Source organism: Phodopus roborovskii, unplaced genomic scaffold, assembly GCF_943737965.1.
Source record: "Phodopus roborovskii unplaced genomic scaffold, PHOROB, whole genome shotgun sequence".
Classification (NCBI taxonomy): domain Eukaryota; kingdom Metazoa; phylum Chordata; class Mammalia; order Rodentia; family Cricetidae; genus Phodopus; species Phodopus roborovskii.
In genome coordinates, this window is record NW_026126603.1 from 5233748 (window position 1) to 5294695 (window position 60948).

Genomic DNA, 60948 nt, shown 5'->3' on the forward strand with positions numbered 1-60948 from the left:
ATCGCATGACTGTTGAGATGCACTGCAGCCCTTGTCATGGGGACTGGAAATCTCCAGCTCTGATTCTCTGAATAAAACACGAAATGTGAGTCCTATCCAGGAAAGCTCACCTTGAGCCTCAGTTTAGTTCTGTGGCACACCAGCTTCTGCCTGGTCCTGAGCACTTGGCAGCATTTGCCTTGTAATGTAGTATTCCCAGCTATAGAGGAGGCTCTGTTCTGATGACTTCACAAACATAGAGCACATGGACCAGACCACTCAGTGAAGATGGTTATGGAACTCTTCTGGAGCACATCCTTTTCCCTTCTTTCTTTCTTTCTTTTTTTTTTTCCTTTTTTTCCCCCAAGACAGGGTTTCCTTATCTTCCAATGTAGCTTTGGAGCCTGTCTGAAACTAGCTCTTGCAGACCAGGCTGGTCTCAAACTCAGATCCGCATTAAAATGAGCAGAGTGACTGACCTCATATATTATAAGGCCAGTCTTCTAACCATCATCCCTCCAAAAAGAGATGAGCTTTTCTATCATTGGAAGTACATGTTAGGCCTTTGCTTATAGGTCAGGAAAGTATAAGCAACAATCTTCTGGGTCTCAGAGCTGTGTTTATGAGCAGACAGATTATACAGCAAAATTTGCCACATTGTGTGTGAGTTCAAGTCAGAATATTCCAGATAGAGCTGTGCCAGAAGTCGCTTATGCAACTTACTGAACTTTGGAAATCGGTATGTACTGAGTGATCTGGGATTAGAATAATTTGGCTTTGAAGATTTTGTTGAGAATACTTAGTTCCAGAAGCAAAATAAAAGGAATGAGGATATTTCATTTTAAGGGTTTTACTTACACTCTGGAAATTTGGTAATAGAAATAAATGAGGTATTCAGATTTCAAGCTTTCATCTTTCTGTCATTGTACTAACAGGATTGCTGTCATCTGTCCATAAACCTCTCTAATTAGCTGAGCCGCATAATCCAAACGAATTAACATAAGCAATATCAGAAAAGCCAATTTCTTGGTCTTTCTTTACTTGAGAGGTAGCTCTGATTTTAGATATAGCTTCTGAAATTCAATGAATAAGCACAATCAATAAAAAAAAAAACTAAGAAAAGGAAGGATTACGAGAAGGGAACCAACAGGTATGAGTTGAGACTGTTTTATTTGGAAGAAACATTTTTTCTTTTTTCAAAAGCCCTGGCTGTCCTGAAACTCACTCTTTAGATCAAGCTGGCCTTGAACTCAGAGATCCACTGCCTCTGCTTCCAAGCGCTGGGATTAAAGGTGAAGAAACAATTCTTAAAACAAACTGGCTAGGAGGGAAAGAAAATTTAATGGAAAGAAATTTGTATGACTGCAGAGTTAGACAGGAGCCAAGTCCTCCCTGACACCATCCAGGTGACTCACTGGGACACTGTTCCCAGGCTCTCTGCCATCTCAGTCTAAGTGGTAAGGTGTAGAGATTAGCAACTGTGATTCACAAGCTTCCAACTTCCTTAGGGAGAGTAGGGGGGGGACAGAATGCTCCCCAATGAGTCACTTATAAAATAAGAAAACAACTCAAGGAAGAATTCTGATTAGCTCAGTTGAGATTAAATGCATAGCAGGGAACTGCTCACAGTTCCTGGGAATGTGATGATCAAACTGGATGAGTTAGGTCTCCTGTATCACCCTGATACAAGGAGGTCTGAATGTCAACTCTACTAGATTGCAACAAAAGCATGAAGAATATTTGCTTTCTTTTTTGTTAGCAGAAGAAAAGAAGGAAGGCTGGGTAGGTCGCTCCCTGGAGGGAGGGAGAGCTAAGGACTACAGAGAAGTAAAATCTTACAATTAAATTCTTCTTCACTTTACTTAAAGTATAAAATGTCTTTTTCCTTTATTTACAGAGACATGCATATATATTGAAACTAGAAGCAGGAAGAGTCCTGTACAGAATTTACATGCATCCAAATTTATTTCATCCCAGTTTTTAGAGAAAGGCATATGGGCAAAATAATGATCTTAAAATAGCTATGTCATCATCCCTGGAAACAGTGACTATGCCATCTTACATGGCAGAGAGACTTTGAAAATGTTACTTAGGGTACCAACAACATGCAAGACAGAAATTACCTAGATTATCCCAGCAGACCCAGTTGATCTCTGCAATATTAAAAAATGAAGAACCTCTTCTGGCTGTGGCTTAAAGGAAGACAATGATGAAGAAAGTCACAGACACATGACATTATGGGTATTGAACATGGGAAAAGAGTTCTGGGAATTAGGCCATGCAGGTGACCTCTGACACTAGAAGGCAAGGCGACCTTGTCTACTAGATTGAAGCTTTCAGAAAGGAACCTGGTGCTGCCAGCCCAAGGAGAGCCATTTTCAGACTCCAGTCCACAGAGCTGAAAGATAATATATGTGTGCTGTCTTGTATTTGTGGCAATTTGTTTTGTACTAATGGAAAGTTAATCTAAGGAGGAAGTAGGAGGCATAAAAGTAAATATAAAACTTTATTTTAAAAACACACTATATGCAGAATCTGTTCTTATCACTTGCTCCTGATGACAAAGTAGCTAGGCTAAGAGGGACTCCAATCCCATTAGAGGATTTTCTGGCAAATGAATATTACATAAGGTATATATGTCATGTACATACAAGGTAACCTTGTGTCAAAAGGCAGGCATACAATTTTGTTTGTTTTGTTTTTGAGACAGGGTTTCTCTGTGTGGCCCTGACTCATTCTATAGACCTGGCTGGTCTCAAACTCAGAGATCTGCCTGCCTCTGCTTCCCAAATGCTGAGATTAAAGACATATGCCATCACTGCCTGGATTCCTTCTTCTTAAACTGAGCTCAATAAACTCTTACCTCCAACCCCTGGGTCTTTGCACTAATTGTTCTCTGCTTCAAATGCCCTCACTAAAGTTTTAGCATTTCTGTTTGTTTATTATCTGTGGCCCCACCAAATCTTAGCTCTTAGACAGAAAGGAATTATTTCTTCTTTCTTCACCCCTGTATTATAATCTTCTAGAATATTATGCATGATCACAGTACATGTTTGACTCATCTTGTAGAATAAATGAATAGAATCTGTCAGAGATGAGTTCATGGGACCTATTGGATCATCACTATAATTGTCTTAGTTAGAGTCCTTTTGTTGTGAAGAGACACCATGACCACAGCGACTCTTATAAACAAAAACATTTATTTGGAGCTGGCTTACAGTTTTGAGGTTCAGTACATTATTGTCATGGCAGGAAGCATGTCTTCCTGAGAGTTCTTGTAAATGGAGTTCTTAATTGGTCTAGAAAATAAAAACCCAGAGTCAGATAGAGAGAGAAATGCTGAGAGATCAGAGAGAAGGAGCAAGCCACAGCACCCCTTACCTCCTTAGTGTCTCAGCAGACAAGAGAGCGATTTCCTCTTTCTCCCTGCTTATATCCTCTTTCTGCCCAGCTACTTCATTTCCTGTCTGTCTCTACAGACCTAAAGATCTCTATGGTTAGCTAGTGGCAAGCTCCACTCTCTGACCCTCAGACAAGCTTTATTTGTACAAGCAAAATATTACTACATATCCCCTTTTTTTGTCTAAATTTTTTCAAAGAGCTTATAACTAATATAAGAAAAACTGTAAACAATAAGTACAATAACTATATATAATGTATATGGCAACAAGTACATAAACAATGTCTAGTCCATTAACATATGAAATATTCTTAGTAAATACTCCATTATTTATTCTTTCTTGATGAGTCCAAAGTTGTGTGCCTAATTTACTTTCTATTCTAATTTGTATTATCAAATTATCTTGTAATGTTTTTTAAACCTATTACACTTAACACGTCTATAGTGAGATTCTTTACTGATTCTGTTAAACAAGAAAAGCTATAACTATACTATTTACTCTTCAACTCCCTCAGAGACACAAAGAGAAAATAATATTAACTAAGTAAACAGGAAGTACAAACAAGCAACTTCCAAAAAATGTGAGAAATGACAGAAACAGCTGGCTGTCTGGACAGTCACCCAAGATTGCTCTGCAACATTGGGGCAACCATTTTCAGCCTATAGACCTAGAATATTTCTGTGAACCAGTATATTATGAAGGACTGCCTTGCCTTGTCTTGGCAAGGTTTGTAGTCACTCTTTTTGGTGTCCTGCTTATCCAATTTGAACAACATACTGTCAGCAGTTGAGGCAAGGGCATTTTATTGCCCAATGGCTTGCCTTTGCCACAAAGAAAGTAAACTCCATGTAGAGTTTCTTTGATGCCCATCATCTTCTCTGACATAGATTGGTGCTGCCAGGAGTAGACATGTCTCATTGCCAAAAAAAAAAAAAAAAAACCAAAAAAAAAAACAAAAACAAAAAAGCCTATGTTATTCAAACATGTTAAATTCCATATTCTGTAGATCTTTGAAATATTTGAAGATGACCTGTCCTAAAATCTTATAAACATACCTAAGTGACTACAAGTTCAATTGTTATAGTTGACTAGTTACTAAACTACATTTCCTTATTGTCCTACATAATTGATAATAATAATTTTCAAGGACTAGAAATTTGTATTACATTGCTAAATGAACTGTATAGATACAATATTTTGAATATTAAAAACATATGTATAGTATGTTTTATCAAAATAACTCTCAAATTTGTACCAAAATACATTTGTATACAATATACAGAAGTCCAATCTAATGTAAAATATTTCAAACTAGTAGTTGCTTTTTAAGAGTAGATTCAATAATATACCTTTTCATCTCAACATATCTATAACCTCCCTTCATTCTTTTCAGAGTAGACTTCATAACCTACCTTTTTATCCTATCATATCTTGATCCCCCCCCTTTTTTTTTTTTTTTTTTTTTTTTTTTTGCAAATCAAAAATCTTGAATATTTGTTAAACTTTCTTCCTGTTTGTACGCAACAACATTTTTCAACAAATCCCCCTAAACAATGGCAAATATCCATAACCCAGTGAGTGACTGAAATCCACCCACCCCACCTCTTGGGAATGTGGGCATCGTTTTCTTAAAGTTACTTCCTGCTGTCTGAGCTATGACATCTTTAGAGGATCCTGCCAAGAAAAATTTGGGTTAATCGTCAAGCTGTATCATTTGTTGTCCAGTCTCTGCATAATGGGCAAGTACAAGGCTTGTTTCACATATTGGCTACAGTAGTCTGTGATGCTGCATCACCTCAGCTAGCCACCTCAAAATTGTTCCAAGCAATGTCTGTGAGGCTGGATCATCTCAGCAAATCAACTCAAAATTGCTATGAGCAGTTTGTAGTACAAAGCTGATCTTTAGTTGGTGTTGCTCAGTATAATGGTGTTGTGCTAGCCTGGGGAATTGTCCTTATGAGGTCCCATCTTCCTTTTGGAGACTTCAAACGTCACGGTTAGTCATGGTCATAGTTCATTGTAGAAAACCGATAGAGACTCAAACCAGAAATTATGTACATGAAGGTAGACAAAAACCTTTTTCTAGAATTAGTTAGTACTCTATACGACCATCGATATCATGACAAAAATTATAATATTAGTAGCAATACAATAGTCCTAAATATTTGTTTTCCTTCTGTTCCATTTTAACTTAACAAGCATGCTTGGGTTTAGAGAAGGAGAGAGCCATTCTCCAACTCCAAAGCCAGCTTTTAATCTTTAATTGGACAGAGACTACAAAAAGATCATTTGTATTATATTTCTGTGTAGAAATAAGAAACAAACATTTGGGAAGGTTTATGAAATTTTACCCTGTTATAAATATGATATACCAATAGGCCAATTTATTCTTTTCCTTGAGACAACTTTTCTAAATGATTTGTCCTTTTCCTTCAGATGACTCATTTGTCCAGTGGTCTTCAGATTCCTTAGCTAGATACCTTTTATTCTCCTGGAAAGACAAAAAATAAAACCCTCCCTCAAACCTAAATTTTGGGAAAGTTCTCCTTGGCAAGTAGTATCTGATCAAATGAAAATTGTTTGTTAGTTTTAATAGGTTAGTTTAGATTTAACCATACTGCTTGGTGAACTATCAACTCTTCTAATTAAGAGGTGTTTTGTTCTAATCAAATCTTTATCAGTTTTGACGATATCCATATTTTTTCTTCACCTGTGGAAACAAAAGCAAAACCTCTTCCCCAACAGAACATATGTCCTAGTTTTCATTCAGAGGTCAACATATCTTTTAAGTACAATGACTGGTTTAACTCCATAGTTTTTTTCCTATTATCCATTATCTCTCTGCAGCTGTTGTTCCTTTCTCATTTGCATTCAGAAAATTCAAAGTAAATAAAGCAGTGTGCAATCTACTTTTGAGGTTCCTTGCTATCCCTTTCTGTTTATTTAGCATATACTTTAGAATTCTATTTGATCTTTCTATAACTGCCTGCCCTCTAGGATTATGTGCTATACCCACAATATGCTTTATATTATTGTAAGAAAAAAATAACCTATTTCATTTACTTAGAGACATATACTGGAACATTGTCTGTCTTTATTTGGACAGGTATACCCATGATGGCCATCACTTCTAGCAATTGTGCAATTACCGAATCAGCCTTTTCTGAAGTCATAGCAGTTGCCCATTGAAAACCTGAATAGGTGTCAATGGTATGGTAAACATATTTTAATTTTCAACATTCTACAAAATGGAGCATATCCATCTGCCAAATTTCATTCCTTTGAGTACCCTTTGGGTTATTTCCTGCAGGCAGTAGAGTTTGGTTGTATAAAGAACAAGCAGAACATTTCCTTATAATTTCCTTAGCTTGTTGCCAACTGATGGAAAAGTCTTTTCAAACCTTTGCTGTTGACATGGTGTTTTTATGAAATTCTAAGGCCTTTAGCACATTTCCTATCACTAGTTGATCAATCTCCTCATTACCTTGTGCTAGAGGGCCTGGCAGACCTGTATGCCATCAAATGTTCGTTTTTATATATATGGGATGATTTCTGTTCCTGACTGTGTCTTGTAACTGAATAAATAATAGTCAATTCTGTTTCATCTGGTATAAATTCAGTGGTTCCAATATTTAAAACAACTTTTTGTGCATATTGTGAGTCAGTAACTATGTTGAGAGGTTCTTTGTGATCCATCAACACTATGAGAATAGCACATAATTTTGACTTTTGGACAGAATTATAAGGACTTGGATCCATTTTACTTAATTTTTCTGATTTGTATCCTGCCTTTCCTGTTTTATTTGCATCAGTGTAGAATGTAGGAGCTCCAGTTATTGGTGTTTCCCTTACAATCCGTGGAAAGATCCTGTTAGCAGTCTTTATAAGCTGAATCCTCTTGCTTTGGGGATAATTGTTGTTGACCTCTCCCAAAAAAAATTACTACAAGTGCTTTACCAGGGCTTTCTACCCATAATTTGTCAATTTAATCATTAGTAAAAGATACTACAATTTCTGCTGGATATATTTCTGCTAATTGGTGGAATCTCAATATTCCTTTTAGAATCAACTCGGAAATCTTTTCTACAAAAGTTTTACATTTCTTACTTGGTTTATGTGGTGGGGGTGATGGGAGATGTCATTCTGTATATGTTTCTCATACTGGTTAATGAATAAAGCACTGTTGGCCAATAGGAAAGGAAGGTAAGAGGGACTAGGAGACAAGGAGGAAAGAGGAAGGAGTAAGGAGGAGTCAACATGGAGAGATGGGAGAGAACAGAACCGTTGGCCCCCGCTCTCCAGTAAGACCACATGGAAATACATAGAAATGGGTTAATAATTAAGACAGAGCTAGTCAATGAGAAACAAGCAACGGGCCAACAGAATTATATCAAATACAGAGTCTCTGTGTGTTAATTGGGGCTGGTGAGGCGGCGGGACAAGACCGGCAGCGGGCGGAAAAAAATGTACTCCTTAATGGGGGGGGGGGAGGTCCATTCTAAGATAATATCTTGCCTCTGCATTAAAATCCCTGTAGAGGCATACTTAGAGGGTAATATGACTAGAATGCATTCAAGCTTTCGATCCACATAACCCACATGGGCAATCTATAACTTGTCTTCCACCGAAGCCATGGTGCTGGAGAAAGAGCTGAGAGTCTACTTCTTGATCCACAAACAGCAAGAACTGAATGTCACACTAGACCTGACTGAAGAACTTGAGTCCTCAAAGCCCACCCCTAGTAACTCCTTCTCCCACAAGGCCACACCTTCCCTAACAAGGCCCCACCTCCTAAAAGTGCCACTCCTTATGAGCTTACAGGAGCCATTTTTATTCAAACCACCTCAATAACCATAAGAAGGCCTGGAATTCAGCTCTAATGAACTGAATAAATGATAGCTAGATGGTGTCTACCACACCTATCCCTTCCTCTCCCATCTTCCCCTCCCTCCCCTTGTACCCCAAACATACCTTCACTACATACTAACAGACACCCTCTAGTTTGCTCCTTCCATATAGGCCTAGAGGTGACTCAGGACAGAGGCTACACCTTTCTTAGTTGCATGACTGCAGCTCTTCATATGAGACAGGGACCAGAGGGGCATCTGCTAAATGATTTCTCTAAAGGGGCAAAATTATTGAGACCTATCACAAACAAGTCCCAAAACCACACATACTAAAAGCTGTAGTCAATGGGTTATTATTACCTGAGCCCATCTTCATTGTATACTTGGAGAAGATTTAGAAAGTCTCTCACTTTGAGTCTATTTCCTAGCCTAGTGACCAAATATTATAATTTCAAGACTGACTTTCCTAGCATAGAGTTTGGACCATAATATAGAAAAACATAATCCTCCATGCCATAATGCCAAATGTTGAAATCCTGAAAGATCCTAGAGGTCTAAAAATTCAAATGGTTAACATACAAGCATTCTAAATTTTTGATTAAAATGTATTTATTTATACAGAATCTGTTGAGGAATTTATAAAGCAGTATAGAACATCCATAGGCTACTTTCTACAATAACACAATAATACCATACACACTCCTGAAAGTATAAACACATGTGTTTATTAAGACATTAACACAGACACATCAACTCTGACAGACATACTGAATTCAGGAAGAAACAGGTCAGAAAGCAGAATGTGCTGATGCCTAGCACTGCAGCTGGGAAATACTCACACAGCTTCATGACTGCAGTCATCCCAAAGATGATGGACAGAGAGCTCAAGCCTTCCAACATGCTAAAGCAAAAACTGCTGGCTTACCACCATGTATGGAGTTGCCCTCAAAGCTGAGATCTTTCCCCAAATTGTGAGGTTTTTGGACCTATTTTTATTTATTAGGTGCATAGATAGTACTAATACCTGGCATTAGCACCATGAACTGTACTTCAAGGCTACACCTTGCAAGAAGATGCATAAGACAAATTATAACTTTCTAAAAGTCTTCATGAAACTCACAGTGACAATAGTGGGAGTGAGGGAAGTATGACATGCACAGTGCCTCTAATAATAAAAACGTTGCTGCCAATCTAGTGGGGGGGGATGTGTTGCATTAAAAGTGAAGAATGTTTGGGATAAATTATGGGCAACTGCATAGACACAGTCTGAAAGTGCCAGTAGATTTCACAATTGGTGAAATCTTTGGAAGCCCTGGGTTGCAGCCCACAGCTTCTCTTAAGAGGGATACCTTCATGTCCATGTCCTCAGAAGCTGACCTTTTTCCCAGCAGTCAGTGAGGTTTGGGGAGTGGGACTTTCAGGGTTCAGTGTGTGGATTATGATGCTACAACTAACATGTCTGTATTATGAACAGGACTGCCTGGCGCAGAGTCAATTTTCAAGAAACAGAGCAAAGGAACTCTCAATTTAGTAAGGCTTCATATAAAAAAAAAAGTGACTATCACCATCGTGAGGTCTAAGAATGAGAAATACCATTTACTATCCCATGTGTACCAAGACATTTACTTCAGTTTTATTATAAAGATAATGTGGAAAGAACAATAAAGATTAAATCTTACTGTTTTTCAAAGCCACAAGGGAAAATGATAAGTAATACTATGACTTTAATATAATTTTAGATGAACAAGAAACTAAACATTAAAAGCACTTTAATTCCTCCTTCAAATTCAGGAATATATGCTAGGAAATCTGTCACTTGTGCAGACGGGGAAACGTTAATATAATAACTCAGGAATGTTTCACACATTTCCACAGTGAAATGAGCCCATCTTGTGGCCTTTTAGAATATTACCACTTTTCAATTTAAAGTGCTACTTTGCTAACTAAAGTGAACCCTGTGCAAAGTGGTAAGCTAACTGCTGGAGACACAGAGATAAGAACTGGTGGGATGGGGGAAGCAAAAATTTTACCAGAGTTTATATCACCCTAAAGAGGAAGCAGACATGTAAGCAAATAAGACAGTGGAATTGCATTGTTATATAAAGGTATAAACTTTATACTATACGACAGGGTTGAAGGAGATGTGGGTGTCCAGAACTCAGAACGAAGCTGACATACCCTGCTTCCCTAAATTCTAACCCCAATCACCAAAGCAGTTGCACTGTTAGAGGGTGTGTTAATATTAGTTTCAGTCCCTGCCCCCCCACCCATTTCACAAAGAAGTACTGTGGTTTTCACCAAGTGAGCCCACAGAAACCGAAGAACTCCGCTGCCCACACCATCTCAGAGTGGACCCACTGGTCCTTCCCAAAAGTCTACCTTTGTGTTCCCTGTCAGTAAGGAGATTTCTTTCTCCCTGCGCCCACTCATAATCTTAGCTTTCAGGAAATGGAGAGGCAAACATTTATTTTGAGAAAGTTGAGGAAATGACAAAGAATGTTTTAATTAGAAAAGAGAGGAAGCAAGAATCCCATCATTTAGAATTCAGTGGCTTGAAGAACAAAAATGTAATAAAAGGAAGGAAGATAAGCTGGCTCAGAGGCTCTGGGGGAAGAGGCATTTCCTGTTTTAGGCTCTGAGGAGGTATCATTACACAGAGACACATCTGTGTGACAGGGTCAGTTAGAGACAGAGCTATCCCACTGCTCCCATGAGACATGGGTGCCAGGACGAGACCCCATAGCAGGGAAAGCTGGCCTCTCATACTGCAATTGCAGGGCTGGCTAAATGAGACTCTAAGAGAGATGCAAGAGGATCTCATACCATCAAGTACAAGTCAATAACAAGAGGACTCAGAACCAGATCTCCTCCGCCTGTGTAGTATAAAGTACAAAATTATCAAGAACAAGGGAAACAGGGGACCCTAGCAGAACTCAAGAAGTCAAATGAAAGAAATGCATTTCAGTAGGTAACAGCCATACATAGCTAAGGAAAAACTAAGGGTGCCCTGACATCTACATCCCCCTGCTATGCAGACCACAACCTTCATTTGCTTCCATTCATTTAGACCCCACGTTTCTCAGTCTACAGAGAGTCTCCCTAAAAGTCTATCTCCCTTAACAGTGTAACAGAAGGAATTGGGGAAAGGCTGATTGTTTTAAGTTATCCTTTCATTATGTCAATGAGTCTGAACATAGCATTTCATTACAAAACCAAATTAAGAAATAATATCAAAGGCCACAGAGAAATAATAAATTGTATGTCAACATTGGTTCTTTGGTAGAAGTGTACAAGATGTAAATTTTTTCCTTCATTTTTCTCTTTTCAATCACTTGTTTCAACAAATACTTTGTTTTCTGAGTAACAGTCCTGGCCATCCTGAAACTCACTCTGTAGACCAGGCTGGCCTCAAACTCACAGAGGCCTGCCTCTGCCTCCAGAGTGCTGGGATTAAAGGCACGCAACAGCACTATTCAGCTGTGGCTATGCACCACTGTACTCTACTGGACGCTTGAGTTAAACAAGCCTGATCCTACTGCATGTTTCCCTTACCCACCAATCCTTCCTCTCTAAAGGGCCACAGGACTCCAGACCTCAGTGTTTCAGTCTTTTATTACTACAATAAAATTCTTGAAGCAACAAACTGTAAAAGATTAACATTCTATTCAGCTCACAGTTTGAAGTTTCAAAGTTCGGAGTGGGAGACTGCTTTTGCTTTGGCCCTTAGGAAAGGAGGAAGAACAAAGGAGAGCATGCGCCATATGAGTGCCTGAACCCTAAGCCAGGAAGAAGACAGAAAGAATGTTCAGGGTTCTGCAGTCTTTTTTTGAGAGCAAGCCCTCTGTGACCTAAGACCCTTGGCCCCTACTCTGTAAATACTGATGGCATCTTCTAGTAACACCACCAGGGTAGAGTTGACACATGGGATTTTGCAGAAGACAATATATAAAGTACAGCAATTTTCCTCTTATATCAAACTTATTCACACAGTCACCCACCTTAAGACTTGTATTCAACCAACAAGGAGCCGACTTACCCTAGCATCATACTAACCTCAGGACTTGTATAGGAGGCTCCTGCCTGCTCTGAGTGACAGAAGGGAAAACAGAACACAAGGCCTACTAGAAGTTTGTTGTTGTCTGATAGAGTACTATGATCCCTGCCTGGCCTTGAACTGACTATGTAGCTGAGGATGTTCTCAAACTCCTGATTCCCTTGCCTTCATCTCCCAAGAGCTGGAATTACAGATGTGCACCTCCATGGCCAATTTGCATAGCGCTGGGAATTAGGCACAACTCCTTGTGTAAGCCAGACAAGTAGTCTACCAACTGAGCTACCCTACTCAGAATTATTTTTTTCAGCATCATTTTAGAGTTTTTCTGTTATCACAGAAGAATTAAACTGTGTATGGCAGGTTAGAGAACTAGCAGAGCAGAACCTATAGATGTATATTATATTATAAAGACAGATTTATTAGATTAGCTTACTCAGTATGGGCTGGGTATGGGCTGACAACCTGGTAACTGCTCAAACCATGTAGCTGGATTACTCAACAATCCCAACCAGGTACTGAAAGCTGGCAGATTCCTGAGAGATACTAGCCTTTAATACTTGTAGGAAGGCTACAGAAGCCACTGACTGGTGTCAGCAAAGTTGATGGTAGCTAGTAGCGGCAGCAAGAGACAGGCAGCAACACTGCTCTTTTCTTGAACCTCCTCACTTCTAGGTGGTGGACTGGTACCCAGTTTGAGGGTAGGTCCTCCTCTCACTCTGTTAACCCTCAAAGCCATGCACTGTATCCCCTCCATAGCTCTAGGGCCTGTAGATAAGATTAGCCAGCACAGCCCAGGAAAGGATGATAGGGATAGTCTCACAACACCACCTCCACTGGCCTCTCCTGATGGGAGATGTCATTCTGTATATGTTTCTCATACTGGTTAATAATAAAGCATTGTTGACCAATAGGAAAGGAAGATAGGAGGGACTAGGAGACAAGGAGGAAGTAGGAAGTAGGATGGGAGTCAAGATGGAGAGTCTGGAGAAAGCAGTATGCCACCGGCTCCCCGGTAAGAGAAATACATAGATCAGCAGAAATGGGTTAATAATTAAGGCAGAGCTAGCCGATAAGAAACAAGTAACCGGGCCAACAGTATTGTACCAAATACAGAGTCTCTGTGTATTATTTGGGGCTGGTGGCGTGGCGGCGGGACAAGACCAGCAGCGGCGGGCGGAAAAACCCGTACTCGTTACACTCTCCCCTCTTTCCAAGTTTCTCAGCCCAGGTCAAAGGCCCTCCTTCCGTGTAAGACATCCTGCATCCTCCCTGCTCTAAATATTTCAGTAGGATTCTTCCTGAGCACCCCATGCTTTGAGTATTGTATATTAATACTTTATCAGAAAACCCCTTTCTTCTTGAAGAGAGGAGCTCTTTCAATTGCAATCCAGCCTTCAGGAGTACTGTCCCCACTGTGAATTATGTTATTGAAATCTCTAGTTTCATTGTTAGAGGTTTGTCCTATTCCCAAATCACCAAATGGGTGAAGAACCTTAAAACAATACAAACAACTTTGGTATAGAGGAGAAATGAATTCAGCTTAAAATCTCTGAACCCTGTTGCTTACACTTGGATAATTGCTTTTTAAAATGTTAGTCTCTCACATAGCTCTGCAAGTGATCTTTCAACAGAAACCAGATCTGTGTTCCTCCCTATTGGGTCCTCAATTAATGAAGACATGGTCCTTGCCCTCACAATATCAGACTTCCCAGACAGATAATTGCACAACCAAGATGTAGGATGCTCCCATCTGTAACAAGAAAGTGGCAAGTGCCTCATGAGCATGTTTGACTGTGACTGAACTCAGAATTGTGTGCAGAAGGAACCCCAGAGGAGGTAAATGAGCTGGGGTCTGAGGGGTAAAGATGTTAGTTGGATAAAGCACTGGCAAAGGACTCTGTAATTTACACTCAGGCTTTGGGTTTATTTTGAAACACACAGGAAGGCATTGAAGTATATAAACAGGGGCCTGGGGACCCTTTAAAATACCACCCTGTCAGATAGAGAATTCACAAAGAAGAGTGTCTGGAGATGGGAACAGCTGTGAGGAATTGTTCAACATTCCAGGCAAATGTGCAGCACATCTGGCGGCCAGAGCTGAGGTAATGGCAGTGGAGATGAGCAAATGCACACACCAGTGTTAAGGGGGAGGCGTTTAGGGTATAAACTGGATCTTCTTGTTGGGTAACCAGGCAGTGCCAATGACTGGGGAAAGCCTGTAGAGATGCCCTGGGTCAATCTCCAAGTGCTGTTTGGATCCCTGGCACATCATGGCTTCCTGCTCATATTCTCATGCATATAATTTATTTTCCTATGTTTGTCCTTATCAGCAACAATCACATTACCATTTGGAGATCTGAATAGGGTTGAAAACCCCTAACCCTGTCCTTTCACAGCAGCTAGATCAGGACAATGCTTTTCTCTTTTATTTTGTGTCATATACAGTCTCTGTCACACTAACCACTTCTGCCCCTGAAGTAAAAAGGGCAGTGTAAAACATACAAAGGGGGCTGGAGAGATTACTCTTCTGGAGAGCCTAAGTTTGGCTCTCAGCCCCACAATGGAAGCTTAGAGCTAACTGTAACTATGCTCCAGGAGATCCAATACTCTCACTAGCCTTGCCCCAGGCACCAGCATACAAGTGGTAGACACACAGACACATACACACATCAATCTTAATTGTTAATGTAAATTAGGGTCAGAAGGTTATCTCAGTAGGTAAAGGTGCTTGCCACCGAGCCTAATGACTATCTGTTTGATCCCCAGGAATCACTCAGTATAGAGAAAGAACTCATTCCCACAGGTTGTCCTCTGAACTCATTTGCCATAGCACATGCCACCTCTCCCCCAAATAAATAAAATATAAATATGATCTTAAAAATTATATATATATATATGTATATGTGTCTATATGTGTGTATGTATACGTGTGTGTGTGTGTGTGTGTGTGTGTGTGTGTGTGTATTGTAAAGGGAAAGACTAAGCTGTGTTCCATTAAGACATTTTAGGTTTAGTGTTGGAGACTGAACCCATGTCCTTGGTATGCTAAGCATGCACCCTACCACTTAGCCACACCCCCCACCCACAAATAAAGCTATCTATAAAATTAAAGCATGGGCTGGATTTGACATGTGTACAGAGGGTGATCTAGACTTTTGTTCCCAATGTACCCTGATTATAGCATCAATCCATCAATCCACACCATTGGACATGCTTTTTTTTTTTTTTTTTTAAGAAGACTGAAGGTCATTTCTTCATCTGGGGAGAACAGATAGCAAAGCTATATCACAATGTCATTAAAGACTGCTGGGCTGTGTGAACCTGCCTTCTGCTCCTATTGTCAAAGGATGTCTTATGTGTTAGAGTAAGCCTTTGTGTTGTTTTAAGTCACAAGATAAACAAAGCCTCATTGTTCTAGTTGCATCTTAACATTGCGATTCCCGAATAAAATGTAACTTGAATAGAATCTTTACTATTTTCTTTTTCCATTTCACATAGGTGCTTGAAATCAGAACTATCTTGACATGCGACATTGATAAAAAGTCAAATAGTGTGACTTCTCTGCATGTGTGGATGCTAGAGGACAACCTTGAGTGTTGCTCATTAAGCATTGTTCACTTACGATTTAGAAACAGGATCTCTCACTGGCCTGGAACTTGTCCAACAGCCTAGGCTGGATGGTCCAGGGATCCAGCTTATCTGCAACTCCCTGGCAATGACATCATGAGTACGTATCACCACACCTGGGATTTTTAATATATGCATTCTGGAGAGTGAGCACAAGTCCTCAAATTTGCAAAGCAAGTGCTTTCCTGGCTGAGCTGTCTCTTGAGGCCCTCATAGCACAGCTTGTATCTCTGCTGAAAATCAAGTCAAGATCATGGCAGAAATCCTGTCATCCCCAGCCAGCTCAAATCCATGCACATAGCTTAGACTATGAGCCCTTGCTACAAACTATCAAAATCATCTGAATGTTTTATTTCTGAAGATGTATGGGGTTAAAAACTGAATCCAGATCCTGCATCCCATCTGACTCTACTAGTTTCAACCTCATCAGTTGTCATTTCACAGCAAAAGATCAAAGTCCTCACACTGGCTTGCTGACAAGACACAAGTCAGTTTCTTCCTTGCCCCAGCTTGTGAATTGCTCCATCTTCCTTACATTTGTGAAGCATGATAAGCATGTCTCATGTCAAGCCTTTTGCCCTTGACCTCTGGCCTAGAGCAAATTTATTTAGAACAAATGAAATTATCATAAGTACTTGAAATGTTTAAATGATTGGAAACACACTATTTAATTGGAAGGAAAAACTCAATAAAGGCTATAACTTGAGCTGGAAATTATAGCCATCTAAATTCAGCCATCTAAAATGGGAAGACCGTGGGGACCCTGTTGTCATAGACTATGAGATATACTAGGGTACGTCAAATATTTGTGGGAAAAAGGACCACCTCTGCAAAAGCAGATTCCAGTCCCAGCCCCAAACATCTGGCCTGAGATGGTCACAATAAAGTTCTTGTGATAGTATGTGAACCATGGGGCATATTGGAGAGCATGATAGTTTAGCTCTGTGCATCAAGTGGAAAATGTATAATTGAGGAGAGATTCAATTACTTTAAATTAAAAGGCTGAGCCTTCCCTTTACTCCTCCATGATTGATTGATTGCATCACTGGAGGGAATTAGTTACATTATCAAGTCTCTTAGAGGATCTGTTTTGATTAGCTAATAACAATAAACAAACATGGGGGTGATTCAAGACTGGGTTTCTCTGTGTAACAGCCCCGGTTGTCCTGGAACTCTCTCTGAAGACCAGGCTGGCCTCAAACTCAGAGACCCACCTGCCTCTGCCTCTCAAATGCTGGGATTAAAGGTGTTCACCACCAAGACTGGCTATATATAACATTTTTTTAAATCAAATATTTCTTTAAAAACTGAAAAAATAAGAAAATTGAACTTTTAATATACTAAATATATTATATTTTGGTCTTACTAGAATAATTTATGTGATTTATGTTGCTTTTACTACATTTCTGGGTATTTGGGGGAAGAAAACAAAACACCAAGGAAGGTCTCTAACTGTGCTTTGAAGTATTGACACTTGGAAGAACTAAGATATAGATTCCAAAGCCATTGTGGCTTACACAAGTACAAATGGATGAGCCGGATTCCTAGAATGTTCCTATGAAGCAAATGGCTTCTTGGAAGTAGATCATTAACCCAACTCTCAGGAGACTAAGAATTGCATAAATGTGCTATCCATAGCAGTATTCTAGTTGTTTCTTTGGAATACTGTTTTTATATAATGCTCTATTTTCTATGTATATGAGGTATGATGTAGTTATGCACAGTGTATTGATTGTTTCATCCAGTTGACCCAGACCTAGATATTTTGGGAAGAATAAATCTTAATTGAGAAAATGCCCCATAAAAGTGGCTTATTGGTAAATATGTGGAGTTATCTTGATTAATGATTGATGTGGGTGGTAATGGTTGATTATGGGTAGTGCTCCTCCTGAGCATGTGGTCCTGGGTGGTGTAAGAAAGCAAATGAGTAAGCCAGGATGAGCAAGTAAGCATCACTCTTCCATGGCATCTGCTTCAGTTCCTGCCTCCAGGTTCTGTCAGCAGGAAGTAGTCAGGGTGAAGATTACACATCAGTTATTATTATTTTTTATCAACACACAGGTTCCTGCCTTGAGGTCCTACCTTGGCTTCTCTTCTTGATGGATCATGATAGAGACATGTAAGTTTAAATAAACTCTTTGCTCTCCAAGTTACTTTTAGTTGTGGTGTTGGTCACAGCAATAGCAACCCTCCAACAGAAAATAAATTGCAGGGATGGTGAGCCATGCAAGAAATCAGGCCAAACCCAAGACCAGCCTCTCTCTATGTGTGATTTAAATAGTCTTTGAGAGCCAGGCTTAGTATTACACATCTTTAATATCAGTGCTCAAGAGGAGAAGTAGAAGGATTACAAGTTCCAAACAAGCCTAGTGTGATCCAAGCGAACACACACACACACACACACACACACACACACACACCCCTGAGAGACCAGGCAAGTATCACACACCTGTAGTTATTCAGCAAGTTTAAGAAGGAAGAACATTTGAGCCTTGGAATTTGATACCAGCCTTAGCATCATAGTTGGACTACCTCTTTGGGTAGAGCCAGGAAAGATGGCTCCATGTCCTAGAGAACTGTTTGTTCTTCCCACGTCCCAGCTCAGCCCTTGTCCGCTTCCGCCGGCTATTGGCCAGAGATGAGTCTGGGCCCAATCGGGGCTGCCTGTCTCCTACAACCTCTTTCCCCCTCCCCCTCCCGAACTCCCTGGGTTGGCCCCTGATCCTGCTGCTCCTGTCTCCTGTCCCCATCGAGAGCACCCTTGGAGCTCTGATACACCCCCACCCATCCCCACCACCAGCCTACCCCCCCTACCCTGTGCCCTACCCTACCCACAGTTGAGCTCTGGTTGAGCACTGGGACAGAGGGTGGAGCCAACAGTCCACCCTACTTCGGAGACTTCTCAGAGCAACTCTGAACAAAGGAGACCTGACTATCCACGAGGGACCACCGGTAATTTCCACCTGCTTGGTCTCTGACCCCACCTCCAGTCCTCTACTGGAGTCCCAGGCCCCTCCCAGAGATCCGCCTATCTCTGCAGGACCACTGTGAGTATCTGCTGGCATCTTCTACTGGATCTTCATCCTTGACCCCATCCCTGGGTCCCTGTCTGCGGAGAAACCTCCTAGAGAGCTTGGACCACACAGAGCTACAGATATTGAATCTCAGACCCACATAAGCCCATCGGGGAAGTACCATAGAGAGAAGGGGAGAACCCACCAACACCTACTGGAAGAAGCTACGGGAAGAAGGCAATACAAGAGAACACCTAACAACAGAAAGACAAGCATGACACCACCAGAATCTAGGGAATCTACACCAACTAGATTGGAACACAACAACAAAGCAGAGGAAGAAGGGTACGACTTAAAAATTACCATCATAAAAATGATAGAGGCCCTCAAAGAAGATGTGAGACAATCCCTTAAAGAAATGGAGGAAAAAAACAAACAAAAACGTGGAAGAAATGAACAGATTCCTTAAGGAAAGTACAGAAAGCCAAGAAAAAACAATTAAGCAGGTGAAGGAAACAGTTCAAGACTTGAAAACTGAAATAGAAAAAATAAAGGCAACACAAACTGAAGGAATGCTGGAAATAGAAAAGCTGGGCAAAAAATCGGCAACTACAGACACAAGCATAACCAACAGAATTCAAGAGATGGAAGAGAGAATCTCAGGCGCAGAAGATAAGCTAGAAGAAATAGATTCATCGACCAAAGAAAATCATAAATCCAACAAATCCTTAACACAAAACATCCAGGAAATGTGGGACACCATGAAAAGGCCAAACCTAAGGATAATAGGCATAGAGGAAGGGGAGGAAGCCCAGCTCAAAGGTGCCGAAAACATATTCAACAAAATCATTGAGGAAAACTTTCCAAATCTGAAGAAGAACATGCCCATGAAAGTACAAGAAGCATACCGAACCCCAAATAGGCTGGACCAAAGAAAAAAGACCCCTCGACATATAATAATCAAAACACCTAGCATACAGAATAAAGAAAGAATATGAAGAGCAGCGAAGGAAAAAGGACAAGTAACATATAAAGGCAGACCTATCAAAATTACACCTAACTTCTCCATGGAAACCCGCAAGGCCAGAAGGTCCTGGATAGATGTTCTAAAAGTATTAAGAGAACACGGATGCCAGCCTAGGCTACTATATCCAGCAAAACTCTCAATCACTATAGATGGAGAGAACAAGATATTTAATGACAAAACCAGATTTTCCCAGTACGTATCTACAAATCCAGCCCTACAGAAAGTACTGGAAGGAAAACTCCAACCCAAGGAAGGTAACTATGCCCACAAAAATGTAGGCAACAGATAATCCAACTACACCAGAAAACAAGGGTAAAGCAGAACTAATATATTCACAATACCACTGCCAACAACAAACCTAAATCAAACAAGCATCAACAATCAATGGTCCTTACTCACCCTCAACATTAATGGTCTTAACTCACCTATAAAAAGACACAGGCTAACACAATGGATACGAAGACAGAATCCATCCTTTTGCTGCATACAAGAAACACATCTAAGCTTCAAAGATAGACATTATCTCAGGGTAAAGGGTTGGGAAAAGATTTTCCAAACAAATGGAAATAAGAAGCAAGCAGGCATAGCTATCCTAATATCTAACAAGTTAGACTTCAAACCAAAATTAGTCAAAAGAGATGAAGACAGTCATTTCATATTCATCGCAGGAGAAATCCATCAACACAAAATCTCAGTTCTGAACATCTATGCCCCTAATACAAAGTCACCCACATTCGTAAAAGAAACTCTACTAAAACTCAAAGCTCATATAAAACCTCACACACTTATAGTGGGAGACTTCAATACACCACTCTCAACACTAGACAGGACCACAAATCAGAAACTCAACAAAGAAACAAAAGAATTAACAGAAGTTATGTCTCAACTGGGGTTAGCAGACATCTACAGAACATTCCATCCAAAGACAAAAGAATATACCTTCTTCTCTGCTCCACATGGAACCTTCTCTAAAATCGACCACATACTAGGAGACATAACAAACCTCAACAGATACAAGAAGCAGTCATCGAAAATCTTCCAACCAAAAAAATTCCAGGGCCAGATGGATTCAGTGCAGAATTCTACCAGACATTCAAGGAAGAACTAATACCACTACTCCTCAAACTGTTCCACAAGATAGAAACAGAAGGTTCATTGCCAAACTCTTTTTATGAGGCCACAATAACTTTGGTAAAAGAGGGAGACAATATTGGTTTGAAGATAAAATTGAACACAAAGAAAGGTCTAGAGAACTACAAGACTGCTCTGCTCCCAACTAACAATTTGAGCTTCCGTGGAAAGGCTATCATAAATGCCCTTCCCGGAGAGTGAGAGCAACAACTAACTTATCCATGAAGCCCTCAACTAATGCCTGTTGGAAACAGGATCAAACACCCATACATAAACACTGAGTCAAACTAGAACCTAGATGCAGATGGAGAGGACAAGACCATGCGGCAGAAACCCATACGGACAGCTTACCTGAACAAGGAGGAGCTATCGGCCACTAGACTGATAGCTGGGAAGCCAGCATGGGACTGACTCAGGCCCCCCTGAATATGGGCCTCAGCCAGAAGGACTGAGCAGTCTAAGGGACCTCAGACAGTGGAGCCAGGATGTATCCCTGGTGCACAAAAGGACTTTGCATATGCATCCCCCATGGAGGGGGATTAAAGGCATGTGATACCAGGTGCTGAATCCTCTTTGTGTGAGCTGTTTTTTCAGGACTGGATCAATTTTGTGTCGTCAATGTGCCCTTGAACTAACAGAGGTCTTTCTATCTCTTAATCCTGAGTCCTGAGATTAAAGGTGTGTGTCACCACTGCCTCGAGGTTCTATGGTGTTGGAATTAAAGGTGTGTGTCATCACTACCTGGCCTCTCTAGATTGTAGCTGACTTTGCTCTCTGAATCCTCAGGCAAGCTTTAATAAATCATAAATAATATATCACCACGCACAGCTATTGTGCTCATGAGCTCACAGCAGCTTGGTTACCTGCACAGATCAATCCAAACGTGGCATACGTGGTGGTAAATACTCTCCAATCCCCACCCCTTGTTGAAGAACTATTGACAGACAATAGTTACTGGAAGAGGAAGAGCCATTCTTTTTGGGGACGTAGTGTGTAGGTTTCCATTCACATATGAGTAATACTAACTGGACGTGGTAGGTTAGCAAAAATATTAAAATGAAGGGACAAGATGAACTTGGGAGGAGGACATGTTAGGATTACATGAGGGCAGCTGGGAGATAGAAATGGGAGAGGATATGATCATATCTTACTGCATGCATCTATGAAAAAATTATTTTAACTTTTAAAAATACATGTATTAGTAAATAAATAAATATCCCAGGTAAATTTTTTAATAATGTAATATAATCAAAATTGTTCATTCTTTTCCAGAGAGATTTAAGAGACTACATTGCTAAGTTTGGGGTTTTTTCACATCACAGATGTGCCCAGAGGAGCCTGAGATTTTGATCCATTTCTAAATGTAATTTATTAGGTTTATAATAGTCCAATTCTTAAGGGAGCTTTCCTTGATAAACTAATAGTTTGCCAGTAAGGCTTTGGAAGGAATTCAAGGAAAATCAAATGTATTAAATTTGTTAACTGCCATTTAGAAGGCTTCAGAAAATACAATTAAGCTTACAAATGGGACTCACTGTTCAACTGACTTAGTCTATCCCGCTGGATTAAAAGGGCACAAGACAATATTCTCTACAAGAGCTTATTTTTGTTTCACATAAAACTACTCTTAGGGAAAAAAAAACTACTCTTAGAAAGTTTGTAAATAAGTTGGTAAGTTAAATAATAAAAGTTTTCTAAATACTCAAAATACTTTTAGGTTAGATAATCCTGTCCATGGTCAAAATAAATCTTGGGCAATCAAAATTCAGACTGAGAAAAGCCAAATTTGAAATGCATTGTACAAAAGAAATTATAATTAACTATCAAAAATTGAAATCAGTGAGTCCCAGGCCACGACACAGCAACAGCTGCCGACCATGTCATGTGGCTGGTGGTGGGAGCAGAACTCAACCAAACACTGGGGTCTCTAGCCCCTCAGTGGATACTGCAGCAGAGAGCTGCCCTATGCTCCCGCTGTACCTCACCCCAGCCCACCCCGTACAACTAAGAAAGATAGCCCCACCATTCACCACAGGCATGCACCTCACTTGGGCAGCACACTGGAGCTGACCCTGTTGGCGGGGGTGCAGGTGAGCAGCCCTGAGGGCACAAAACATCCCTCCACCCCCAATCTGACATGTGGTGGCATGGGTGAGAAAGATGCCCTCCCCTCCCCCTTGCTACATGAGGCAGGGTAGAAAGCTGGTCCGGAATTGCTAGAGTGGGAGAAGTAGCCCTGCCCCTCGCCCCTGCAGCACACACAGGAGAGTGAGCCCTGCACCCTGCCAGAGCAGCACACTAGAACTAACCCTGTTGTTGGGGATGCAAGTGAACCTCCCCTTATATGTCCCCTACAGCAATTGAGAGAAAGGGCCCTGGACCTTGCCTGGGCAAGACAGTGGAGCTGGCCCTCAGGGAGGAGGAGGGAGGCAGTGTGGTGTGAGTGTGGGAAAGCTGGAATCGAGGGCCCACGAACAAGAGAACTGGCCCTGCTCCTTGCTTCAGGCTTCATGAAATGAGCTAGACAAAGCAGTGCTGGTGAGCTCACTTGGGTGGTGACAACTGGAGAAGGCTGGTTGGCTGACCAGCCCACCTATCACCCAGGCCCAGAACCAGGGTTATGAGTTGGCCAACTCTAACACCAACAGACTCTATGAACTATTGGAGTGTATGAAGGGGACAAAACTACAGATCCAAAACAGCAGGATCTCCATGACACAGGTCTACAGGATATTCGAGAAGAGTCCCAGTGAGAGCCCATTACCCCTGATGTAGTAGAAGCCAGAGGCCTTGAGTCAGACCTGTGGCGATGAACACTTCCAAGTGAAAATGAAAAGACTAAAGGGTCAAGTGTATGACTCACTCTTCTCCTGAGTTTTGTTTGTTTGGTTGGTTGGTTGGTGGTTTGGTTTGGTTTTGGTTGTTTTCTGGTATTGTTTTGCTATTTTGATTTTTGTTTTTATTTTGTTTTGTTTGCTTTAGTTTTTGGGTTTTCTTTTAATTTTTTTTGTTTGTTTTTGTTTTGTTTTGTTTTGAGGGGGAGGTTGCAAGGATAAAGGTCTGATTGGGGGATGGGCTGGATCCGAATGCACAATGTGAAATTTGAAAAGAACAATAAAAGAATCAATAAAAGTTAAATAAATAAATTTAAAAATAAAATTAACACAAGGAACATATCAATATCTCTACTATATTCAGAAAGTTGTTTCTAATTTCCATTATATGTTTGAGCATATATATGTACATTAGGCATAAATAAAAATTACCTATTTACTGAGGATCACAGTCAAAAAGCTTTGAAAGTCATGGTATTGATGTGACACACTAGCATCTCCCAGCAGCTCAAATTCCCTGTCCAACCCTCCATTGGAAGGCATCTGGAGTCTCAAAATTACCATGAAGTTCCTCAAATGGCAAAAACTCTATTCATGGAATATTCTTTTCATTGCTCAGCCATTAATAGTTGTCCAATTTATTACTACTTAACACCACTGGCTCCCTGGCAAACAGCCAGGTTTCCAGATGGAAGCTATTTCTGTGTTCCCACCCACTGTCTTTATTCCCCACTTATTCCTAACTCACACACATCTGCTTCTCCTGAGACCCACCTCTACCCCAGGGAAAGCAGTCTTCAAATAGCAGTAATAATCTGTCTTTAGTCTTTAGTACCCCAGCTCTGTTATGTTTTATTTTGTGTCACCGATTGTCTGGGACACAGGATTCCTAGAGAGCTAGTAACACATTGTTTCTAGGTGTGTCTACTGGGGACATTTCCAGAGGAGATCAGTATTTGAACTGGCAGACTACATAAAGAAGAACAACCCACTGAGTGCACAGACAGGATAGAATGATAGAGGAATATTTCTGTCTCTCTCCTCCATCCCTCCCCATCCTTTTCTGTGCTGAACCATCCATCTCACCTTGCCACCAGACACTGGAGCCCCTGACTCCCAAACCTTCATATTCACACTACTGCACCACCAGCTCTCCAGGGTTTCTACCTCCCAGATGGAGTCTCATGGGACTTCTTATCTCTATAATCTCATGAATCAATTCGGGTTAATCCATGTTCTTTGTTGAAGTCAGATGTTGCTTACTGGCAGCATGTGTTCTGTGATATGTGTAGATATAATTTTGTCACTGTGCAAACAACATAGAGCATGATAACACAAAATAAGATGGCCATGATGTCACAGGAAGTCTGGTCCTATGAGATCACTGTTGTAGACTCAGTTTTTCACTGACCAAAGTTTGACCATACATATATGTGTGTGTGTGTGAATGAAGAAGCCTGTCTAGGCAAGCTGCATGACATTTCCTTCATGGGTACATACAGCATAATTGCAACAATTATCCTTTCCCCCACATACTCAACTCTTCATTTTTTGGGTGAGCTCCATTTCTCTAAAGACTGCCAGAGTGCTCTATACCACAGTAACCATTCCTTTCTCTGGTTATTATAACTCTAAGCTTTCTAGAACATTTCACTGCTGCTTAGCTTTTTCCTTACTCTGTGATGGAAACTGAAAACGTAAGAAGTTAGGTCATCGCCATCTTACCACTGTCTCGTTCATTATACAAATCACTCATACCCTAAAATCACCTTCTCTTTTTCGTTTGTTTGCTTACTTTTCTAGACAAGTTTTCTCTTTGTTGCCCTGGTTGTCCTGGAACTTGCTCTGTAGACAAAATGCTAGCCTCAAACTCACAGAGATCTACCTGCCCCTGCCTCCCGACTAAAGCAGGGTCACCTTCTCTTGAAGCTGCACACAATCTTGAGCTTTAGGAACACTTTCCAGAGCAGAAATCTGTTGTTTTTATCTAAGTTGTTCTATTACCAATAAAGACTCAGGAGTCAGACATTGGGGTGAAACCCTGATAGATAAAAGAGAGTAGGGGAGTGGCCAGGTGACCTTCCCCCTTTTTACCAGATACCCCACATGTTCCATACCACAAAAGAAAAGAAAAAAAAAAGAAAGAAAGGAAGGAAGGAAAAGAAAAAGACTTTGAATTTCTAAATCCCTCCCTACTATTTCCTGTGTTCCTGTACATCTCTCTATCCATTGCTCTGGGTCCTCCAAACTCTCTATGACTCGGTCTTGGGGTCTTGGAGTTTCACAGTGCAATAAAATACCTTGCAACAGAAAGCTTACACCCAAATTCCATTTTTATGTGACGCATTCCTACTCAATCTTTAAGATAAGTTTATATATTATTTCTTCAGTGAAGACTCATCTTGCATCATTACTCTGAAATTATTAATTATCTCTTCATCTAACTGAGTCCATTCAGGCTTTGAGAAAAACAATGACTAGGAAATTTATAAACTAAATAAATTACTGCACACAGTTCAAGAGGCAAGGAAATTCAAGATCAAGGTCCTGGAAGACAGCATGTCTCGTAAGACCACACTGCCAGGTTCATAAATGGATATCTTGTCACTGGATACTCCTGTGGATGTGTTGTGGTATATGTATTTATGTGTTTGTGTATATGTGTGTGTGACATATGTGTATGTATATATTTCCATGTGCACGTACATGTAAGTGTAGAGGCCAGAGGTCAACCTTGGGTGTCCTCAGTCACTGGCCATCTTATACACCAAGGACAGGTCTTTTAATGGAACTGTAGCTCATTGGTTCAGCAGACCGGTAATCTAGCAAGCCTCAGTCTGGGATTACAGACATATATCATAATAACCTGCTCCTGATGTAGGTGCTGGGGATCAAACGCAGGAACTCACTCTTATGCAGTAAGCACTTGATTGGCAGAATCATCTCCCCAGTGCCTTCCACTGTAATTCTTGCAGGGTAGTAGTTCACATTGCATTAGCATCACATATTACTAATCTTCAATCAGAAGTCAGTTTATCGGTTATTTCGTGCTGTAAGACTTTAAAGAATGTCACTTAAGTAAATCATTGAAAGTTCCACAAAATGGTCTTTATAAACTGAAAGAACAAAAAAGAGACCTGATGCATCAACTGTTTCAATGTTTAAATAGAGCATTCTAATTATGTGAGTTTTAAAGGCTCTGTCAAAATTAAACAGATAGTCACAGCAGTAGGCAGCCAACCTGGTTATCTGATCACCTACCCAGTAGATAAAGGAAGTATAAAGACTTTTAAAAGGCTCATATTTGTCCTCATGAGAGCCAAGAGCCAGGAGGAGTGGAGTATTTCACAGACTAATTTCATTCTTTCCCTAAATGGCAAGCTTCACTGAATTCTTGTGTTTTATAAATGAACTATTTCATTGTTCAGAGTCAGAGGCATTAAAAAGCTCACTTATAAAAAAGAATGACTCTGGTCATTCAAGAATTATATAAAAGCAAATGGGTTTTGACCTCATTAAAGTTAAACTACACTTCTCAATATGGCAAATTAGCATGGGCTACTGGTTTTCTCACCTAAATCAACCCTGGAGAAACTATAAAAGCAGGCCAGAAACATGGATTCCAAGAATGAACATCAATTAGAAATACTACAGGAGACACCCTTGTGGAAACAGGTAATTGTGCTTTGAATAGATGAGGGGATTTGAAAACCCTTGATTATATAGTCAAGTAAAGGCAAAAGTTTGATTAACCTGAATACCTATTACTAACAGTTGGTATGTAGTCAGGAGCTGAGACTGAGCGCCTCGCCTGTGTAGTCTGTGCTACCACAGACACTATTAGATGGGAGTTAAAGTATAAAATGCTCAGTTGGTATGTACAGAGTCTTGGAAAATAGTGATGTGTGAAAGACCCACTTGGTGTCAGAAGTGCTATGAGTACTGTCGAGTACATTAGACACAAAAGTATATATGTGTCTGCCCTCCCCTCAGGGCACAGAGAACTCTGTGGAAAAGAAAGCAAAAACAGTGTAAGAGACGGTGTGGATGGAGGACAAGAAAGCAAGGCCCTTTAGGTACAACACAGCTGATGCCAATATGAACTCACTATGTATAGGGCCTGCACAGATTTAAGCCAGATGGAGTCCCAGACAAAAGAAGACACAAAGCCCCATCCCTAAGCCAGCGCTATCCCCAATTAATAACTGCTCACAAAAACTAAATTTCTCTGATCTGTTACAGAAACTAGTTTCTCCAGTCATCCCTGGCTGCCTCTGCAGTCATCCTGAATAAACAGGAGGAACTCACTAAAGCTTAATGATTATTGATTATTTCAAAAGGAGAGAGATAGACTTCAAAAAAGTTAAGAATCAAGAAAATGGCATCTTAAAAATGACATTAAAAACCTTATAGAAACACGGAAGGAAAAAGAGACAGGACAGGAAAGGTCAGATATTTCTCTGGCACAAGGACATGAACACACAGATACTTTTCCAATATCCAAGTATCAATAAAGAAATCTGAGACTCCTAGTTCCTCTTAAAGAAAGGTACATGTAGATATCACCAGGAAGAATAAAGAAACTTAATCCTAATAGTTAAAGAGTTAGGAATTAATCATTATTTTGAGAACTTATAAAGAATAAGATTGTAACTGCGATCCATATAATTAAAGTGATAATAAAGGTGACATACAGATTACTCATAAACTGGTATACACCTGAAAATGATACTCTAGGCATCACAATATATTTAGCTGATCTCATATTGTCAAGAATTAATCACAGGGCTCAAATCTCTTACTTTGTAACCACATTTGTTGCAGGCTAGAGTCACAGTATGAATAAGATGTACCTAGCTAGATATAAACATTTGGCTTGCTATATATGATATGGGATAAAGGTCAATGATGTCAGGGGGTGGGAAAGAAGAAAAAAAGAAACTAAAATGTTAATGATTCTTGGAAAACGATTAAAGAGAAATGCTTTGAAAGTGCTCATGCTTAAATGTATTAGAACTTGTATAAATAAAGATGGCCTGAGCTACTCAGGGCCATCAGATTGAAAATCAGTGATCATTTTTCCCTGACTTCACACATCCTTCTTGTGGCACAAGAACCCTGCTGGAGCTGGATTCTAGCATAAATGAAAAATAAAAAAAAATTAACTTTTTAAGGAAAGCAAATCTGTTTGATTTTTACTAATTTACACAATTCTGAAACCAAGCCATTCTGAAAATGGAGTTAGAAAAATTTATTCACAGGAAGAGGTTGCTCACCTTGACATTTCATCTGGCTTTTATAGGTTTTGGTTTGCAGTTGAGCAGTTCGATTGAATCATAAGTTATAAGCCTTTCACAGTGATAAAACTTTTTAAATACAAGGAAGCAAAAACTGGATGGAGCACTCAGAATTTTACAATATTAAAAGAACTTTTAAATGTTATCGATTTCCAAAGTACAGATCTTTATGTCTCCAGTGCTCATCACAAGGGTTGGTACATTTATTTTAGACTCCCCACAACTATTTGTTAAACACAAATCGAATAGAGAAATGGATTATTATGAGAGCCATTTCAGAGGAAAGATACCAAAACTGTGCTAATGCAAAGCTGACTTGTGTAAAGTACTTTGGCTAAAAAGATTACATTTGAAAGCTAGTGAAATGGCTCAGTGAGTACCAAAGCTTACTAACAAGTCTGACTGACAGAGCTCAACTCTCTCTCTCTCTCTCTCTCTCTCTCTCTCTCTCTCTCTCTCTCTCACACACACACACACATACACAGCACACACATACACACCTTCATACATACTCACACACACATTCACACACATATACACTCACACACACACAAACTCATACACACTCTCACACACACACATACTCACGCATATACTCACACACATATGCTCACATACTCAAAAAATTGTAAGAAAAAAATTAAGTTTAATATGACTACAATTTCAAGTTATTTCATCAAGAAGCCAAATCTAAATATATTATATGAAATTCCCAAAGAATTAATTGAAAAACAGTTTTTAATGATCATGACTCATGCCATCATTGAGTTCACACTCTGGGCTGCTTTGAAGGGAAGGATGCTACTGAGTAGGAGACAAGCCTGATCCCAGCTTGCTTCCCAGATTTTTCCTCCCAGAAAAATCTCAGCTCAGCTCAGCTCTGCCCCAACAGCAACCAGACAAAAGTAGCTGCTACCTGATACCACAGAGTGGTTCATTTACAAGGCAGGAACTTCGTGGCATACCAAATGGGTCATCATCACAAAAATAAGAAACCCAAAATGAAAAACCCTGCAGCCTATCACCACACACAGGTGTTTCCATTATTGCCGTGCCTGATATTTCTTATACTATATACTTATTTCTTTTTACCATAGTTTAAACCAGCAGCTCTCAGCCTGTGAGTTGGGACCCCTTTGGGCATCACATATTAGATACTTACATTACAATTCACAACAGTAGCAAAATCACAGTTATAAAATAACAACAAAGTAATTTTATGGTTGGGAGTCACCACAACATGAGGAACTGTATTAATGGGCCACAACATTAGGAAGGTTGAGAACCACTTGTTTAAAAGGTGATTTTTTTGGGGGGGGTTGGTTTGGTTTTCACCAATCTAAAAAATTCCCTACCACACTCATCCTGTCACTTATTTCAGGCAGATTATTTCTTTTTTAAAGTATTTTTTTAATTCTATGTTTGTTGGTGGTTTGCCTGCATGTGTTTCTATGTGAGGGTGTCAGATCCCTTGGAACTAGAGTTACAGATATGTGTGAGTTGCCATATGGGTTCTGGAAATTGAAGCAGGTTCTCTGGAAGAGCAGCCAGTGCTCTTAACCACTGAGGTATCTCTCCAGTCCCATCATGTTGTAGAATATGTGTTTACTCATGCAAAGATGTATTGCTTGCCTAAGGCATCTGATTGGTCTAATAAAAAGCTGAATGGCCAATAGCAAGGAAAGAGGTATAAGCAGAACTTCTAGGCAGGCAGAGTAAGGAGGAGGAGGAATTTAGGCTTGAGGAAGAAAGAAGACACCAACACCAGAGCCAGCTATACAGACACAGACAAAGCAGGAAAGTAGGACATAAAGAATGAGAAAAGGGTAAAAAGCCATGAAGCACAACATAAAGGAATAGAAACAGGTTAAATTAAGTTAAAAGAGCTAGTGGGACAAGCCTAAGCTAAGGCTGAGCATTTATAATTGATAAATAAAATCTCTGTGCCTTTATTTGGGAGCTGGTTGATGGCCCAAAGAAAATACCAACTACACTATCATCTGTATTTTCTTATACATTAAGCATTTAGAATAAAAATATCAACACTGCATGTTGGTCTTGAGTAGTCAATGAGTATGAATGACTTTATGGTAAGTGACATGGTTTAGAGACTTATTATCACTACTTTATTGAACATTTTATGATGTTTTTCTTGGTAATGTTCTTAATCAAATCCACAGGTCTTTTGGCTTCTGTGACTCCCTTCAAAAGTACCAGTAAATATTGGTGAACTTTAGAATTATTCTGGATTCTATTTTTTTGTAACAATGTTTTATCTATTCTTATAGTTCTTCTCATTAGCAACTATATTCTTACAGTTACTAATTCCCTATTCCCCCCCCCCTTTTGTCCCTTCTTGTCCTCTCTCTACCATGATATCAATTCAGGTTAGTCTGTACCAGGAATTGAATCAATAACTTGGCTCCAAAGTTCCACATCATAAACTTGCTTAACCTCTCTATTCACGTAAAGGTACCTCAGATTCAAGATCCCAGGACTAAACTTACCACACTCCAACACCCTGCAAAATGTTCATCTTGTATCCCCAGCCATACAAAACTTGGCATCTCCAAAATTTGTCAAATCCAGAAGGCCAAAGTCATGCCTAAGTGATAATCATAACTCTTGCTCTGAACCAAGTGTGAAATCCTGCCTGATTTCTGTGTGGTTGTGCTTGTTTCTTTTGTTTTGATCCAGAGTCTCATATAGCCCAGGCTTCCCTTAAACTCACAACATAGGTAAAGATAACCTTGAACTCCATCGACTTTGAACCTTCTCACTCACACTTGTGGGGTTGTCTATTCTGTGTGGTGGTTGAGGAGACTCCATTCTAATTTCAGTCATACCACTACTAACTGTGTAACACTAAATGTTAAATTATTCAACCTTCCTAAACCTTGGATATGTCTGCTAAGTAGGAGTGAGGGACTGGGAGAGTAGCTCAGTGCAAGCATGGGCTGCACGTACACATGGCCCTAGGTTCCTTCCACAGCAGCAAGATAAGACAGCAAGGATGAAAGCTGCTTTCTCTAAAGCATATTAAATGAACCACCCACACTTGGTGCACAGCTTTGGCCCTATCTCAGAGTAAACATACAGGGTGAAAATGTTACTTCAAGACAACCTCACTGGTGGTGAAGGGCTCTGTGTTTCTTGAATTCCATGCTAACCTGTCAACAAGAGCACCAAACTGATCTTATGTCCAGTTCTGTCCCTCATCCTCCCACTCAATACCACTGCCCTCAAATCAGATAAACTTATTGATTTGAAATAGAAATGCAAAAACTAAGAAGTGAATATGCTATGAGTATTTATTTTTTTTAATCACACAAAGAAGTATCTATCCAAGCTTGAATCTACTGGAAAATTAGTGTCAGGTCAAAAATAAAGGCAAAGACTATAGTCAAATTTTAAACACAAATAAATTTCTTACATATTGACAAACTCTCATCACAATGTGTGTGTGTGCATGTGCGTGTGTGTGTGTGTGTATTGAAGTTGGCCTATACATATGGTTACTTATTTATTATAAGTTCTTGGTTCCTGACTATTGATAACCATAAAATGGTATTGATTTTTTTTGGTATTGATGTTTCTAGCTGACTTTTTATACCAAAGGAAATCCATTAAGTACACCTGAGTAGTGCTGATTTTATTAAATTTATTAAAATTTTAATTTAATTATAAATTATTAAATTTATTAAAATTTCCATATAAGTGTATATCATGTATTGACCACATTTGTTCTCCACTTTTATCCCCCTTTTCCTCCAATTCCCATGACCTTCTTCAGTTTTCCTAGTAATGTTCATCTTTTATTTTCAGGACCTTTTCAGTTTCCATATAGAATAGAAAACATGAAACATGCCTTTCATTCATTAGACTAAATCCATTAACTATTATTAAAAGTGCTACAATAAAATGGGTACACAGGTATCTCTTGTGTGTACCAACTTATTTTCCTTCCAGTATATACCCAAGAATGATATGAATGGACCATTTGGCAGATCTGTCTTTAGTTGTTTTTTTTTTTTTTCTGTCTTTAGTTTTTAAAGAGGCTCCATACTGCTTTCCATGGTAAATAATACTGAATTTTCAGTAGAAAAATTTAAAACTCCACTTCATAAATAAACCTGAAAAATTTTGGAGTTAGATAAGCATGAAAAGACCTACAATAGTGTATTGTTCTAACAAAAGAATACAATTAGAAAAACTTTGGTAAGGTTAAGTCATTCCAGTAAGATAATTACCCTTTCACATATTATAGAAAATTGGCTGAAAAGAAAGACTATCCCACTGTATCCCACATTCCCACTCTAATTTATGAAAAACCTTGCAACAAAAATTAAAAGAAAATCCTCTTGATCCAATAGGTTATGATAACTTAATTGCATTTGTATGAATAAATGTCGGCCTATTACATGGTGCTTACCATTTCCTGCCAGTAAAACCTGCCCCATCTTCATTGCTTGGACTGAAAAGATGCTTCCCAGAGAGGGTATGGTGATAATTTGCAAAAGCAAAGGAGCTAACCAGTAAATTATCAACTATCAGGGTTTTTTTTTTTTTTTCATTTTCTTTTTTTACTGAAATAAATTCTTTTTATATAATATATTCTAATTACAATTTCCTTTCCCCAATGCCTCCAAGAACCCCCCAACTCCACCACCTACCTAAATTCACACCCTTTCTTTCTTGCTCTCATTAGAATACAGGCATCTAAAGAAATAATAATATGATAAAATAAAAACAAAGTAGGACAAAACAAACAAAAAAGACAAAGAAAAAGCACAAGAAACACATATAGATGAAGAGACACTCACTTTCATACACACACATAAAAACCACAAAACCAGAGACCATAATATATACAAAGGAAAGAACCACCAAAAATGTCATTGGATTTGTTTAGTGTTGGCCATCTACTACTGGGCATGGATCTTTCCCTTGAATGTTGTTGGTATACCCAGTGAGACTCAATTAGAGAAAACTGATTTTTCATTTACAAAGGGTTATTAATTAGAGACAGCCTCTGGGTTACAGATAGGAGCTTGTCACTATTTCTGCTCTCCATGCTGGGGCCCCATCTGGCTTAGACCTGTGCAGCCCTGTGCATGCTGCCACAGTCTTTGAATTAAAATGTGCATCTGCCCTGCATTGTTCAGAAGGCCTTGTTCCTATGGTATCTTCTATCCCCTCCAGCTCTTACAATCCCCCCACATCTTCTTCTGAAGATTCCCTGAAGATCTCTAAGGGAAGAGATTTGATGGAGACATCCCATCTCACACCGAATGTCCCAAGGTTTCTCACACTCTGCACATTAACTATGGGTCTCTATATTAATTCCCATCTACTGCAGGAGGAAGCTTCTCTGATGATGGCTGAACAAGACACTGATATATGAGTATAGAAGAATGTCCTTAGGAGTTATTTAATTGCTGTGTTCCTTTAGCAGGACAGTAGTATTTGGACCACTAGATCCATGGCCTGTCTAGTCTCAGATTTTGGCCACAGTGTCAATGGGTTCCACCTCACAGAGTGGGCCTTAAATCCAGATATTGATTGGTTACTCTTACAAATTTTGTGCCAGCATTTAACTAGCATATCTTGCAGGCAGGTCACCACTGTAGATTCAAAGGTTTATAGCTGGGTTGGTGTTTACCATTCTCATTTGGCAGCATGCAGAGCACATTCTAGTACCATGAACATTAGTCTGCTGAGTGCTGCTACAGGAATGTACAGCAGTGACAAATAGTGTTTAACAGGTGGACCCACTTGGGGAATAACCATAGGGTTATTGACTGTAAATGAGTGGTTGTTTTCTGTCTATAACTTTCTCTGGTGCCACTACTATACCTCACTAATAAGAACAGCTTTGGGGTTCTTTCCACAGCCCTTTAGTGCTGTGTTTTATCCTTATGTGGATAGTCAGGAGGATGGTTTCTGATAAATAGAAATAATAATACAGGGGTATTTTACATTACTCAGACTAACATAGGAACCTTGGTCACAAAGACAGCCTTTTACACAGACAGCTAATGTGAGACAAATATCTGGTTGTTCCTAGAGACAAATACATGAGGTTATTTTCCCAGGTGTTATTCTGCTGATTCAAGGTCAGAATAGAAGCAACTGTTGTAAATACAACTCCCTGCAGCAATTTACCTTTCTGCACATACTCCCCAACCTCAAGATTCAGCCAATGGTTTACTGTCTGGGAACCCTCACTAACTTAGAGCTACATGAGAGGCCACAGTTACATAATGCAGAAGTATGTGAGTATGAAGGAGAGAGAGGGAGAGAGAGAGAGAGAGAGAGAGAGAGAGAGAGAGAGAGAGAGAGAGAGAGAGATGCTGCTATGCAGAAGGGCTGTGGCTAGAAGCTCTCTAAAGTGCTGTGTGGTGAGAGCTCTGTACATGAGATATGTAGCTGTGGCTGTGTGGAGATTTGTAACTGTATAGATGAAGCTATATAGAAAGAGATGTAGAAGAGAAATGTATGTAAAGGTAAGATGTGTAGCCGTGTGAATATAGATGTAACTTGTAACTGTGCAGAGACTGTCAAGAAAGAGAGATCATGTAAGATGACACTACCACTAGGAAAGCAGTGTTCTTGTTCCTTTTTTCTTAGGTTACCAGCAGAAAACGTGTGCTTCCCCTCAGAAAAGTCTAGCAACCCTCAGATAAGAATTTTTTTCCTAAGCCTTCATGACTCTGAGGTATTCTCTTGACTACCCTGCAGCAGATTTGGGAGCTGGCCTCCACAGTCTGCATCACCTGTCAGTAGAGGTGAAAGTTCTAGGTGAGCACTGGCTCAAGTTCTCCTTATTTAATGAGTTATGCAGGTCTTGTCTTCAGCAACAAGGCATTAACATCAGTTTCTGGAGAGCAACCAATGGCCTTGGCAATGACCTGGGTTGTTTGGGGCTTCCCATGGGGGCCCCTTTGGCCAACAACTCTATTATATGTAACCAATTTCCAGAACTAGAGACTTCATTTGATGTTGAGAGATGTCTAATTAGTGTTAAGTCTCCCCTATTATGTGGTGATTCCATTTGAATAACCTTAGTATTTTAGGAAGCTTCTACTGTTTTGTATCCATATGGCCTCCCTAATGGCCCTCAGTTTAAGCTGTCCTTCCTCATATCCCCCTCCCTCCCCTCCTCCATTGGATCCTCCAACCCCAATCCCTCCAACCTCCATCCATCCATAATTATCCATTCTAGTCCTCCTTCCTAGGAAGATCCAACCCTATCTTCCCCAATCCCTTACTCTACACCTAACCTCTGTGGTTATATGGATTTGTAGCCTGATTATCAAAGATTTAACAGTTAACATCCATGTATAAGTAAATTCATGCCACGGGTATCTTTTGGGATCAAAGTTACCTCAATAGGTGGTGGTAATGTGTGTGTGTGTGTGTGTGTGTGTGTGTGTGTGTGTGTGTGTGTGTGTGGCTTTATTCATTTACCTGCAAATTTCATTATTTCATTTTTAACAGCTGTACCTCATGTTCTTTATCCACTCATCCATTGATAGACATCTAGTCTGTTTCCAATTTCTAGCTATTATGTATAGTGCAATAATGAATATGGTTGACCAAGTATCTCTGTAGAGGCATGTAAAGAACTTTGGGTATATGTCCAAGAATGGTACAGCTAGATCTTGAGGTAAGATCTGCTCCTAGATTCCTGGAGAACTGGCACACTGATTTCCATAGTGACTGTACAAGTTTGCACTCCCATCAGCAATGGGAGTGCTTTCCAGCATGAGCTGTCACTTATTTTATTGTAGTTTTGATTTGTATTTACCTTATGACTAAGGATGTTGAATAATTAGGAAAATTTTAATCAGAATTTAAGCTGATTAAACTTGTATCATGAAGCATTTTCTAGAGTATTTAATCACATTTCAGACAAACATACCAAATATTGATGCTACCCACCTTCTACAAAACAAGTAAGGCAATGCTACCTTATTATCAACTGAAAAAAAATCAAAATATTCAGAATACCTTATACACTAAAGCCAAATAATCCTGGTACTGCTAGGATCCTGCAATAGACATCAGATGGACAGTGAATGTCTTCAGTGTTGTGTTTTTAGAAAGTAAATTCATCTGTCATATGACCCTTATGGTAGACTTATTATTAAAAAGTTATGAACTACATTGGGAGATCAAGATTGGTTTCTTCACAAATGAAACCAAAACATTAGTGAAACACATCATCCACATAAAAACAGAAGGAAATGGATAGCTTTAACTGCTATCACACAAAAAAGTCAAAAGAAGATCCAATTTGTCACAGCACAAACTCAAGTCATCAACCTATTATGGCTGAAGATGGGAAGTGAGTCTAAAAGAAAGGTAAATTTCAAAATTATTTTTGTTCATAAATAAGAATCTTATTATGAAAGATTATTAGTAAATGATGAATTAGAGTCTTCCAAAAACATTTTGATCCCCTGTCTATCCTTCCTTTAGTTCTAACTTCAAAAATATGAAAAAATTCCTTAGTATTTAAATAAACATAAATTTTGTTTGTTAGAGGGTCTTGGAGGGTTGGCTTTTTATGATGGGGGTCTTCTTATGTTGTTCTAGATGGTCTTAATCTAATAGGCTAAAGGTATCCTCTTGCCTTAGCCTGCCTAGGAGTCCGGATTATATGCAGAACCTACCAGCCTCAAAACAAATTTAAACAATTTTCAGAAAAGCGAAAGTAATAATACATAACATGAAAGTTATAAAATTAAATGGAGTGCCTATAAAAAGTACCTTTCTATACAAAATGATAAATACAAAGCTACAAGTTCCTATTTTCTTTCTAATCTCCTTCTGATTTAATAATACAGCAAAGTCTCTGTATGACACCACACCACTATCCATTCTCCTTAGCTATAACTGGAAGGCTGTCCATCCCCCTTCATTCCCACCCATATGGCCATATGAGAACCAGGATTTCTACACAGATGCTCTGATTTATGATGAGGTTGCTTGGTAAACCTGTTGGCTTAGTTAGGGTTTCTATTGCTGCGATGAAATACCATGACCAAAAGGCAAGTTGGGGAGGAAAGGGTTCATTTGGCTTACCACTTCCCATATCACTGTTCATCACTGAAGGAAGCCAGAACAGGAACTCAAATAGGGCTGAAACCTGAAGGCAGGAGCTGACGCAGAGTCATGAAGAGGAGCTGCTTACCTACTTGCTCCCCATGGCTTGCTTAGGCTGCTTTCTCATAGAACCCAGAACCATCATCCCAGGGATGGCATCACCTGCAATGGGCTTGGCCCCACTCCATCTATCATTAATTAAGAAAATGTCCTACAGCCAAATTTTAAGGGAGCATTTTCTCAATTGGTATTACCTCTTTCAGATAACTTTAGCTTGTATCAAGCTGACATAAAACTAGCCAGGACACCCATGTTATGTTGAAAATGTTAAGTCAAAAATGTCATAGCTTAGTCTAACTTACTGCAGAATCCTTTTATTACCCTACTTTTGGGCAAAATCATCTACCAAAAGCAGTATTGACTATGTATGCAGTTCTTTTAATGCTCTCCCTTTTATCCAAGGCTTTACTTTCTTTTTTGTTTTTGGTCTTGATTTCCCATCACCAATCACGACCTTAAAAATATTAAGTGGACAATTCCAAAAAGTTTTATATTTGTGTACTTTTTTTAGGAGTGTGATGAAATCTTACACCATCCTGTGCTATCCTTCTGAATCTAGAATGTGAATTTCACCTTTGTCTTGTGTATTCATGCTATGTACATTACCTACCCAACAGTAGCTTTCTCAACTGCCACATCAACTGCCATAATATTGGAGTTCTTGTGTTTAAATATTCTGTACTTTACTTAACATGAACCCAAGGAGAAAAAGTAGTAATACTGGCAACTTTGCTATGTCAAGAGAATCCTTAAAAGGCTTCCTGTAAGTACCATCTCACATCCTAATGGAAGAGTGTGTATACTAAAATTAGATGAGGCAAGCATAATTACATGGCTTTAATTATGTATGTTGACATATATATTTTACTTTTAGACAGAGAGGAAGGCTCATTGTATAGCTCAGAGTGCCCTCAAATCCACTGTGTAATCCAGGCTGGCCTCTACATCATCATCCTCCTGCCTCAGCCTCTTGACAGCTGAGATTATGTCACCATGCCTGACTTGTTCTGTTTACAACCAGTACTTGTTGTTACATTCTTACTGTGCCTAATACACAAACAAAATTTTAAAGCTGAGTATAGTGGTGCACATCTTTGAACCCAGCACTTAGGAGGCAGACGCAGGTGGATCTCTGTGAGTTTGAAGCCAACCAGTGAGTTCTGGGTCATAGCCTCCTGCCTCAGCCTCTTGACAGCTGAGATTATGTCACCATGCCTGACTTGTTCTGTTTACAACCAGTACTTGTTGTTACATTCTTACTGTGCCTAATACACAAACAAAATTTTAAAGCTGAGTATAGTGGTGCACATCTTTGAACCCAGCACTTAGGAGGCAGACGCAGGTGGATCTCTGTGAGTTTGAAGCCAACCAGTGAGTTCTGGGTCATAGCCTTGTCTATAAAGAAAGAAAAGGAAGGAAGGAAGGAAGGAAGGAAGGAAGGAAGGAAGGAAGGAAGGAAGGAGTAAAGGAAGGAAGGAAGGGAGAAGAAAAGAAGGAAAGGAGAAAGGAAGGGAGGGAGAGGGACCATCTTAAGTATTATTAAGAAGATGCCAAGGAATTTTCTTAAAGCTTAATTCTGAGCAATTACACTGATAAAAAGAGAATTCTGTGCTGATGCTGTGCTTACAAAGCAAGAACCCTGCTTATACGCATATGCATGTACATACACACAAATGGAACATTTTGAAGGTGTCTTTTCTGATGGCTAATGGGCCATAAAAAGTTTCCACCAACACCTGCTATTCTTTAAACCATCATTGACCATTTTTCTCAACAAACTTTTCAAAATTACCATTTTCAAATAATTACACGTGCCCTTGTATTCCCTTCTCACATCTTATGTATCCTTCTATGATGTTCAACCTAAGAAAAATTATATAAATAACTCATGTCAAACTGCTGCATTTTAAATACAATTTCAGTTTTCTTTTTTTTTTTTTTTCCTTTTTTTTTTAGTTTTTTGAAACATACTTTCTCTATGTAGCTTTGGAGCCTATCCTGGCTCTGTCTGACCTAGAACTCACAGAGATCTGCCTGTCTCTGACTTCCAAGTACTGGGATTAAAGGTGTGTGCCACCACCACCCAGATAAATTTCCGTTTCCTTAAACAAGAAAGCTACCATATAGTGATTAACACTGGAGCCAGACTGCCTATGTGTGGGCTGATGTGTGGCTCTCACATTTCCGCTCTTCACCTATGGAGCTAACAGACATAGCCTAAACCATAGTGTTACACTTCTGCTCTTCATCTATGGAGCTTCAGACATAGCCTAAACCATGGTGTTACACTTCTGCTCTTCATCTATGGAGCTTACAGACATAGCCTAAACCATAGTGTTGCTGCAAGGATTAAATGAGTTAACAACTGGCACAAAATATGATACACAAATGTTTACGCACATATTAGCACTAGCTATTGTGATCATCACTAAGGTTAAAGGGTTCAGTTGCTTAGGGATGGGCGTGCATGTGTATACATATGCAAAGCATTCATAGTCTCTTTAGCTGTAAGTAAAATTAACTCCTGTAGATTTCTGGTAATGAAAACCCAGTTAGTGGTTCCCCAAATCCATTTTCATTCAATTTTGTTCTGCAACAACATGTTATTTTTTTCTTCTACTCTACAAACATTTATCAAGTATTTACTGAATGCCAGATGCTATGCTTGGAGCTCAGAATACAAACAAATATTACCCTTCCCCTTTGGTGCTCCCATAGAATGGGCCAAAGCACCACAAATCTAATAATCATAAAACAAATGGAAAACATTAAGTGCAAAAAGCTACAAGGTGAGGTACATGATGCTGTAAGAGGGCCAATTTACCAAAAATTCAATTTGCAGAAAGCCAATTTGCCAAAAGTCAATTTTCCAAATCACTGATTCACTGAATTTCCTAACAGACAACTCTCAGTTTGCCAAAAAGCCAGCTCCTAGAAAATCAATTTGATGAGTAGTCTGCCAGATCGTAGTTTCACCAGATGATCAGTTTACTGAATTGCTTATAACTTTTGAAGTCTTCATTTCATAGTCTTGACACATTCATGACAGCTCTTTAATCCTGAATTTGACTGTGTATCTGGAATGAATGTGAGTTTCAAAGCCACTACTGCCCAATGAGATTGCATTCCAACGTAAGCATCCCTCCAGTGCAGCTCACTGCCTCCTCTGACACCGCCAGAAAGGCAGCTGCAGCAGCCATCCTGGATCAGGATGGTGAACTAATCCTGCCAAATGGTTGTCAGCAGATTGGTCATTTGTGAAACTGACTCTGCACTGTTTCCCAGTAAAACTGCAGGAAGTCTGTGTGCTAAGGGCCTACAACAGAATCTTCAGACACATGCAGAAGGCTTCATTAGAGAAAAAAAAATCATAACTGAACTAGTTGTGAAGAATACATAGGGTTGGGCAGTGGTGGTACATGACTTTCATCCCAGGACTTGGGAGGCAGAGGCAAGTGGATATCTGAGTTCAAGGCCAGCCTGGTCCACAGAGTGTAGTCAGGGCTACACAAAGAAACCCTTTCTTGAAACACACACACATGCACACAAGTAACCAGGATAAAGGAATAAAAGTAATGCAGGAGAAAGTCCAAGCAAAATTATAGCATAGGAGACAACCATTTGTCAGAGGAAGCACTGCAGTTATAAGGGCTGCATAAGACGCAGTGGGTGAGAAGGGTGTGAACCAAGGGTAGATAGAGCCATAGGTTGGGACAATTCCTGTCTTATTTTAAGGCTTGGAATCCTTAATGCATTTTAAGTAGGATAATGACAGTGTTGGTTTTGTGTTTTGAAAAGATTACCGCTACAGATTTAAGTGTGTGATTATATATAGGCTAATCTCTCACCTACAGTTTTTTTTTTAATTTTGATAGTCTAAGAGAGAGATACTAGTATTTACACAAGAGAATATGGAAGAGGTGAAGCAAATTATAATAAACCACCAGCCAAGTCAGGAGGTAGCAGAAATCAGGTTTGTTATGGAGGGTCCCGCACAGATGAGTGAAGAACAGAGAGCCACGGACACTTCCTATACCCTGTTTTGCACAACTATATTGAAGTGCTATTGCTAACAGAACACTGGAAGAAAACCAGGCTTGAACAGTATTTCATCAATAAATTGCCTTCTATGTTCTTATTTTATGCATCATTTAGAATATCTTCTTTCAAATTTTAAGTTATTGAAGGATTAAATATGAGTTTGGTCAAAGATGTTTCATAAAATGTAGTTCCTCTTCTATACTGGTATTCAATAAACTGTAACTCTTTTTAGGGTATCCTTTATTTACTGACAAATTCATGATACATAAAATGCATCTAGATCATATCCACGCTAACTCCCTTCGGCCATCATCCCCTGACCTCTCTTGTTAGCCCACTAAGTCCAAGCAGCACTGTTACCTGCTGGAGCGTTGGCTTATCCTGTTGCCTTGCTATTGTGCTGGATGCCATCACTATTGTGAGTGCAATGGCTATGTCAAGACATGCCCAGAGGGAACATTCCCCAACACCTCCCCATCTCCTGGCTCTTACATTCTTCCCACTCTCTTCCCCATGATGTTCCCTGTGCTTTGGGGATTGACACTGTCTCATTTAAGGCTGAGCATTCAACAACTGCTTATACTCAGCACTGTGACTATTAAGCCCACTACAGAAGAAAGCTTCCAAGGTTGACAGCAGCACTAATCTGGGGGGATAAACCAGCACTAATCTGGATATCCCTGAGGGGATATCCATGGGCAGTTTGACATGTCCATTTAGCAGAATAATAGCAATAGCTGCCTTAGTAGAGCCTAAGGCCTTCTGAATCATAGATTTTGGCCAGGTTTATAGTTTCAGGCATGAATTCCTTTCTGTGGAGCAGGCCTGTAACACAATTTAAAAAGTTCTTGGTTAACCCCCCATAACCTATGGGCACATCTTGCCTGGTAGATCGGTACTGTAGCAAATGTTTACTGCTGGCTAATCCCTTTGATGGCTTTTCTCACCCAGCAGCCAGTGTAGCATATCAACTCCAGCTTAATTTCTCTATGTCTTGCAATCAAAGTGTGTGTGTGTCTTCCAAAATAAGGTCAATAACCATCTAGTTATACTGGACAGCCACAGCAATGGCATTAGTCTGTTTTGTTTTGGGGGACTCTGTGGTCAAAAGTCCCACTGAACACTGATGTGTTTTCTTATTGCATTACTTATTTAAAGTCTTAATATGGTACTATGTGCCTGTGTGAATTCCTGACATAGCAAGAAAATATATGAAGAGCAGAGTTGGTGGCCCCGGAAAGTCCCCTGCTAAGCCTGTGCTGTGGTGACTTGGAGCAGATCTGTTAAAGCTTGGCATGGGGCAGGAGCTCTAACTTGTGTGGATCTTTTTATGAAGATACAGGTTGCAGTGAGTTGTTCAAGGATTGAGTGAGTTTCACAGTTTCAGAGGTTTAGTTCATTTATCATCATGGCATGCAGGCAGACATCTTGCTGAGAGTCCCACAGGCAGCAGGGGGGGAAAAATGTGTTGCAGTAACCAGACTTGAGCTTATAAGACCACAAAGCCTACCTCCACAGTGACATACCTACTCCAATAAGGCCACACCTCCTAATAGTGCCCTCCCTGTGGGCCAAGCATTCATAAACATGAGTCTATGGGGGCCATGCATATCAGGTAGGACTTTTTGGTGATACAGCTGCTGTAGTTGACCACGATCCTATACGTACCACTCATCTATACTAGTCAACAACCCAAAAAGAGCCATTGGTTTACCAGACTGGACTTGGACAGACCCATAATTGTCCTCTCTGTGTGGGGCAAATAGAAACAGCCTTCCTAGGCAACAGCTCAGTGCCTGATTATCACTAGTCTATAGATGAGAAGCCTGAAATGCAGAGGCTGCTTTCCCGAGCTCCACAAGGCTACTAACTCTTGACACTCAATATTAAACACAGAACACTGAACCCCCCTGCTCAGCTCTCGCCCCTAATTCTAAGAGACACTGAAATAGCTATGTGGACACTATTTTAAATGATAAAAATATATATAATTAATTAATTAGCACCCATTTTTTTTTTTAAGAAGTCTCTATCATTCTATTTTCTCAATAAAGACTCAGGAGCCAGATGCTGGGATGAAAACCTGCTGCTCAGATTAGCAGTGAAAGTAGCCAACTGCTTCCTCCTCTGCTATCACCCCAGAAAGAGAGCTTTCACCTACCCCATCTCACACAAAACATCCTCCAAGCAGATGTCCCTCCTTTCCCCTTCCTGCTCATCTCTATGTATATCCTCTATTGTTTTATCCTGTCAACTGGTTGTTTGCGCTACCTCTCCCCCTATGTTTGATTTTATTTAATCCTGTTCCTATGATAAACAATGCAGTCTTGGGGTTCACTGTGACCAAACATTTTGCAACAGTTTATCCTAAAATTTTATTTGGAAAAGAAATAGGCATACCACAGCCTTAATTACATAAATGATTGCTATATTCCATTGATCGCTCAATTTATTTTCATCCCGTTTTATTCACTAAGGACATTCATCTAAAACTGTAGATTGAACACTAATTCATATTTCCAAGGATTTCTACAACCCACATGATAATGATCATAAAATGATTAAGCAAAAATATCCTTCAAGTTATGGCAGGAGAGATAGTTCAGAGGTAATTAGCACTTGCTGTATAGCAAGATGACCCAAGTATAAATTCCCAGCACCAACTCAAAACCCTGCATGACCATGTGTGCCTGTAAACCTAGGGGTACAGGTAGGCAGACCCTGAGAACTCACTGGCCAGTGAAAGTGTGAGTTTCTCACTCTGTGAGAGACCCTGTCTCAAAAAATAAGGTGGGAAGTGGCAAGGGAAGACACTGGAGCCATCCTTTGCTTCTGTGTGTGCAATTACAGTCGTATGCACCAGCATATACACATGTGCTTACACCACATAGCAAAAGTAAATATCCTTAAATAAGCACTAACAAAACAACCCAATTAAAAATGTCCCATGGAGCCAGGAGGTGGTAGCACATGCTCCTAGTGCTCAGGAGGCAGAAGCAAGTGGATCTCTGTGAGTTCAAGGCCAGTCTGATCTACAGAGCTAGTTCCAGGACAGTTAGGGCTACACAGAGAAATCCTGTCTTGAAAAGGAAAAAAAAAAAAAAAGATGTACCATGGACCATTGTCATAACAGAGAATTCTCAAAAGATTAAGTACAAATGGCTAACAAACCTTTCTAAACTGTTCAACATCATTGCAGGGAAATGCAAATTAAAGCCACTATGAAATTCCATTTAGGGAGTCACTGCCTAACCCTGCTAGGGTCTGGAGACCTGTTGCCAGTGTTTACATCAGGATCATTATCCCTGAAAACCTGTCAGAATGGGAGCCCAGGCCCAACCCACACTCATGCAACTGGCACTAGAGAGGCTGCTGAGGGAGGAGGCCTTGATCATCTCTGCTCTCTGGAGGACCTGCCTGTAGGAATGTTCCCAGAGATGTTTGAGGAGGCCTTCAATCTCAGATTTACAAACATCCTAGGGGCAATGGTGCCTGCCTGGCCTTTCCCATGCCTTCCTGCAGGAGGCATGTTTTACAACCCCCATCTGGAGACTCTGAAAGCTCTGCTTGATGGACTGCATGTGTTGATTACAGGGAAGGTTCATTCTAGGTCAAAACTCAGAGTGCTTGATTTGATAAATGTGAACCTTGACTACTGCAACCTTAATGCTGGAAGCCATGAAGGTGACTGCTCACCACAAGCCATGAGGCAGCAACAGTCAGTGGAGATGTGTTAGGAGTAGGTTTTTCCTGCCAGCCTAGACTCACCGTGGCGCCAGCCCCAATTAACACACAGAGACACTGTATTAGATATAATTTTGTTGGCCTGTTACTTGTTTCTTATCGTCTAGCTCTGTCTTAAGTATTAACCCATTTCTATTAATCTAAGTATTTCCACATGGTCTCATCTTACCCGAGATTGGGGACGGCATTCTGCTCTCTCCAGTCTCTACATGCTGACTCCTCCGCACTACTTCCTCAAATCCTCCTAGTCTCCTAGTCCCACCTATCTTGCTTTCCTATTGGCTAACAGTGCTTTATTCATTAACCAATACAAGAAAAATATTTACAGAATGATTTTTCCCATCATCTCCTCTTTTCTGTCTAAAATAAAAAGAAGGGTTTTAACTTTAACATAGTAAAATATTTAACAAAACAGTTATCAAATAAGAACCATAGTTAACAATGTTCAGTCCATTAACATTTAGCAAGATTTAAAGAAAATATTTTATCATCTATCCTATCTTTGTGAGTCTAAAATCTTATAGGTAACTTATCTGTAATCCTAACTAAGGAAAACGATAACCATAACTATCTGTCTTTAACTCCTTCAAAGACCACAGAAGGATAATATATAAACTCTAGAAATGACAGAGACAACTCGCCTGATCAGTTTCCCGAAGTTCTTCTGTAAAGTTCCATCTTCAGCCCATAGGCCATAGTGCATCTGGCAGACTCCTCAGCAAAGCAGGAAACTTTAAACTGTCCACCTGTATTGGCAGTTTGTCAGTCACTTTTCTCTGTGTCCTGCAGACTGTCTGGCAGACTCTTCCTTGAAGCAGGAACCTTGTATCAATGTCCATCATGTATCAGCAGTCACTTTCCTGGGGTCCTGCGTGTCCAGTTTATACAGCATAATGTCAAACAGTCCCGACAAAAGCAGTACCTTGTCCAAATGGCTAGTCTTGCAATATTGGAAGCAAACTCCATAACGCATTTCTTCAAGGTCCTTTTTTCTTTCTGATGCAGGTGGTGTTGCCAGGAGCAGTTATGTCTCATTGTCAAGAAAAACCCTAAACCATTTTAAATGCCATATTTTGTAGGTCTTTGAAAGGTTTGAAGAATGCCTATTTATTTCAAATACATCTCTGTATATCTAGAAATCCTAAGTAACTTAACTATATGTTTTGACTATTATAGGTAACGATCTATAATCTGTACTAAGTTATACATTTTTAAATGACCTATATAAACACAATACCTAAATAAAGCACAAATTTGAACTTAAATTGTATCAAATGAAAATCCATTCTAAGGCAAAGTATTCATATCTGTACCATAATCCCTTTTTACCTTTAAAAAGATTGGTTGTGGTCATTAACCATTTATAACCAACCCCATATAAATGAAAACAAACATTTATACACAGTATTTGGGAATTTGGGCATCATTCTTTCCAAACTGCTTCCTGCTAGTAGGGGGCGCTGTCATGGGGATCCTAAGAAGTTGTAGAAATCCTGGCTATAGTCTTCAAGGCTGCTTTGTCCCAGCTGTTTTGAATGTTGGATCACCTGGTACTCTGTTTCAGGGAGGTCTGGCTTGCTCAAACCACATTAGTCTGGAAGGAATCCACAGCCTTTCATTTTCTGTGGAAACAAAATTAGAAATCCTTTTCCCCAGTAACTTGTCCTTGGACTTAAATTTGAAAGTCAAAGCAGCATTTGTTTTAACAGTTGTTGTTATTTCCTCAACAGTCAAACGATACAAAGACAACATAATACCCTACAGTATCCAGATTCTCTCCATCTTTACTTGGCTTTTTTATTACTCTGTTTCTTTTACTTCTATTTTTTTCATTTTTTGAGACAGGGTTTCTCTGTGTAACTTTTATCTGTCCTGGAATTCACTCTGCATACCAGGTTTACTTTGCAATCACAGAGATCTGCTTGTCTCTGTCTCCCAAGTGCTGGGATTAAAGGCCTGTGCCACCACACCCAGCTCCTCTCTGTCTTTTTAAAACCATTTTATTCTTTTTCTCTCCCAAGCCTACGTATATTTTTAAACACACTGTAAAAAAAACTTTAGCAATTTTTCTTTAATCTGAATCTGTCTTTACTGTAAATCTTTATCTTTTTCTGACTGCTAATCTTTTATCTGGTAAACAACAACATTGCTAAAATTAAGGCCCCAGTTTTTCAGCCGTGGTCTATCAAAGATGGTGGCAGGTACCTTTACCGGCAGAACTGAGAGCTGTGCTCACTCTTGGTCTACGCTGCCATACAGCAGCATGCTGCCGGCTTGGAGATGTGGTCACTGCCATTGCCAGCTCTGATACACACCAATGAATTGTTAGCAGTGCTTCTTCAAAGCCCTGCGGTTTTTTGGTTGTTTTTTTTTTTTTTTTTTTTTTTTTTTTTTTTTTTTGCTGCTTATGCTGAGTCAGGAAACCCACAAATCTTTGCTTGTCTCAGGCAAAACAGAGTCCAACCCAGAAAAAAATGCTATTAGCAAGAAGCCTTGCTTGTCTTTGTTCTTTTGTTTCTAAAACCCTTTTTTAAGCTTTTGTTAAACCTTAAGTGTAAGTTCTTATTAGCCATGTTGCGGTGCCATACAGCTCTGCTTGATGGACTGTATGTGTTGATTACAGAGAAGGTTCATTTTAGGTCAAAACTCAGAGTGCTTGATTTGATAAACATGAACCTTGATTTCTGGAACCTTAATGCTGGAAGCCATGAAGGTGACTGCTCACCACAAGCCATGAGGCAGCAACAGTCAGTGGAGATGTGTCCTAACTGTGCAGGAGAAATCTTTTACGGTAGTAACTGATGTTGAAGTCATGAAAGTCAGTTTCAATGAATGTGTCACAAACTTTTTGTAGTGGGCCAAGCAGCAGGAAGGTTCCATTCGTGTATGCTGTAGAAGGCTGCATGCATATTTGCAATGCACTTGTCTTCACTGCCACACGGCTCTTCAAAATGGTAAATGTAGACTGTATCTGGGAGCTGCAATTGAGTCACTGGTGGCTTCAATATGTAGCACACATTTTTCCTTACCTGGGACAGATGAGAAATCTTCACACCCTCTTCCTAGAAAGAATTCAGAAGCCCTCCAGGGCAGATGCTTCTGCAGAGCAGGAATGGATAAACCTGTTGCTTTCTCAGTTCTCCAAACTTCCCTGACTCCAGAATCTCTGTGCAAATGGCATGTACTTTCTAACAGGCTGCCTTGAAGAGTCGCTCAGGTACCTGAGCAACCCCATGGGGGGACTCTGTCAATCACTGACTGCTGGCTCTCACATTCAGACCTGGATTACTTGAGCCAGTGTCTGATTGTCTGTGAGCTCAAACATCTAGACCTGAATTGTGTAGAGCTATCTGATTCATTCCCTAAGCTTCTTGGGTTCTCCTTGAACAAGTACCCTGAAAACCCTGGTGTAGTGAGATAGTCCTTCTGTGGCACTGACCACGCCCACTGGGGGTGGAGCCATGGATGGAAGTGACCTGTGGAAGAAGGTCGGAGAAAGAGCTGGGAAAAGCTCTCTTGCTGGTGGGACTCGGACAGGAGAGCATCGGGTGGAATTTCCTGGTGTTCATCTGTCTAGGTTGTAATTTCTCCCTTAATAAACATCTATTCAGCCTATTTGTTTATCCTGATCCTTATTTAACCGCAATATCTGGTGTCAGAAGCGGGATTAGGATTTTCAGGGGACTTGGGTTTCACCCAGGTGGCAGACACCACTCCCCTCCCCCACCTTCCCCAACGGGCAGGGTCCCTTGCCTAACCAGGTGGACTCACCACAGCTTTGGGACATATGCCTCTTGCTTACAGCAAAGGAGATCTTTGCCGCCAAAGCGGACCTGAGAAGGCACTCACTGCTTCTCATTTTTTGCCCATTTCCACACTGCACTTTGCATTCTCGCAGAGCCGCTCAGCACCCGCCCTGCTTGCGCATTTTCCCGACCTTAGTCTTGCGGTCCCAGCAATTTCACAAGTCTTCTTTTAACAAAATTTTGCTTGCCATAGTTTGTTAAGAGCTATTCTACAGGGACCGGAATCAGAAGGATCGTCTGCTGCCAGACGATATCGGTTTTTCCGCCCGCCGCCTCTGGTCTTGTCCCGCCGCCATGCCAGCCCCAAATAACACACTGAGACTCTGTATTAGATATAATTCTGTTGGCCCGGTTACTTGTTTCTTATCGGCTAGCTCTGCCTTAATTATTAACCCATTTCTGCTGATCTATGTATTTCTCTTACCGGGAACCAAGCCAGCATACTGCTTTCTCTCAACTCTCCATCTTGGCTCCTTCTTACTACTTCCTCTTTCCTCCTTGTCTCCTAGTCCCTCCTATCTTCCTTTCCTATTGGCCAACAGTGCTTTATTATTAACCAATATGAGAAACATATATACATAATGGCATCTCCCATCATCTCCTCTTTTCTGTCTAAATAAAAAGAAGGGTTTTAACCTTAACATAGTAAAATATATAACAAGTAAGAATCACAGTTAACAATATTTACTCCATTAACATTTAGTAAGATTTGAAGAAAATATTCCATCATCTATTTTATCTTGTGAGTCTAAAGTCCTCTATGTACTTTATCATTGAATCCTAACTAAGGAAAACTCTAACCATAACTATCTGTCTTCAACTCCTTCAAAGACCACAGAAGGATAGACTATAAACTCTAGAAATGACAGAGACATCTTGCCTGGTCACCTGAAGTTCTTTTGTAATCTTCCATCTTCAGCCCATAGGCCATAGTGTGTCTGGCAGACTCTTCAGCAAAGCAGGAAACTTTAAACTGTCTTCTTGTATTGGCAGTTTGTCAGTCACTTTTCTCTGTGTCCTGCAGACTGTCTGGCAGACTCTTCCATGAAGCAGGAACCCTGTAGCAATGTCCATCTTGTATCAGCAGTCACGTTTCTGTGGGTCCTGCATGTCCAGTTTATACAGCATAAAGTCAAACAGTCCAGACAAGAGCAGTATCTTGTCCAAATGGCTAGTCTTGCTACATTGGAGGCAAACTCCATAACCTGTTTCTTTAATGTCCATCTTCCTTTCTGATGCAGGTGGTGTTGCCAGGAGCAATTGTGCCTCACTGTCAAGAAAAACTCTAAACCATTTTAAATGCCATATTCTGTAGGTCTTTGAAAGGTTTGAAGAATGCCTATCTATCTCAAATACATCTCTGTGTATCTTGAAAACCTAACTAACTTAATTCTAAGATTTGACTATCATAGGTAATTATCTATAATCTGTACTACATTATACATTACATTTTTAAATGAGCTATATAAACACAATACCTAAACAAAAGGAGAAATATATATATATGACAAAATTGAACTTAAATTGTATCAATAAATGAAAATCCATTCCAAAACAAAGTATTCATATCTATACCATAATTCCCTTTTTACCTTTAAAAAGATATTGGTTGTGATCATTAACCATTTATAACCAATGCCATTTAAATGAAAACAAACATTTATAAACAATATTTGGGAATTTGGGCTTCGTTCTTTCTAAACTAAATCCTGCTGGTAGGGGGCGCTGTCATGGGGATCCTAAGAAGATGCAGTAATCCTGGCTGTAGTCTGCAAGACTGCCTTGTTCAAGCTGTTTTGAATGTTGGATCACCAGCGACTCTGTTTCAGGGGGTCTGGCTTGATCAAACACATTAGTCTGCAAGGAATCCACAGCTTTTCATTTTCTGTGGAAACAAAAATAGAAATCCTTTTCCCCAGTAACTTGTCCTTGAACTTAAATTTTGGAGTCAAAGCATTTTTAAAATATATATAAATTGAATTAATCCAGCAGCATTTCCTTTATCAGTTGTTGTTATTTTCTCAGCAGTCAAACAATGCAGAGACAACACAATAGCATACAGTAACCAGATTCTCTCTGAGCTTTTCATCTTTACGTGGCTTTATTATTACTCTGTGTATTTTACTTTTATTTTTTTCATTTTTTGACATAGGGTTTCACTGTGTAACTCTTATCTGTCCTGGAATTTATTCTGCATACCAGGTTTACTTGGCAAATCACAGAGATCTGCTTGCCTCCCTCTCTTGAGTGCTGGGATTAAAGTAGTGTGCCACCACACCTAGTTCCTCTCTGTCTTTTTAAAACCATTTTTTTCCATGTCTACGTATATTTTAAAACACACTGTAAACCTTTAGAGGTTTTTCTTAATATGAATCTGTCTTACTATAAATCTTTATCTTTTTCTGGCCACGAGTCTTTTATCTGGTAAACAACAACATTGCTGAAATGAAAGTCATAGTTCTTCCTTGATATTTGGCGGTACCTTTCCGGGCAGAACCGGGATCAGACAGGCCTCGGCGGCTAGGCGATATTTTGTGGTACACCTCCAGGTGTAACTACCACAAGCTGAGATCTACAACTAAAAGCATCAAAGTTCCAGGACAGCAGAATTACACCTAAGGTAATTGTAACATACTTTGCAATTTAAGCTGATATAAAATCTGAGATCAATTATTCCATAACTATGGCAGATAATTTTACAATGCAGGACTTTAGGAATTATTTTACTTCATACATAGAAGGGATTTTAGCAGAAGAAACTTATGACTGGACTAATATGTACTTTTATTTTGTAATAGCAATGGGTTTCATCATTAACATGATATTCTTAAAGAAATGGTTTGAGATTACAGTAAACAATAAGGAACTTGTACAAACCATAGGAGACTTAGTAATAAGGATTCGAAACATTGAAAATGATAGAATTCAAAGCATAGAAAGTATAGAAAGAAAGGTTCAGAATATTGAAGATGGCATTGGAGAGCTGACAGGTAGAATTTGTTTCATGTCAGATACCTCAATAACCAGAACAGAAACAATGCAATGTATTAACACGCTAGCAGAAACAGCTCGTTCCTGGTCGGAGGAAGCTACTAATAAGTTTAAAAAACTGGAACATCAGATAGAAAGACTAGATGATCTCTTCCATGTCTTAGGATAATGGCAAGCTAGCAGATAGAACATTGTTTCTGGAAGGCAGTTTACATGCCATTCAGATAATATCTAAGGATGAGAAGATTAAAAACATGGAATCATTTGTAGTTGGAGAAAGTAAGAAACTGACTGATGCAATGAAGTCTCTAGAAAGTTATTTGATTCAAGAAGTTCAGACACTCAAAGAAACAATGGTGAATAGATTTCAGGCTTTAGAAGACCTTCAGTCTGATACATCAGAAGAACTACAGGTAACAGGGCATGAAAAAGATTTAAAATTTTCCACACCATTTAGGGTCAGGGGAGCTTTCCCTGTATCTATTAATGAAAAACCAGCAACAAAAAAACACCCAAAAGGTGTTGTTGCATATCAGTGGGAACCAATACGTATGAAAGATTTAAAAGGTATAAAGGAAGCAGTAGTCTCTTATGGCATGCACTCACCTTATGTGAAGCAATTAGTAGAATCATGGGCAAGGAATAACAAGGTAACCCCTAAGGATTGGGATCAATTAATATCAGCTGTCCTTGAAAACTCCTCTCAATTAGAATGGAGGGCTTTATGCAGAGAGGAAGCAAAAGCTCTTGAACTTCAGGGCTTAAAGAAAGGTTATAAAGCTCCCCAAGATAAAATTCTTGGTGAGGATCTCTATGCTGACCCAGAAACCCAAGCTGCCTATGATGAACATATCTTGTCTCTATGCAGTACAGCAGCTTCGAATGCTTGGGATAAGGTTCATGAATTAGGAGAGAGGATAGAACCCTATATCAAGATAAGGCAAGGACCTAGAGAACGCTTTACTGTCTTTCTATAAAGATTATCTAGAGCAGTACAATTAGAGGTAGCAGACATAGATGCTAGGCGAATACTCATAGAATCTTTAGCTTATGAGAATGCGAACCCTCAATGCAAACAGGTGCTTTGGCCTTTAAAAATGCGGTCAGCACCCTTGGATGAATGGATCCTATATACAGGCAACATTGAGTATAATGACAATAAGACTGAAGCATGGGTAGGAGAAGCCATATCTAAAGGTCAGAGAAGGCATCAAGATAACAGAGTTCCTTACTATGGTGACTTAGAAGCTTGGGTAGGAGAAGCCATCTCCAAAGGTTTGAAGAGATATCAACATGTCAGATGTTATAACTGTGGTAAGATAGGACATCTAAAAAGAAATTGTAGGCAAAGCTTCCCTAGAAATAACACTCCCAGGAATGAATCAAATAGAAGGCCTCGGCCTCCTGGGTTATGTAGAAGGTGTGGCAAAGGCAGACACTGGACAAATGAGTGTAGATCGACCAGAGACAAGCAAGGAAACCCTTTACCATCGGGAAACTCCTTGGGGGATATGTCCAGCTAAATGCTGGACATATCAAGGAATCAACCAGCCCTTGGAATTCTCCTGTATTTGTGATCAAAAAGAAATCGGGTAAATGGAGAATGCTTACAGACCTGAGAGCCATCAATAAAGTTATCCAGCCAATGGGCTCTCTACAGCCTGGAATGCCCTTGCCTTCTTTGATACCCAAAGAATGGCCTATTATAGTTATTGATTCTTCACTATACCTTTACAAGAACAAGATAAAGAGAAATTTGCCTTCATGGTTCCTAATTACAATAATTCTCAACTGGTGAAGAGATATCAATGGAAGGTTTTGCCACAGGGAATGCTAAATAGCCCCACCCTGTGCCAATATTTCATACAAAAACTGTTAGAAATAATTTGTAAACAGTTTCCACAATCCATAATCTATCATTACATGGATGATATATTGTTAGCTGACTCTAAAGGAGAAATATTAGAAAAAAATGTTTGAGAAAGTAAAGGAAGTTTTACCTCACTGGGGATTACAAATTGCACCTGAAAAAATACAAAAAGTAGAGTCTATCAACTACTTAGGATATAAAATAGGTCTACAGAAAATTAGATCACAAAAAGTACAGACCAGAAGAGATCACTACCAGACTCTTAATGATCTTCAAAAATTACTAGGAGAGATTTCTCAACTGTAAACCATTATTGGAGTAGAAGGGCATGATTTGAAAAACCTGAAATTGGCCCTAAAAGGAGAGAAGGACTTGAATAGTCCACGAATACTATCAGCTGAAGCTAAGAAGGAATTAGAATGGGTAGAAAAGAGGATACTAGAAGCACATGTGGACCATGTGGATCCAAACTTAGACTGTATTCTGGTTATATTACCATCTAGAGAATATCCTTCAGGGATTTTGATGCAGAGAGAAGATATCATATTAGAATGGATATTCCTATCACATAAACAGAATAAAAAACTAAAAACATATATAGAAAAGATCTCTGACTTGATTATAAAAGGTAAATTAAGACATTGTCAGCTAATAGGAAGGGACCCAGTAGAAATTATAGTACCTTTAACTAATGAGGAAATTTCCTCCTTGTGGAAAGAAAACGAATATTGGCAGAGAGCTTGCAGTAACTTTTTGGGAACAATTAGCAACAACTATCCCAAAACTGAGAGAATCAAATTCATAAAGAAAAAGATTTGGATCCTTCCACGCATTGTAAGAAAAACACCTATTTCTGGAGTTCATACATTCTACACTGATGCAAACAAATCAGGTAAGGCAGGAAAAATTAGCAAAGTGGTTCAAAGCCCTTACAATTCTGTACAAAAGGCAGAATTGTATGCCATTCTCATGGTACTTATGGATTTTAAAGAACCCCTCAATATAGTTACTGACTCTCAATATGCAGAGAGAGTCGTTTTACACATTGAGACTGCAGAATTTATACCTGACAATACAGAATTAACTTTATTGTTTATACAGTTACAAGATACTATCAGAAAGAGGACTCATCCTATATATATAACACACATCAGATCCCATACTGGTCTGCCAGGTCCTCTAGCACAAGGCAATGATGAAATTGATCATTTATTGATAGGAAGTGTGCTAGAAGCCTCAGAGTTTCATAAGAAACACCACATGAACAGCAAAGGTTTAAAAAAGGATTTTTCTATCACTTGGGAACAAGCCAAGGAAATAGTAAGGAAATGTCCTACTTTCTCATTCTATAATCAAACTCCTTTACCACCAGGGAGTAACCCTAAAGGTATAAATAGGAATGAAATATGGCAAATGGTTGCATTTCATTTTGCAGAATTTGGAAAATTAAAATATTTACATCACACTATAGATACATTTTCAGGGTTTCAATGGGCTACTGCTCTGAGCTCTGAAAAGGCTGATTCTGTTATCACACACCTATTAGAGGTAATGGCCATTATGGGCATACCTGCACAAATAAAAACTGACAATGCTCCAGCATATGTCTCCAGCAAATTGAAACAGTTTTCTGAGTATTATAACATAAAGCACATAACTGGTATACCATACAATCCTACAGGACAAGCAGTGGTTGAGAGATCCAATCGTACTTTAAAAGAAATGCTCCATAAGCAGGCAGGAGGAACCAAGAAACCCAAACACAGATTACATAATGCTTTATTAACATTAAACTTTCTTAATGCTGATGAAAAAGGAAAAACAGCTGCAAAAAGACACTGGACAATAGAAAAAACTTCTGAACTAAATCAGCCAGTGTACTTCAAGGATGTACTGACCTCAGAATGGAAAGCAGGATATGTGTTACGTTGGGGTAGGGGTTTTGCATTTGTATCTACAGGAGAAGAAAACCTATGGATTCCATCTAAGTTAATCAAGATCCGAGTTGAACAAGAGAAACATCTTAATGAAGAGAAATGACAAGTCATCCAACAAATTAGGTCCCATGAGGTGTGCGGAGGCCTCTCAAAGGTAGGGGAAGTTTTCTGTTCTTCTTCTTACAGGAAAACAGAGAAAACCTATCATCAAACAGCCAAAAGACACTGAACATGTAGGTACCTACAGAAGAGAAGACAGCTCTTCAGAAACAATCACTTAAGGAAGCAGAATTGGATATATGGTTAAAAAATATTTAATTGTAGTAAACTATTTCTATACAGAAATCTATTTCTCTCTGCTATCTAGTATTCCTGAAGTCCCAATTTATGTAAACCAATGCTGGCTTTGGAGTTGGATTTGGCTTTCCTTCTCTAAATTCAAGCATGTTGTTAAGATTAAATTCATGGTTTCTGCCTTAAATCAAGAAGCCAATTGGTGTAAGGCAGAAGAAAACAAAATCTGGGGACTTGTTTCTTATACGCAATTTTCTCTCTGAAATCCTAATTTTCTCACATACTTTTTAATGCTTATTATTGTCTTTCCCTAATGCATACCTTAAAACTTGAAAATTTTACTTTAATATTGATGTGTAACTTTTCCACAAGGAATAATAATGATTCCTAACAGCAGTCTTTGAACTCTCCGGAAAGAAGATGGGGCCCCACATCATTGTTTCCACTAGACTCAACCTGATGCATCTGAACTATTAACATCACCCTAAAACAGGTTTGAGACTGTTTTGCTCAAGACAACTCATGACTAGCTAGCAGTAATGGTGCACCTTTTTATTACACCCTGGCCAGAGTTTCAAATAGAACTACAGTCAAGAATTTTCTGCCACACAGTGACTAGCTACATATGTCACAGCCAGTTCTGTTGAGAAATTTGGTTGCTAAAAATTTTCTTCCTACAGGATCCATTGGCGCAATCATCATCCCATTTCAGCAGGAAGTAACCTTAAGATAACGACGCCCCCTTTCCCTACCCTTGGAATTTTGGGATAATAGTCATCGTCTTTGGGTTGGTTTTAGTTATTTAGGGTTGGGTATGGAAGGTGGTGCTTACACTCAGGTTTATCTTTTAGACAGGAATAGGGAATGGTTGGGAAAGGTATGGTTTAGATGGGATATAGGTAGATTTGCCTATTTTCTTGTGAATTTGAGTAAGAATGAGATAGTATTTTACAGCTTACATTGTCATGTATTCTTATATGTGGTAAGCTATGTAAAATTAAGTTTATATTTTGTTATATTGTGTGAAATCTTTCCACTTACGATGTTTTATGCACATTATTTTTACCATATTCTATGTATGTATACTTTTCTTGTATTCAAGACATTTGTATATTGATACAATTTGGGATATTTATCATGCTGCCCTTTATAGTTATACCTCTTGTCTTGACATTTCTACTCTACCTCTATTTTAGGGATTTATATGTATGTATATATATATAGTTATATTGTTTAAGTATTTGTTCCTGCTTTACTCAGGGAAGTTTTAATCAGTCTTTTTAGCTAAGTTCCCGAGTATTACAGATTATCTTTACTCATATTTCCTGTACCTATGAGATTAGTCAGATATAGATGCTTAATCTTCAATCACTTCATAGACATGCAGAACATGGCATTTAAATGTTTTAATATTAGTACTCCATTGACATGAGACACTGTTGCTCCTGACAGCACCATGCACTTTCCCGAAAATATGTTGGACACTGTTGTTGCTACTGCTGGAGTTCATTCTCGCCTCAGCTAATGGCCTGTTGGGCAAAGACTTGCCCCCACCTTGACCACTGATTTGGACATGCAGTCCTATGTGCTTGCAGGAAACAAATATAGAAGACTGCTGGACCTTGCCAAGTCAGGGTAAGACAGCCATTCTACCTCCCTGCTATTGTTGTGGTCTGTCAAGTTCTCTTGGCCTTAGCCAAACCTGGGTGTACCAACATTGCTGTGAGACCTAGGGTGACTGTCCAGGTGGCTTGCTGTTTCTGTCCTTGCTGCACCTTTTGGAAGTTGTCCATCCGCACTTCCTGTCTACTCTAGTATCATTATTTTCCTTCTCAGGTCTTGATGAGGTTGAAGATTAAATTATCACAACTATTATTCTCTCTTCCTAGTTAGATATATTAGGTACTAGACTTATGTTTTCCAGCTTAGGACAACTCTATTGTAAACTCCATTATGCCTTCACCCTAGGACTAGATATGTAGGTCATTTTGTTCTCGATTTTCCTTTTCTTAGAGCACACTTGTTATTCACTGTTTTGTATATAGTTTTGTATTAAGCCTAAATCTTTTCTTTAGACTAAAAGGGGAATTGTAGTGAGATAGTCCTTCTGTGGCACTGGCCATGCCCATTGTGGGGTGGAGCCATGGGCGGAAGTGACCTGTGGAAGAAGGTTGGAGAAAGAGCCGGGAAAAGCTCTCTTGCTGGCGGGACTCAGACAGGAGAGCATCGGGTGGAATTTCCTGGTGTTCATCTGTCTAGGTTGTAAGTAATTTCCCCCAGAATAAACATCTATTCAGCCTATTTGTTTATCCTGATCCTTATTTAACTGTGATACCCTGGAATTGGAGGGGTGCAACTTGACAGACTCTCATTTCAGTGCCCTCTTGCCTGCCCTGACCCAATGCTCCCAGCTTACCAAGATCAATTTCTATCATAATGATATCTCTCTGCTTGTCCTGGAGAGCCTTCTACAACACACAGCCAAGATGAGAAAGCTGACCCAGGAGCTGTACCCCACCCCTCCGGAATGCTATGAGGACATTACAATTCTTAGAGACAAACTTACACAACTTTGTCCTGAGCTGCTGGATATACTCAGGGTAGAAAGGCAGCACAAGAAAGTCTCTTTTCTACAAGAGTCTGTTTTGTCTGTTATCAGTCCTGTTTCTCGAACCACAAGGCCAGACTTTGCCTTTGTTCATATGTAGGATAAGGTTGCTTCTGGGAATGCAAACCTAGTATGGGGAGTGTATGTACAATATTTACCTCCTGGGTTGCATATAATAAATGTGTTGAGATTTAAAAAAGAAAAAGTTCCATCTAACTGAAGTCAGAATATCTACCATCAAGGAAACACATGACAACAAATACTGTTGAGGTATAAGGAAAGAAGAATGCTTAATCACTGTTGGTAGAGATGTAAATTTATATAATCACTACTGAAGTCAGTGTAAAGGTTTCTTAAAAAACTAAAAATAGTTCCATGTGTTTGCCTTCAAATCTCATGATATCATTGTTTTTAACATCTGAGTAGTACTCCATTGTGTAAATTTTTTTTCATCCATTCTTCAGTTGAGGAACATCTAGGTTGTTTCCAGGCTCTGGCTATTACAAATAATGCTATGAACATAGTTAAGCAAGTGTCATTCATTGTGGTATGATTGAACATCTTTTGGGTATATGCCCAAAAGCTGGGTCTTGAGGTAGACCAAATCCCAGTTTTCTGAGAAGCCACTATACTGATTTCCAAAGTGGCTATACAAGTTTGCACTCCCACCAGCAGTGGAGGATTGTTCCCCTTGCTCTATGTCCTCTCCAGCATAAGCTGTCACTTGTATTCTTTCTGTCTTAGCTATTCTGCAGGTTAAGATGGAATCTCAGAGTCATTTTTATTTGTATTTCCCTAATGGCTAAAATGCTGAACATTTTTTAAGTGTTTCTTGGCCATTTGAGATTCTTCTGTTGAGAATTCTCTATTTAGATCTGACCCCATATTTTAATTGGGTTATTTGGCTTTTTATCTCTAGTCTCTTGAGTTCTTTAAATATTTTGGAAAACAGTCCTCTAACAAAGAAAAAAAAAATTCATCTGGGTCTGAGGTAACCCACTCAGAAAGACAAACATGGTATATACTCACTTTTAAAGGATAACAACACTACAATCCACAAACCCATAGGATAGGTAACAAGGAGGGCTCAAGGAGGGATGTCAGGATCTCCCTGGGAAGAGAAAATAGAAGAGATCCTGTTGTGATGTGTTATTTATGATTTAATAAATCTTTCCTGAGGGTTCAGAATGCAAAGCCAGCCACAAGATACAGAGGTCAGGCAGTGGTGATACACACCTTTAATCCCAGCTGCCATACATACTAGCTAGGCATAGA

At 39.6% G+C, this 60948-nt stretch overlaps 1 protein-coding gene across 1 annotated transcript; it reads left to right on the forward strand.

Annotated features, from left to right (window-relative positions):
* Positions 1-45761: 45761 nt before the first annotated feature.
* LOC127237523 (oogenesin-3-like) lies at positions 45762-59773 on the forward strand. Its single transcript, XM_051205862.1, is given in 6 exon segments — positions 45762-45825; positions 45828-46141; positions 49022-49121; positions 49329-49415; positions 49418-49579; positions 59393-59773. Coding segments are annotated over 6 exon segments (1098 nt in total). The 5' UTR covers positions 45762-45771.
* The last annotated feature ends 1175 nt before the right edge of the window (positions 59774-60948 follow it).